This window comes from Populus euphratica, unplaced genomic scaffold (genome assembly GCF_000495115.2).
Source record: "Populus euphratica unplaced genomic scaffold, PopEup_1.0 scaffold21.1, whole genome shotgun sequence".
NCBI classification, from domain to species: domain Eukaryota; kingdom Viridiplantae; phylum Streptophyta; class Magnoliopsida; order Malpighiales; family Salicaceae; genus Populus; species Populus euphratica.
Window position 1 is genome coordinate 1052987 of NW_011499887.1, and position 68646 is coordinate 1121632.

The following is a 68646-nucleotide window of genomic DNA, read 5'->3' on the forward strand; positions in this document are numbered from 1 at the left end:
ATCATTGAGCATTATAAAGCTCGATTAGTAACTAAAGGATTTCATTAGCAAGAAGGAGTTGATTTCTCTGAAACATTTAGTTTAGTCATCAAGCATGCCACTATTTGGTTAGTAATTTTTATTGTAATATCATATAATTGGCTTATCAAACAGTTAGATGTGCAAAATGCATTCTTGTACGGTGATTTGCATGAAACTGTGTTTATGACTCAACCACAAAGATATGCTCATCCTCAATATCCAAATCATGTGTGCAAATTGCATAAATCACTTTATGGCTTACGGTAAGCTCCTCATTCCTGGTTTTCAAAACTTTCAACAGAACTCTAGTCCCTGAGGTTTACTGAAAGTAAGGCAATTACATCTCTCTTTGTGCTTTAGACATTGAACTCTCTCTCTCTCTCTCTCTCTCTCTATATATATATATATATATATATATTGATGATATATTACTAACAGATTCAGGTGCATCTGACATTAATAATATTATCCATTCCTTACAAGCCACCTTTGCTATCAAAAACTTACAAAATCTAACTTATTTTCTTAGTATCAAAGCACTTCGGTGCTCAAAAGGGATTTGTTTAACTTAACATAAATATATTATTTATTTGCTTAAAAGAAACAAGATGGTGAACACCAAGCCATGCACCAGTCTAATGGCCTCCAATTTTCGACTCATACAGATGGCAATTCATTTGCAGAGATCAGCCTCTACCATAGTGTAGTAGGCAACATGTAGTATCTGGCTTTTACGAGACCTGATTTAGTATTAACTGTTCATAAAGTTAGCAAATTTATGCACAATCCCTTTAACTTTTATTGGCTTGCTGTCAAACGTATATTATGCTATCTTAAGCACTCGATTTCAACAGGTTTGTTCATTACTAGAAATGTTGATTTTAACATGCATGCATTCTCATATTATGACTGAGCCACTGATAGAGATGATTATAGATCAGTTGATGCTAATTACATTTATATAGCTTCCAATTTAATTTCTTGGAGTTGCAAACAACAACTTACAGTAGCTCAAAACAATACCGAAGCCGAGTACAAAGCAATTATAAATGCAGTTGTGGAACTCATTTGGTTCAAATCAATACTTCATGAACTTGGTTTGCCCCCGCAACATAGCCTAATTTTGTGGTGTGATAATATTGGAATTACCTACCTCACGTCCAATCCTATATTTCATGTAAGAACTAAACATATCAAAATTGATTTTTACTTTGTCAGCAACCAAGTTTACAACAAAGAACTCGTAGTTCAATTTATCTCCTGTAAATATTAATTAGCCAATGCACTTATCAAATCATTATTGCCAGTTAAATTGAAAGAGGTTCAACTCAATCTGAATGTCTGTGATCTACTCTTTAGATTGAGTGAGTGCGCATGTAGAGGATCAAGTTATGGTTACTAAAATTAAGGATGAAGATCAGAAACCAGCAACTGGAATTTCAAAGGATCACAACAAGCAATCTTCCGTAAATGCAGCAATAGTAGAATATTTATTATATCACAATAACATAAGTAGAGCCTAAATTGAAAAAGATATGATCTTGTGATTTAAAATTGCACAGCTATTACCAGCTTGAATAATATTCACGTTAGAATTTCTTTATCAATGTAATGCTATATAAGCTTCACGTACACAAAACTTAATGCTATGCAAAAATGTGTGCTTCTCTCAAAACTAGTGCTTTGAATTTTCTTATAATGATTATCGTGTGTTGTGATTTGTTATATTTTATTAACTGATGGCTTAATTTCAAACAAGATTACCTCATAAAATATTGAGTTGCAGAGATACAAGGATGATAACTATTAACAAGACAAGTAGAAGTGTGATAGCAATTAACTTATTGACCTATCAGTTATTATATGAATTATTTAGTGTATTATATATATAACTTTTCTTGAACATATCAAGTTGAATTTGGATGATAAATATTAACTTAATATTAATATATGAAGTTTAGTTTGAAAATACTCTAACTGTGAAAAAAAGGAAGAAGACACTTACAAAATTGCTTCGATTATATAATGTGCTGGGGATATATTGCTTTTTAACCGTATATTTTTTTATGTTACAAATCAGAAAAGTAATACTTTTTATTTATTTTTTTCATTTTCATAGTGACTTTTTTTCCATTTTGACAACAAATCTAACCCTTTCAAGACTTTCTTTAGACAAAGTCATTTTGTTTTTCGAAAGAAACTTGATCTCATCAACAGTATCATCCTAAATTTACAAGGCAAAATTTGTAAGAATTCCTTTTTTTTCCCCCACTTTACAACGTAAACAGCTCTTTGTTTAGATTTTTGGGTGACCAAAAACAGTGTTACATTTATGATAAAGTTAAAGGCAGACTAGCTATCCATGGAAAGACCACTGGATTTCTGTGAATTGATTACACTTGTAAAAAGACAACCTCCATTGCGTGTCGATGAAGGACAAAGTAAAGGAAAATGTGGCTTTGGGGTATGCATCGGGTTACAACGATTTGGTTTATGAAACCCAAGCGCTTCGAGTAGTTGATGATTCACATTAATTTGCTACTACCAATAAAGATGGTAATAAATCGGGTCAATTCCGGGTTTTTCATCAACCCCTGTTCTTATTCATTCAAAATACCTCACTTGTCCTATCTCAATTTAATCGAATCAAGTTGAGCATAAAATCTAATTTTTAAAATAATATAATCTTCATTTTGAATCATAAATTATAAAATAAAGTGTAAACTTAAAACCCATACATAAAACCATAAAAATTCTATATATACTAATCATAAGATAAAAAAGGTGATAATGAGTGAATCCTTCGCTCTTTTCCACTCTCGGTTTAATTGGAAAAAATCAAATCCAATTAAACAGGATGGAATTGCCATTCTTAACTACTAGCTAGTAATCATCATCACTGAATCACAATTTTGAAACCCATGAATTTCAAGAAGAGAGAGATTTGGAACCCTAGAAGTGATCAAGGGACAAACAACCCACAGCAATTGCCCCACAAGGCCAAGATTTTCGTCGGCCGAAATTGACATTTGAAAGTGGATCATGAACCAATCTACTTCAGGCCTCTCATTGAATTAATTCATCTCAGCTGATTTCCAGTACGTGGGATTGTTGTGAATGAGACATTAGGTCCTCTATAATATTATGTATCTCAGCATGCAATTGGTTTCATCCAAGACAAAGGAGCAATACCATGTGCTTGTACTTTAGTGGAATCATTATCTAGTAGGGATACGATGAGTTGCTCTCATATGAGATGCTTCCTTATTGTCTCCTAGGTTTAAGTTGTGAAAAGTAGAATATTTTTTAATTTCTTTTAGTTTTCAATGAGCATAATTTGTCTTGAATTGAATTAAAATTTTATTTTTTTGTGTAAAAAATAAAAGTGTAGATACTAATTAGTAGTAAAATGAAAAGAAAAATTTCAAGAAACTACTTGAAACTTTTTAATGAAAAATATATAAATTATATTTTGTAATGAGCAAATGTGATAGTAAACAATTGTTCTAACTTGTTAAAGATTATCATAGAATTTAATACTTACAACAATGTTTGTAAATTAATTTAGAAAGTGTTAGAACAATTTGTATTTTTAAAAAGTTTATTTTTTTTTGTATTTTAAATTGATTTACTACGCTGATTTTAAAAATAATTTTAAAAAAATAAAAAATATTATTTTGATATATTTTAAAATAAAAATTATTTTAAAAAATAACCGCAACCACGTTACAAAATAAATTCTTATAATGTCTTTATCGTTGATGCTCGTCTAGCAAAACTCTTGCTAGTGCCCTTTCCTTAAATATTTAAATTTTTAAATTAAAATATATTTTTATAAGATTCAAGGAATAATTTTCTAGAGTTTAATATTTTTCTCCTCCCACGCCTAAAAAAAAAATGGAATTCCCTTCTTTTGCTTTTTCGATATTTTGGGATTGTGGATTTAAACTAATGAACTGGTAAAAGATCCTTTCTTCAAGCCACATAAAAAGAGAAGGGATTCAAGGTCATAAATTACTTGAGATTTTAGGAGCAAAGATTTACTTGATTTCAATATTTAAGCCTGAAAAAGAAAAGGAATTCATTGTCATTATTCAGAGTAAATCAACCTAAAAAGAAAAGAAAAGAAAATAGGTAGTAATAGCAAGACATTTTGAAGCACAAATTTTAAAATCATGTTTGGTAAGCTATTCAATGTCGAGGAACCTCCAAAAACAGAAGGGCCACTTCTTCTTCTCTAAACCATCCATGAATTATGCTCCTGGATATCAGCAAGCTATGGCCAGCTTTCATTTTCAACATAACTACAAGCAAGCATGAGGCAGAAGAGTTAAGACCAAACCATGGTTGTCCTTTGATGGTCTGTGGTCATTGTATGTCCCACCCACATTCCATTGCATATCTTGTATTTTTCAGATGATGATGCAATATCAAATTAACAACAACTACTATTTTTTTTAACAATTAGGGTTGGTTTGTGTTTGTTTGATGTGTTAGGATGTAAATGACACGTATAAAAAAAACAAAAATATACTTGGTTAAATATAAAATAAATATATTTTTAGAATAATTTTAAAGTGAAATTATGTTTTTTAAAAATACAAAGTAAGACGGACATATCCTTTTTATCTTTATTATTTTCATTTCTTTTATCTCGACACAGTAATTAAATAATGATGATGTTTGTAATTTTTATTTTTAAAAACTTGATTATTTTGAACTTTTATGTTTTAAAAAAAAAAGTCAAAATCATCTATGTGTTTGGTTGAACATAGGTAAAGATAAATTATAAATATTTTTTTAAAATAATTTTGAAGTGAAATTTTATGATTTCAAAAAATGAGATACAAGGGACATGTTTTTTTATGTCTTCCATTGTTCTTCTCTTTTGTTTTGAGACATTAACTAAGCATTAATATCATTTGTGGTTTTTATTTTTAATAACTTGATTATTTTGAATTTCTATGTTAAAAAAAAAAAAAAGCGAAATCATCCATTGTCATGATTTTTTAAAACCAATTTGTTTGATTTTGAAAAAAAATTGGCAACTAGTTATTGGTTTTTTATATTTTTGTAATAAACAACAAAAAAATAAGTTTTTTGTTTATATTTTTAATTTTATTTTTAAAAAATGGAAAACATTAATGATATCAACCCTTAAATTCTTGTGAATCCTAATTTGAATGATATGCTTTAAGCTAGCTGGGGTAGCGACGTACCCCCCGTGCTGGAAGAAAATGAAAACAACTTTAGACTTCGAAGATTAATTATCCATGAAAGAGACAATTGAGAGTGGAGGCAGCTTATAATCTTGTCCCAACGAGCAATGCATCAAGTTAGAGAAAATGGTATGAACAATGATTCACACTTGATTTGACTAATGATAGGATGTTTTCTTGAACTTAAGAGGATTCATCTTGCCTATTGCAGCAGTTAAACTCTTACTTTCTGTCATGATCATTCACCTAATTTCCCATTTATTGTGCCTTACGGGGGGAGGGGGGGTAGATGATTTCAGGAGTCCCAGTGTTTAACTCTAGGGTTTACATCATCAGAACTCATCTCGTCTCCAGACAAGCACAGAAGTGGATAGATTAATCATTTACACCGACTGTGACGAGAACCATCACAGCTGAGAATCATATGCATGATGCAATCATAAAGTTGAAAGAAAATGAGCTAAGAGAAGCTTTTGATTTCACAGTATTAAAACTTTTGAACAATATTCTGTGGCATAAGCATCAGTTTCAAGCACAAGTTCAATCTAAATCAGCGGACAGGATTAACCATCTAGACTTCGACATCTTCTCCGAACGAAATGAAGAGTGTTCGAAGCAAGGATATGCTATAGAGTTGAATATTCTTTAAGAACAAAAAGTTATCGCTATACTTCATTTTCCACTCCTTTTGGTTGTTACTATGAGATCATTGTGAATTATACAGTGTAGGCAAATTGACAAGAAATCAGATAAGGAACCGGCTGAAGCAGCAACTCATCACCAGTAGTGATCCTCAAAAGCGGACTTATTTGCTACGAGCCTCTACATCTGATATTCTCTTTGGAGGTTTACTCATCTTTTGCTGGTATTTGGCATATGAGTACCACAAACCACCCGCTGTGTTGATAACCAATCCAGTCACGTTCAAAGCATGCACTTCCACACCACCAAGGAGGACAAAACCAAGGGTCTGAGCAGAAAAGGAAAAGGAAACTTAATGCACTTAGCATTTAGCAAAACTTGACTAATGGTCTGAAAAAGATGAGGGTAACTGAAAAAACCCACAAACAATTTGGTTTAAATGATAAAACTCCAAGTTTTTTGTTTTCTTCTTATAGATTCTCTATGATAGACTAGAAGGGTTATATGCACATACCGTGGACCCAACACCTTTGAGGACTCCCACAATGGTTGTTGTTAGAGCTGAGTTGACTACGGTACATAAGAACATGGTGAAGTTGAGAACTATGCCCATTATTAATGAAATAACAAGGATCACCAAAAATGATAAGGAATTACTCTGCCATAAAAAACAGATTTCAAGTTAGAAATCATGAAGAGCAAAATGCAGCACTTTGTAGAGGAAAAATGAAGTTTGAATCATCACTGCACTTTATAGAAATCTTTTTTATTGCCACAATTTTTTCAAAAAAATTCATGATCTGGTTAAAAAGATTGACCAATACTAATACCATATGAAGAGGCAAGACAATAATTCAGACTTAAAACAAGGCACATGCATGTGGAGGCATTGAGTTTTATGGATACACCAGAAAACATCAACTTGAAGCAATGAGAAAAGTCTAATCATAGAATAGTCCAGGATGGACCAGACAGTATCAAAGTTGCAGTAACTGTGCAATTTTCCGAGGCATCTCCTTGCTGGGGCTGCACTCGTGATAGAACAGCACTTGATATTCAACATAACAAGGTCAGTAGCCCGATACTGTTCATAAATTGAGGGAATATAAATGATAATATGACAACTAAAACTGTCACTTAAATTTATCACAAGTTGGAGAGGTCAAGGTCTCAAGAGGGTGTTTATAGCATGAATCAAACTTTGCATTCCAATAAGCTATCAACACCCTCAACCCACCCCTCTACAGAAATCAGACCTAGTTTCCCTAATAAATAATCGATACCCTTGCCCTGCCCTACAAAAAAAGGAGGTTTTAGATGTTCAAGATGTTAAGATCATTCTGAAATGGCCAAGTATTACACTTTCCTGATTTCAGGAACCAGACTATTCCAAAAGGCATCAATCAACAATCCCAAATGGAAAATTATGAAATGCAGGATACCAATATAACATGACATCAACCTGTTTAATACTTCAGTTGGGATACCAATTAAAAGGAAAATAAGAAAAACTCAAATAAGAAAATAATAAAACTCAAATAACTGACTGCACACTGAAACATATTTGATCAATGGTGTTCTACCATTGACATAAAAATCTGAATTGGAATACAAGATTCTCCTGGTAAGATATAAGCTCCTACAGTAACATAAATTAGACTGAACTTCAAAGATGTTAACTGCCTAACTGTAAAATCCAGACTCTGATAGAAAAATTTGAAGTCATAGAAAAGGTTTTTGGTGCTGCATAAAAAGGTTTTGACTATCAATTATTAATTCAAAGCTCCATTTGTAAACAATTATGAGAAGAGCCAACATAAGCAAACAAGAATAGCATTCTAGCTTGCTCTGAACAAGTTTCAGAACTTCAGCACGCCATTTGTTTCTAGCACAATCAATAATTTGAGTCTAAATATGAAGGGTTAAGATTCTGACCTTTGCAAACAATAATGCTAAAGAGTTTGGAAATTCCCCAGTAATTATGATGAGAAATATCAAGAATGGAAGAGACAAAAAGCTGTTGTAGAACATTATCTCAACTGAAGAGAGGCCATCCTCTGCACCAGATCTCTCAACTAACACAAGGTACATTGTCTGCACTTTCAAAGCACAACTACTATTAGTAAACAAGCAAGCATCATCACGCTGTATTATTCACATTCCTTGGAAATTATGGAATTAATAACCAACCTGAAAGAAAACAGAAGTAAGGGCCATGCCGTATCCCAAAAGGTCAAATGAAAAATCTCCAAGTGCTGCTATAATAACTCCAGCAGCAATCAATAGCACGGAAAGAGTAACCTGAAATATGATGCAAAAGTGTCATAGTGAAGGAGCATCCTATACTCAAGATACTAGTCAAGGAGATGCCTTCAAGGATTCAAAGGGTTGATAACTAGATTATGGGCATATAAATAAAAATTGGTCTTTTAGTAACATGTATCTGTTAATTGAACAGCAAGCTTCTCCTTCATTTATGAAATCTCAAAATTCAAGAATCGGGAATGTGAATTATTGATCCTTCTGTCAATACCATTAACTTTACCAGTCCAAGTACACACACTCTAAATCTAAAATAAAACACTGGCAAAGCAGAGTCCCATGTATATCTTACATATGTTACAAACAAAAAGGGTAAGCATTCAGTGAAAACTAGCTCAATGAGTAGCAGCACAGACCTGTGTTGTAGGCTTTCCCTTTCCTGAGAAAATTCCAGCTATAAGTACCGCAAGCGGTGTGAGTCTTTTCATTGCAATATACATAGGAATATTAACTCCTTTCAAGCTAGCCAAAGCAAAAGCTACATTAGCATTGTAGAACAGCGAAACTGGGAGAAGTCTTTTAGCTGTTTGCATATCAACTCCCCTCGCTCTCGTATACCCTGTTCGTCTACCAAAATGTATAAGCAATGCTGTCGCCGATTGCTAATCCAACCAACCAACCACCAACCATCCAACCAACCAACAAGAGTCAAACAATAACAACATCATTTATCAGTAATCGTAATCATAATCACCGAAAACACACATTAGAACAACAAGTCTAAAAATCTTCAAAACTCATCATCAAGTGGGATTGACAACGCAACATGAAATATTTTTCAAATTCAAAAAATTCAATACCTGCAAAGTGAGAAGGGTCATTGAGTGACCATATTGCATCAAAACGGCCTTATTGATAAAAACCATAGCCATTGAAGCAATTCCATATGACACGGCCGCAACCAAACTACATTCATTCATTCACATACAATCATCAAATTCATTAAAATGCCTTCAAACAAATCAATCAGATAACGAAATGTGAATAAGCATTACATGCATGCATTAATAGGTTTTGGATTAAGAACTCAATAATAACACAAGTACCTCTTATAAGGACTCGCTCCTGCTTCACTGCGATTTTCCATTGCTGTCAATTGAGTCAAACAAATCCCAACAATTTCCCAAAATCAGAAACAAAACAAAGCCCTGCAAACTAATCAAATAAAAAGCATCAAACTTTAGAAGCAAAAATAAATAAAAAAACATAACTGGAATCTGGGACATCATTAAAAATCAATAACCTTGCTAAAAACAAACTCCCTTTACATTATAGTAACAAAAAAGAATCCTTTTTTATGGGTTCTTGGATCAAGTGAAAGAGGTTTTTGTGAGTGGTTTTGCTGTATTAAAAAATATAGAAAAAAAAAAAGAGAGAGAGAAATGGTTTTGCTTGCTTGCTGGTTCCTGTTTTTCCACTTTTGGATCTTCTATTTTCAAGATAAACGGTCTAAGATGCTAACCACTTCACATAACTATTGATTCTACTCTAAATAATCCCTTTACCGTTATCATGATTACTATTTAGTAATTTTGGACCAACTTTCTTGTATTGGGAGTAAAATGTCATTTTTTAATCCAGTAAAAAAAAGGTTCATACTTATAGGACTTCGAAGTTTTAGGCTTACGGTGTTAATGAAAATAATATATATATATATATTAAAAAATCTATTATACATATTTTGTTAAAAGTTTTTTTAAGATTGTGATATTGATTGGAATTTAAAATGTCTTTTATTAAGAAGTATTAAAATGATTTTTATTTTATTTTTAAAAAATTATTTTTATATAGCACAACAAAACAATCTAAAAATATAAAATATATCTATAATTTCATTAAAAATTTTGGGCTCTAATTATTAAACTTGGTACATCATTATAAATATAAAATATAGTTATTAAACTTGGTTTTATCAGATTAAATTGAAGAATTTTTATTTTTGTTTAAAAAACTACATTGTTTTATTTAAAAAAAATTATTTAAAACAATATCATTTCATTTAAAAATAAATAAAACAATATTATTAAGTTTAATCTAAGTTTACCTAACAAATCCATAACACAGACGGTTGAATTTGATTTAAGCCAACACAATAAACTCAAGAACTGCACTAACTAATCTACAAAACAGACGTTTGAATTTGATTTAAGCCAACACAATAAACTCAAGAACTGAATTTTGAGTTGGGCCAAATCACTTACTTGGAATTGATCAGATCCAATTAGAAATTCAAAAACAAAAAAAAAAACACACAAAAAAAACAAACCCATTCCTCACACTTTTTAACCACCCTAGACACGAGGAGATTTCAACACTACCGATCAAAGGATAACCTTAATAGATGTAAGAATCTCGTATTAACACTAGGACAGTAGAAATTAATCGAGGACCTGTAAAGATTTTACAGTCAAGATACATATAAATTAACTCGTGCATCCCACATGAATAAAAAAATAAAAAATCTCGCAATAACAAGTAGCGAAGCCCCATCAATCAATTAATGTAAGCATCTCCACTGTTCACATGACAGCATTCTCTGCAGCTCCAGACCAGTTCAAGTTCTGTACATGTACAAGTTATCAATCAATCACAGTGACCCTTCTGGCTTGTTCTTGACACAGCCAGAAAATTTATATCCCTAGAGTAGGATGTCATGCTGTAGTGGTACACTAACAAATTAAACAACCTATCACTTGCTATCCTTGGACTAGAATTTCTTGGCAACTTACATTATGGAGTAGACTATAAACGAAACATTCCTGCTCATGAAGCAATGACATCCTCATACTGTCATTTGAAGGAAGGTGAGGCTTCGTCATAACTAGAACCGTTACAAATAGAATCTGAGATTTCTGCAAATAATGAAACCCCGGATAAAAATGCCCAACTCAAATTTTCCTTCGATGAATGGGGATTGTTTAAAAAATATGAACGATTAATTAGAGATTGATAAAGCATTATTATCATCAATAACTATCTACTATTGCTCTTTTAGCTTCAGTTGCGCCGTGTCCTCGCTGTCCAAATCGTGGAATGGTGGTTGACTTTTCAAATTATTAGGTTATGTGGAAATCTCTTCACTCGAGAATGAATAAATACTGCCATTTACTTTGATATCCTTCGCAACAGCAGAATCTGATTCAGACATGACTGTATCTGTATAGTCCATGGAGTGCTCTATCACAACAGCTTCTGAATCAAGTGCAGCAGCGGAAGCCTTCTTGCGGCCAGAAACCCCCACTGGAATGGATAAACTTGAGCAGTAATCAACTCCAATCATATCGTCAGGATCTTCATTACCAGTCCCTGACTCGTGATGTTCACTTCCAACTTCAGAATTTTCATTTTCAGGTGCTGGGAACCCAGAATTCGTGGCATCCATCGACTCCATCAGTGAAAGGTGTTCAACTGGATTCTCTGTGCAAGAATCTAGTTCTACTTTCATGATTGATTGCTGCTCCTTTGAAGGCTCAATGGTTCTGAGACATGATGGTCGAACAGAAACCCTGCCCAACATCAGGCAAATACAATCTTCAGAGCAGAGCCAGAAAGAACTTAAAATATATACATATATAGACACACACTGCAGTTGAACAGCCGATGCTTGTATGCCGCAATTCAGATAAACAAATTCAAAGTCTCCTTCTGCTGTGTAAGTGTTCTGACATGTGCATCCTGCTTATATAAATGTTTCTAACAAGGAAACCAGAAATTTCAACATTGCTTAAACATAAAATAAGAAAATAAAATCCACCATTTTATGCTTATATTTTCCTCAAGTACTCATACCATCAAGTTTTTATGCCATCCTATCGAAATGTATGCAATGAATGTTCAAGTATCTAATTTGCCTGCAACTTGGTTATAGCATGCTAAATACTGTAACTGTATATAAGCAAAGCAAATGTTGTGAAGGTCATAGATAAAATTGAGATTGGATGGTAGTCAATATCCACCATCAGGCATTAGTCTGTATACCTGCTGTACACAAGCATATATGCGCCCTGAGAAAGTACCTCGTCTAATTCAACACTAGAAACCTGGGAGAAAGCAGAACTGCAGTTAGAGAAAAATGAGTCAATGTAGATTGAGCGTGACAATTGAGCTGTTTTCATTTCATGTAATAATGATGGGACATAGGATTCTGGCATAGCAATTTTCCAAAGCAGAAAATCATTTCTTACACTAGATTTAAATTATAAAAAAAAAAAAACAAGTTTCACATTATGATTTTAAAAAATAAGGCCACCAATCCTCACAAGCTGTAGATGGTAGATCTGTTTAGAAGTGCAAATAGATTTTTTTTTTGGGGGGGTGGGGTGGGGGGGTGGGGGTGGTTTCCTACCTTGCAGTCATCAATTCTGTGCCAGTTTCCATGGAAATCCTTGGTGTAGCAGATGTAATGACCAAAAAATGATGCATTTAGCATATCCACATGGACAGCAACTGCATAAAGCTTGTACACATCAGTGCCATCTCCTCCTTCACTCATGTAGGGGCTCAGATCTAACATCTCAGGAAAAGTTACCCTTTTGTTAAGTTTACCAAACCTCCCACTCTGAAAAGTTATGTCCACATGATTTCAGAAGTTATAAAAACCTCTAGAACTAGAATATAGCAAAATAATTGATTTTCACAGAAACGGTAGTTTAGATTCAGAAAGATAATACAGCAGCAGAGATATCCATCGCATGTAAACAAATCGGACCTGGAATCTCTTTAAAGCGATTGTAAGAACATTTGGAGCTCGTTGAATGGTAAGACTCTTCGATGCCTTGACATAGTCATTGCACCTATACAAAGTTTAAAATTGTACCTTAAATCAGAACAGATGCAAACATCAAAAGATATTAAATGCAGACTTGTGATCCATTTTATTGGTAGCCTTGTTCTATTAGAACCTGCTGGGTTCCAATTATATTGACAAACTAGTATGAAAAAAAGATAAATTTCATGGCAAGGCATATTTCACTTTCAATTATTAAACCATCAAGGCATCATGCCAAACTAGTTGGAGTTGGCTGGACTAATCATTATTTCATTCTTTCTGATCTGGGGCCATATTTTAAGCAGATATTTAGAGACCACATGCTTAGAACTAGAAGTAATTTTCAGTCCACAAGTTCATGGAAGCCATATTTGGCCACAGCGAGTAGAATATGTTGAATGTTCAGTGAGGCAATTATATTGTTCATGTTAAATATGCTAGAGTAAAAATGAAAATTAAATAACCAATATGCACACATTTTCCCTCTTTAAGAGAATATTCCAAGTCCCGGACCAAGGAATGACTAGAGAAGGAAGAATTGGATAGTAAATAATGCACCACTGGTCCATATTCAACATCTACCATCCCTCTGCCTATCTTAGCTCAAAATGCAAGGGGAGAAAGATTTGCTGAAACCAACAAACCCCAGTCACCATCCAGGAAAAAAAATAAAACCAACTCGAGATTCATATCCCAAACTAGCTGGAGCAAGATACATGCATCTGCTTCCTCCATTCAGTTCTAAAGCATATCAATATTTCAATTTAAAATGCAACTACCTCCATAATTTAAAATTGCTCATACAGTCATAGCAAGGGTGGAAGAATCCGAGAGGACTGAATTTCTAGTAGTTGCTTAAAATAAAAGGTTGAAGATTAAAAAATAATTATTAAAATTAAAGACCGTGTGCATAATGAAACAAAAGAGATGAAGAAATGGAATCAATACAGTAAATGATTTAAGCTTTTGGGATTCAGAAATCACAGGATTAAGCAGCCATACTTGTCACATTTGTACATATTTTCTCCATGAAGCCACTCTTTGTCTGTGAATTGATCGAGGCATTCCTCCAAGGATGCAGCATCACCATGAATCTCAACAGTTAAATCCATCATGTTCTCAAACTGATTTGAAATCTTACTGCATTTTGTGCATATCACCTAACGAATATAAAGCATGTCAGGACAGCATCCCAAACTAGAGATAGGACTCCTCTAATCAATTGAGAGATTATTTGGGGTTTGGGAACAGGTTTAATAAGGCTTTGGTGCATCATCCAGGGATTTTTTACGTTTCCAATAAGATTGGTAACATGGCATCCAGCACCAGATAAGTCCATCAAATTCTATTTTTTCCCTATTCGTAATGACTAATAACAGAGAAAAGGATGAGAAGCTCTGGATAATGGCATAAAAGTGGAATTCAATACAGTTAATGCATGCTGAGAAAAGAAGCTTTCACAAACAAGAACAAAATCAAACAGCTTCAGTATAACAGGATGCATGACCTGAGATTGGAGGCGACCCCCAAATATGTGTTGAATTATTGTAGTCTCTTGAGAGGCAGGTTCAACAGCCTTTTCTCCACCAAATTCATCAAGGCATACTGATTGCATAGTATCAATAGCAAGCCTACAGAAAAGACACGAAAGGTTTATGGTATTGAACTGGGCATAGCATCAAAGACAACCAAAATTTCTTCTCTAGTCAATCACTTTCTTCAACTGATTCTTCTGTTTTATTATATTTGGTGTGTGTCGTGTCTTTTCTTCTGATCGGGGATGTTTATCTCAGAATATGCAAACCAGATAAGGCCAGTAATAAGAACCTCATGAACTCATGAGCATCCTCCTGTCTTCCATAGCCAAGATTACCACCAATATTAGGTAACCGAGAAAGAATATTTATTGGTGAAAAGGGAAGCATGCTTTGGCTTGCTCTTTCAACATGGGATTGGAATTCACAAAGAAAACACCAATCATTATGTCTACCTGATACAAATATGAAAAGTTGTGAGGGAACAATTGTCCAAACTACCCCAAAAAAGCAGAACAAAAAGGCTACATAAAATTCCAATTTCTGAACTTACATTCTGTTTGATGACCTTTCTTCAACAAATACGCAACAAGTGGCCTTGTGTATGTGAGGCATTGTAGAACCACGTTGGCAAAGCAACTGTGAAGGAAAAAAAAGAGAGAGAGGGGATAAATGAATAAAAAATGGCACATGCTCAAATGAAAAGCATAACACAACTAGCAAATGTTTGTGTCTGCCCATATATAGTTTATGTTCAAATGAACAAATAAAGGTGTACGGGGGTTGCAAACATTTACCTGTTTCCACAATTTAAGAGCCCACAGGGAGAGAATTCGGGCTTGTCTGAGTTGTAAAGTTTAATGAACTCATCATACGGGAAAAGAACCTGAGATTTAAGTGTGTTGAAGTTTTCACTATGCAGAACAAGAATTCACTAAATAATCTAAATGAACAAAAAAATGAGAAAAGGTTAAAACATATACCTTTCCCGGCTTCTTTATAGGCTTACAGTTAGAAACTCCATTGGCAGGAACAAGGGCAGCGTTAGAAAAGCTTCTACTCCCACCACCTGAAGGTTTAAAACCAAAGTTTGATCTTACTGTTTGTGAAGAATTTAATTTGAAATCCTTGCATTTTAACTTATGGCCAGCCTTCCAGTCTGCTGCTTGGCATCTCTGTGAGCTGGGGAAAAGAAAACAAGAACAACCATATGATTAATGCTAAAAAAAGAAACTTAAGAAATCTGCACCTAAAACCCACATATTAAACTCAATTAAAAGGATAGGTAAACCCAAAAAAAAAACTTCCAAATTAGACTAAAAAACCCTTCATCTGAAAAATAAAAACATGAGACAGATAATAAACCTTCATCATAAAATCAATAAAAGCTAATAGCACATTATATAATAGTCTATTATTATAGCATTGCAATGCTATCTCTACCCTACAATGGCTACTTAAGCTTGAACAACCAATTAAACCACGCATAACTAAGCCAACCAATGAGGATGAGCCCAGTAATTTATAAGATTAAGAAACCACCTTAAATACAAAAGAGCACATTTTTAACCAAACGCACCCCACCCATCCACCCACAAATATATATGCGTGTGTGTTTGTGAACCGCCAATAGCACTCCTAACACAATGAGTTGCCTACAAAATCAATTAAGCTATTTAAACAAAAAAACCATAAAAAAATAAGCTCACAAAACCAAAAGAGCAAAAACCCAGAATTCCCAAGTTTAACAAGCCACCTTCACCCCAAAAAGACTGCACTTTTATCAACAAACCATCTGTCACTAGTTAGTTCATTACCCCCTTAACCACTAATTAAGCTAAATCATGCATAATTATGTCAAACCATATATCACCAGGGAGTTCATTACCCTACGAATCACTAATATAAACAAAAACTCAATTCATTCTAATACAATTAACCACCCTTAAAATTACTAATTTAGCTAAAAGGAACCGTAACTACAATTAAGCTACGCAAAAACATAAAGAAATTACCCTACAAATCACTAACTTGGCTACAAAACCAAGAAAACACAAAACCTCAAAAACCACCAAAAGGAGCCGTAACTACAATAAAGCTACACAAAAACACATTGAAATTACCTTCCAAATCACTAATTTAGCTGCAAAACCAAAAAAATAACAAAAACCCATTGATTCCCAACATCAAAAGAACCCAAAAAAGATTGCAGCTTGACCAGAACCCAATAATCAACAACCCAAAGAAATCACCAAAAACTTACCAATATCTCACGGATTTGCAACGAGAACACTTTTTAGTCCCAAAACCGCCACAATTTCCACAGATACTAGAGTCCTCTTCAGCTTCCTCGGCTTGATTAATAATATTTGGATCAATAGCAGTGTGGCTACTCTCAGCTGCTTCGAAATTAGCGCCGACTTCGAAATACTTGGACGCCGTATTCTTAACGAGGTGTAACAACCCCAAACCAATCACAAAAACAGTGAATATAAATTGTAGTAACCAATTCAGATCCACTGTTATTCCGCCGACATGCATCTACACTCGTTGTTGTTTGCATGCATTAATCAAAGGATTTTTTTCGTGTTTTTCACCCTTTTTTTTACATGTAAATTCGGGATTTTGAGAGGAGAGTTTGTGAATAGTGTTTTGTTAGGGTTTTTATTTTTTTTGGTGGGTGGGAATTGGGATTGTGATTTGGGGAAAGATTTATTTATTTTATTTATTTATTGTATGGAAATAGGTGGGGTTGATTAGTAGGGTAATTAAGATTAGTGGTTAATTGTCATCATTATTAATATGATTACCAACCATAAGAATTTAATGATGAGAAAGTGTTTATGTACTTACCTTTTCTTTTCTTTTTTCTTGTCCCTTTTTAGATATATTAAAATGGTTATGGATATTGAAATGGATTCTATAGATATTTTTTTTCATTTAATTGAAAAGTCGAATTTGTTCTTGATGTGTTAAAAAACAATTTAAGAAATCCCTAATCATAAAATAAAAAAGAGTAATATAATTGTAAAATATAAGAATTAATAAATGTATAATAAGAATGTCACAAAGTTAAATAAATCATGCAATATAATTATCATTATTTATAAAATAATTTTAGATAAATATTATCTGTCTTATATCTTCGTCTGTAGCTAGGAGTTTCTTAGCTGGAAATAAGAAAATTAGTATTGATTTTTTACTCTTTTTTTTTTTTTTTTTTTGGTTCCCTTCTTCTTCCATCCATGTTTTCAATTGCTTTGTTCTACCTGGGACCGTGACTGGTCACGTGCTGCATCTTGAGAGGAGGAGGAGTTGCTGGGAAAGCATCATTGCCTGGCAAGTATGAGGAATTATTACATCATCCTTTTCGGAGTCGTGCTTCTTTGTCTCACTTCCATATTTGTTTGGATTTGTTAATTATGTGTGATAGAGAGGTTGATTAGCTAGTTTTTTATGTTATAGTTTAATCATTAAGAGAAAACTATCGTTCCTAGTTCAGTTTGTACTTACTGTATTAATTTAATGTGTGTTTTAAACTACTGATGGACCGTGATTTCTCAAATTAAACTCATTTAAAAAATAATGTAATAAAGTTATAATCTGAGATGAAATTATGTTTTTTGTGGTGTAGAATTTAAAGTCATAAAAAAAAAATTAATTGTATCCAATTTTATATTGGATCCGGACACGTCTGTACTCAATCACACATTAGACCAGAACACGATGATATCCAACTTAATGTTGAACTTGAACGTATTTATGTCTAACTATATATTAGACCTAAATATATCTACGCCTTGTTTTCTCCTAGGTTTCGGGCGTAAATTACGTCCAACATCTCTCAGATTTAATGTATGGGTAAAAAATTATTACACACCAAGCCTTCCATACTCTAAGTTTGAGTTAATAATTATGATACTTATTATATCCTATTAAATATAAGCAAGCAATTTATGCTTATATTAATTAGATATGACATGTAATATAATATTGTTATTTTACTATTGTAAGATTAGATCTTTACCCCTTTTATGTTATATGAAGTAGGTCAAGGCAATCAATAATAAAAAGAAATGAAATATTTTAAAAGGGGTTTGGAATCTTATATTTAGAGCCAAAAAACACATTTTGTACCTTTTCTTCTTAAATTCTACATCTTCTCTCTCTTCCATTTCTCTCTCTTCAACAAAACCTCGTTAATATTTTAATTAATGTTTTTTGTTACATAAAAAACTTGATACTAACTTGACATTTGAAGGATTCCTCACCAACATCTCTAGAGAACTTTGTACATATATTTATTTAGAAAAAAATTAATACTTCGAAAAAGATCAATTAAAGAAGAAATCAGTGTAGTCTTGAAGTGAAGGTTGTAGAACATATAGTGAATAATATACAAGGATCTTTAAAAATAATTCATTTCAAAATATTTCCACTAATTTTTGTAACCTCGTCAACTTGAAAAACCCCATCTCGATGTTTTTTAATTTTGAAAACACCTTATAAAATTTAATAGTTAGTAAGTTATGTTGATTTGACAAGTTGATTTATTGATCTCATAACTTCATGATTCGAGTCAAATATTTTTGAATAAAAAGTTAAAATGGATAATGAATTGATTAAAATGAGATGATTCAATGAATTAATAAGTAATCTAATTGATTTCATCAAATCTAGATTTGATTTGATTTGATTTTATCAATTTTAAATAACTTTTTTCTAAAATGATATTATTTAATTATTTTTTAAAAAATAATAAAAAATAAATATTTTTTATAAATTTAAATTAATTTAGGATTAACCCAATAAAACCACAATTCTTGTTTCAATTTGTAATTTAGCTATATACTAAGATAACAATCAATTAAAATTGAATGAGATGAGATTTGCAGATCAATTTTGCTAAGCGTGCCAAGATTAGTTTCCAAGATTACTCAATTAAAAGCAAATGAATAATAAAAATTGAAAAACCCAATTTTCTCTTAAGAAAAAAATTTGAAAAAAAACCTTTTATATTAAATATTTATATAAATTGATATATCAATATAAATTTCAAGTAATTGAATTTTCATAAGATAGATACATTATTCGTGTAATATAACTTTTTTAAGAGACGACGACGCTTCAATTTTTTCCAAAGTAAAAATGAGAAAACCACATCTTGAATTTATTAATAAGGGGTTTGATGCATGTAATGTGAACATAAACAAGATGATTTCGTGCATTAAAGAACAGGCATGCATGTGGTTGACTTATTAGGTTGTATGAACAATCATGTTTGGTTGATATTAATGTAATGAAAGGATAGATTGTGATATATTTCTTCCATTTTGCAAATTTATGAGCTACTGGTTCCAGCTGAATGGGATCTGTTGGTTTGGATATATTTTCTGTGCAAATTACATAGATATTTCTTAAAAATTCAAAAAAAAATCAAGATAATTTCATTTCCTTGTATGTATTAAATATTAATGCATATTCTTTCATATATATATATATATATATATATATATATATATATATATATATATATAGTCGCCAATAAAGAATATATATTATTGTCTCGTGATAAGATAAATAAAGATAGTTGGAATAAAAAAAGAAGAAGACATGTTTTCTTGAGTTTTTATGTTTTAAAAATATAAAAAATTGCTTTAAATTTATTCGAAAGGGAAGAAGAAAGGGTAAAAAGACGAATTGTAAAGAAAATAAAGAGTTTTGGAGATAGAAAATGTGAAAAGACGAATTGTAAAAAAATAAAACCAAAGAAATATGTTATTGTTTAAAATGAACAGTAACCCTTCCATAAAACCATGTCGTTTTCACAAGAGCATAGCAAAATTCTATCATAAAATTGGGAAAACTAAAATTTGGCTGATGGTTTTATATATATATATATATATATATATATATTTTCATGCATTAGTCGATGGGCTCAAAGAGGGTGAGAGATCAATGTCTTGAAGAGAAATGTAGCCAGTCAAGGCTTCCACTCAAAATATGCAAGCAGACAATACAAGGTCTCTTCGAATACTAAAATATGCACATCACAAGATCAATCAAATCAACAGCCTTCAGCAAGTCAAAGCTTTTATAAAACCTGTTTTAACCACTCCAGTTAATACAATATTGTTATTTTTAAAGTTAAAATAATGTTTTTTTAAATTAAAAAATCAAATCAAGAATTAATTTGATTTTGACTAGATTGAAAGGGTTGTGTTTGAACCATGTCAATTTTTACCCTAATAACCTAGTTTGAGTTAAGTTACAGGTGGATATTGGTACAAAGATGCATGTCAAACAAATTATTCTTAAGAAAATAATTTTGAAATTAAAAAACTGTTTTGCTAAATCTCAAATTAAATGCCCAACGTTTTCGGTTTAAAGTTTTCTAAGATTTCCTTTACAAAACACCTTTTGATTTAAAATTTTATAAATTTCTCCAACTTAAAATATATAATAATTTTAGTAAAATAGGCTAAAACATAAAATGAAATATTAATACATGCATTTATACATCAGGGACAATGACAAGCAGAAAAAAGGGATAACAAGTAAAAGACTTAATATGTTGGGCTTTCAAACATGAATTAGAGGCTTTTAGGCCCAATATACCCCCAACCAATGAAATCACTCTCAAGGCCCATATCAAATCTGCACGCACTTGGCATCATTGCCGTCTAGAAATACATAAAAAAATTCATGATTACAATTCACACTTACTTATTAAGTTAATAGGTAATGTTATTCATAACATGAAAAGAATATCATAATTGAATTATTGGATTAGTAAAGTTAATTTAGGGGTGCTCGGATCAACCCTCACAATTCTCTAGACCTACCTTTTTATTTTTTTGTTTTTTATTTTAAAAAAATTAATTTATATTGACCAATCGAGCGAGTTTTGTCAGGTTAATTTTTTATCTAACTCAATTAAAAACTTGACTCAGATATGCTTCAAACCTTGAGTTTCTAGATGAACCCATCAAACCAAGCTAAATCAACCAGCTATGCTCTTGCTCTTGATAGGTCAAAAGGTTGGTTAACGATGAGATATTAGGTGGATGCAAGGAACAGGCAAGTTAACCGACCAATTTGACATCTACATTTACTTAATAATTTCTAGTACACTTCTCAAGTTTCTTAAGTACTTGTTCCATTTATAAGACAGCCTGTGTAAATTTATTCTTCATTCTATCTTAATTAGAACACAACATGTGGTTGACACTATAATGTTTTTGAGTATTTTAATAAAAGAAAAATATAAATATATGTGTATGTGTGCATGTATGTAAATTTATTTATTTATTTTTTAAAATAAACCCAGCATTGTTTCTTAGGAAGGGGGGAAGGAATCAAGCTATTGTAGCATGTTCGAAGACCAGCAATGGGCTCTCTCTCTCTCTCTCTAACACTTTTTTTCATTGCCTTAGATCGCATTCTATTACATATTCTTTACGATTTGTGTGCATAAGAAGACAATGAGGTGCTTGATGCGAAATGGGCTTTTGCTAGCATACTCTATAAAAATGATTACATCCATTCTTAATTAGGGTAAGATTTAATTCGATATTCCTTGCTCCATTCATAATAATTTTGCTAGTGAAATTAGTTTCTTGGATGAAAAACACATATAAAAAAAATAAAAACATATTTGATTAGAGAGATAAAGGCATTAGTTTAAAACAAATCTATGAATAGAATAACTTTAGAGTGAGTTTTTATTTCAAAATATAAAGAATAATGAAACATATCCCTTTTATTTCAATTGTTCAAGTGTTATCTTATTTTTACACAAATTAGATAGTTATTTTAGTTTTTTAATCTAACTTTTTTTTAAAAGTTTATATATTCTTCTAAATACATATACAATGCATGTTATTAAAATTATTTAGAAAAAAAAAAGACTCAATGTCAATTGATGTACAAACATGTATAAAATATCCTAATAAAAACCAAAAACAATAATAACAAACATTGAAGTGTGTGGTGGACTGAGTAGGCTGAGAAAGGAGGAAAGGGCTTAACAAGCTTTGATAGATTTGAGGAAAGTGAGATGTAAAGAGAGATATGTGGTGCTTCTATGATTAGGCAATCTTTTGTCTAATCTAACATGTTGGTTCGAGTAGGTGCAGAAAGAAGGCTAGCTACATACAACTTAGGATAGTGATATGCACAGAGATATTATACTGCTTTTATCAGTAAGCAATCTTCTTGTCCTAATTAAGCTCCTAGTTTTACCTGGTAAGAACCAAGACAAGACCTCCTCTATCTATAGTGAAAGTGATTTGCATGCAATATATACTTAATTATCATGCTAGAAAGGGGACCCTACTAAAGAGCTAGGCAAGAAATCCCGGAGTGGTGCTGTCCACTACCCATGTTATGTGCCCTAAAATGCTAAACATCATGCTCAGGAGCCTTCTAGCTCCTCATGTTCAGTTGGGTCTTCAATGGTGTGCTTGAGTGGCATGGAGATACTATATATCTCACGACTCCTCCATGAATCACTGGTAGAATTTAAATCCATGACCAATATATATTATAATTAATTTAAATTCTAGATTAAATTTCATTTTGAATTACTTTTTGTATAGATCTTGTTAAGTTCAACTAAGTCAAAACTAATGATTTTAAAAAAATAATATCATTTTGGATTAAAAAATAAATCTAAGTTGATATCCCCACTTAAATACATGAACATTACAACGGATCGATTCCAAACTATTGATCATCTCTCTTCTTTTTAATAGTTTTAAAAACTCCATCACTCTAGAAAACTAATACCTATATATGTCACCTCAATTAATCTTTGTGGAAAACACATTAAATTCATATAAACGTGAGAGAATCAAGCGTTGTTACTTGTTGGATACGAAAGATAGTCCTTTGGAAACCCAAAAAAAAAAAAAAAACTACGAATCAACCCTTCAATGGCGCGAAGGGGCTCTTGGGAGATCTTATAGTGACACGAAATGTCACTAGCCATAGCTACAAACACCAGATGACAAGAAGACAACGTTGAGAAAAGCCATATCAAATCAACATGTCCAACAAGATGTGCAAATGTAGGATTCATGGGAAAGGCCTTTTTTTCTTTGTCATGGAGTTGTCAAAATGACAAAATCACAATCTTAGGTGGCATGGTGCTTCCAGGGTTTCGGGGATTGGCATCAAGTACTTGTAATTTCATTTAGAAAGTGGCCCACATCTTCCTCTTTTTTTTCTCCGTCTATAAAAAATATCACCATAATATATATTTATATATATATATATATATATATATATATTTAAAAAAATATAAAATTATAAACACTAACTGAACAATAAAAATATTAAAAGGTAATGAAAACAAAGATAAAAACAAATTATAATCACTGACTCAATATCCAAAAATATTAAAAAATAATAAAAACAAATTCAAGATATGATAACATAATAGAAAAAATAAATAAATAAAAAATTTTAATTTAAAAAAAAATAAATTTTTTTTTTATTTAAGTATCATCTCAAATTAAATGTTAAGGATGCAATCCATAAATTTAATTTAATATAAAATTATAATAGAATCAACTATTTTTTTTATAATAAAAAAAATATCAAGATGATGCAAACCTTGTAAACTTGGATTAGACTCTCCAATCCACAATTCATTAAAATATCGATACAAGCTCAACACCTAAAAAAAATTAATTAATTCAATTTAATTTAAAAACAAATCCTGCAATTTAATTTTTTCAATATTATTCCTTATCAGAAAATTCTTCAATCTTATCTCTAATTACCATTAAATACTTAACAAAAGCCTAATGGAGTCTCGATTGCTTACTCTCTCTCTTTTTTCTTTTTTCATTTTCCATGCTTTCTCTCTTCTTTCTTTCCGGATTTCCATACATATCATAATGTCTCATAAAAATTCTTAACAATTAAAAAACATAAAACATAAAAATTATGTTCTTATTTTTTAATAAATTCTCATCATCCATTTGACATTTAAAACGTATATCATTTTTTTGTCAAATATAAGATCAGCATCAAAAAGTTTTAAACTACAAGGATAAGATCAAAATAACACTCAATCTATAGGAGACAAAACATGGTTTCATTTATTTTTTAAACCCAGCCTGAATTCTAGGGTTAATAAAAAAAAATCTAACATATGTATAAAGATTTTGCATAAGCAAGCAATCTGTACGCTGTTGTTGAGAGATTATGGTGGAGAGTTTGCCGTCCATGATTATTAAAAAAGTGTTTCCTACTGCTACAAGGAAGCATTTGGCCCAACATCCAAATACAAACACACCTGTTGGCTGCTGATGAGTTGAGTGTTTTTGTGCTTCCTCGTGACCACTATTTCCTTAATTTTTAATTTTATTTTTTTATTTACTCCACCGAAAAAATTAAAGGCTCCAATCCCAAATGATGAATGTGAGCAAAAAGCATAGCCTTTGTTTGGACTTGCACAAGAGTCCAAGCAGATGTCTACTGGGGTTTTAGGACACCCATTTGAAACTTGCCACGTACTGCACAAGATTTAGAGACCCAACATGAATCTTGTCATAACTCACAAAACCCTCGATGATTTCCATGCAATTATCTATAATATTTTCGAGTTTTCTTTTTGATAAATAATTAGTGATTTTTATTCCTCATTGCATTCTTCCTTTTAGATAAACAATGCATTTTAGGCCTTAGCTATATATTGTTATTCGCCAATAAGTGATGTAGAAATTAGAATATATATGCCATTTGTATGATGCCTTAGAAGTTAAGTTATTTCATGAATATGGTCTTTAATTATAAAGAAAAATAATCACATAATAAGAACAATATATATAATGTAATTATCTAGTAATAATGCATAATAGTACTTATCCATTCACCAACTAATTATAAATCAACTCTCAAAAGTAACCAAATAAAAAAAAAACTGTTTCTGATTTTTTAATCTAAGAAAATAACCAAATGCTCTCGAAAGTAATTTCTAAAGTGGAATAAGGAATTATGATATGCAGAATGCTTGAGATTAAACGAATTTCCATATGATAATTTATGAAAACTTAAGCTGTTATAATATTAATTGGACTGCGTTGGGATCTTAATTTGCAAAGCCATGTTACCAGTTAATATCTTAAACAGTCAACTAAGGGTAACATGATGCCGACCATGAGAAGCAAAATCAAAAGAACATGTGCTTTCCTCCTCTACCCTAAAAATAAAAATAAAAATAAAATTATGACATGTGATAAATTAAGCACACAACTCTTGATTGATTATGCAAATGTTTATTTGTTTGTCTCTGATCACGCATGAAAACCAAATTTATGGTGGATTGGATGTAAAGATACTTACTATTAATGAGCATATATGTATATATATTGCGGGTTTATTTTTATTGTCGTAATTAGTTATATATATATTTTTAAATTTCATATTAGGTAATATACACAAATTTAAAATTCATTAACGATTCAACATACTTAAATCCTTAGAAAACCAAGTTTTAACCACTTGAGCTAACCCTAATAGGTTTACTTACACTATTTTTTTTTAATATATAAACAATGTATAAAACCTAAAAAAAAGGCCAAAGAGATGCCAAAGTGAACTTAGGAAAAACATCGCAAACTAATCCTTAATTGCATGATTTTTTTTTTAATAAATCTTCAACGTTGGCAAGTATATGAACCAATCACATTGCTTTATTTCTGTGGTCATCAATACCATTATTTCTTAATTTAAACAAAAACCTTAAAAATTAAATAATTATTGCCATCTTTGGCAAACCTAGTGAAAGGGACTGAATCACACTTACCGAAATTTTTTAGCAGTTAACTAATCCGTGTATTGAGGATGCTGTCTCACCCAATCATCCTTCTCTTCCATGTAATTATTTTTTTTCCTTAAAAGTGATTAATTAATTAACCTATCAGTGTGGCCCTCTCTTTCACCAAAGGTTCTTTATGATCGGCAAAGGGTTTTGTTTAATTTATTCCTTCAAAAAGGGGTTTAATTATTAAATAATTAGGAAGTTAGCTAGCTAGCAACTTGATTAAAATATGGTTAAGCAAAGTGGTTTCACTTAATTCTATTTTATTTATTTGGAAATTTTTAAGTAACCTTATATGCTATGGTAACTACGAATACACAAGCAGTTGACATTCATTAGTAAAATCAAAGTGCAGTATAACGAGTCACTAATATTTAACTAAAATTTTATAAATTAAAAAGGACGATATAGTCTCCTTAGTATACTTAATCTAAAGCATTTTAGTTAAATATGTTTAGAGAATATATTAGACCCAAGTCAATATATATATATGATAAATTAACATGTTAGATTCAAAATATTTAAGTTTAAAAATTAATTAAATTTAAAATAATATGAATCAGATAAATATATTAAACTCAAGATACTTAAATTTAATAATCATTCAAACATAAAACAATATAAGTCTGATAAAAATATAAAACCTGAAGCACTTCAATTTAAAAATTATCGGGTTTTGCAACCATATGTTGGACTTTAAATGATCTCCTAGATTAAAAGTATTTGATGTTTGGTAAACCACCATGCCTTTTCATCTATAATAATTATATTAAATTTGAGATAATGATTCCCCTACATTTATAAGAATACAAAAAATCTCTTAAAAGTCATACCATACTTAATATTTCATTAATGATATATAAGAAATATTTATCTCACATTAATACTATCAAAAACAAAAAAAAATAATTTTTTTCTCTAAAAATGACAAGGTTCAAGAGGTATAAATACCCCCTTAATCATTTATATAAGAGTTCAGAACTTTCATCACTTAAAAAAACTTGCACATATTTCAGAGCATTAACTATCTTAAAACTCAATAACAAATATTTTTATTTATTAAATTCAAGGCAATTTTAAGTCTTTTATTGTTTTTCTTATAAAGATGCTGAATTTATTATCAAAAAGTATTTAAATTTTCTTAATTGAGATTGTTTTTATAGATACTTAAACTTTCATTATTGGTTTGATGTTATGTTCTATGTGTGTTTTTATTATTTTTTTTAATTTACTTATTATATCATGATTGTAACCTTGAATTGAGCCGATTTCAATAATTTTGTTTTTTATATTTTTTTATTTATTAAAAAACCTCTTTTTAAAAAAGACATTCTTATATTTTTGTTATAATAATCGGGAAAATGCAACTTGGTTTGTGGTCTTCTTCTTCTTCATTATCATATATATATAAAATCTAACATTTGCATATGGTAATTAAATCATTTCCCCCACCTCATTAAAGATATGATCTTTGCATTATAATTAGTAAATTTGTGAAAAATTTAATTTTTGAAACCTGATTTTGAACACTAAGTTAGAATTAAAAAAGAAACACACCTTAGTAATCATATCCATCCCTTGAGGTTACCTAGTCACTTGTTACCACAAAATACAATAATATTCCAAGTAGTTTATACTAGAAGTAAAATGTGCCAAGGCTCCTTAAAGATTAATCCTTGTATTAAACGAAGTTAGGTTTATGTCCAAATTGTAGTTAATAATATTAAACGCACCTCGCATGTAAACTCTCATTACACAGATAGCCCTAAACACACGTGTTTCTCTCGTGATTTTTATATCACATGCTAATCTCTTGATAAATACTAATCCTAACTTGATGGAAAAGTAACATTAACTTAACAGGAGGACTAATTATTACTCTTAATTTTCTTCAAGGGCAATATACTTTTAATAAAATGAATATATATATATAAATATTTACGCTTTGATCAATAGTTTAATGGCTAATGACATATTTTATTTTATCTGCCTTTATCGACAAGGAGGGTCAATTAATGAGGAATGGCTAGGTCCAAATGCCAAAGGAAGAGACGAGGAAGTGGCTTAGTTGTTATACTTGCATAAACTATATATAGGCATTGCCTTTTTATAGACTAAACCACCTTATCACCCTATCCTACCAACTAATCGAATTTAATGTGCTCTTGTTCGTATACTTTAGTCAAACTTGTTAATGTATATTCTAGTGTTCCTTTCACTCGGGCACTACAATGCACAATTAAGTGTATGTTTAGGAATATACTAATAATTATTTTTTAAAGTATTTTTTATTTAAAAATATATTTAAATAATATTTTTTAGTTTTTAAAAATTATTTTTAATATAATACATCAAAATAAATTAAAAACTTAAAAAAATTAAATTTAAACAATTTTTTTTAAAATTTTGATAAAATACGGTGTGGATAATATTTCTAAATGATCTAATTGTATTTAATATGCTTTATTATTTATATTATTATTATAATTTTTTAAAATAAAATAATAAAATTGTTAATTGAGGAATATTTTGTTGGTATCTTTTAATTTTTTGACAATATAAATCGGTTGTACCTTTTTATGTATTTTCTATATAAATGTGTAACCATGCTCAGGGCTTGTAAGAAAAGAGGAATAACATAAATCAACCTCCCCCGTCACCATGGATATGTGAAAATAAAAGGAACCACGATGAAAACACATCATCATTAGGTTGTTTTATCTGCCTGCTGGATTTGTAGGATGTTTAGTAGACTGTGGGAATTAATCGTGGTACGCGTAAACTGGTCCGGACACCCCACGTTAATCAAAAAAAAAAAGAGACAAAAAAAGAAAGACTACAAGTTCTGAAATCTCGAGTTCAAATCTTCTTCTTCTTTTTTTATAAGAAAAAATAAAATAAAAAAGTATTTTTTTTACACATAAGTGTTGTAACGAGAGATTATACTACTGAATTTTTTTTTATTTAACAATAAATATATATATTTGAATCAATTTACTTCAGTTGTATTCAGTCATGTCATACCATCAATACAAAAATTTTAGCATTGAAGAGAACATAATCTTAAGCATAACCCAAATTTAAATGTATTAGCTAAACTGATCTATGTTTAAAACTTAATTAATCTTAATCAAAACTTTTCACCTGCTTCCCGGCACCAATTACAGTGTAAATTCTCAACACACAAAAACTCCCATCTTGGTGACTCATCCATTGTTTTAAAACCTTATCATCTTCTCAAGCTAATCCAGAACACGAGGTTTTGAGTGAAAAAAACAATGAAAAAGAAAATAACTCGCCTGATTCACCTGTTGACTTTTCTTATTGATTTTTTTCGTCAAAACAATTTTGTTTTGTTATTAATTTTAATTTTCTTTGGATCAATCTTTCAATCTCTCGGAATTTAAATTCAAATCTGGCCCTAAATTGATTCCATTTCAGGTTTTAAAATTATGAATCATCATCCTGATATATCTTCCATGTAGCATCTAGATCATATTTATTTTTTGAAAAACAAATATTTTTTAAATTTTTCTATGTTTATTTATTATTAAAAAAATTGATTAACAAAAAAATACTTTTCAGGCAAAGAAAAATTTGACTTGATTTTTAAAAAAGTGTTTTCCTGAAAAAGTTGGACGAAAAACACTTTTTAAAAGTTGTGAAAAATTTAAAAATTTCATATTATTTATTGATTATATCAAATTTGGTGCTCAAAATTTTAACTGCTATATGTATTTTATTTTGAATATTTATTATTCAATTTCATCTCTTAAAATTTAATTTTTGTATTAACTTTGGTCCTCATTTTTATAATTTTTATTTGTTTTTTCCTTATTACTTGTTATTGAAATTTTTTATCTATCAAATTTGATCCTCATTCTTTTCACTATTACTTATTTTATTTGAAATAAGTTATGAAATGTTAATTACTATTATGTTAATTTTTTCATCTTTTATTTTTTTATTTTTAATATTTAATATCTATTATTTTAATTATTATTTATTTTATTTGAGATAATATTTTTTTATTCTTAAAATATCTATATAAAAAAATTTTAATTTTAAAATTATCTAACTAAGACATATAAAGATAAAAATAATTATTATCATAATTTTTAAATATAACTTAGAGGTCGATTCAGGGCAAAGCTTGGGCCACTAGTTGATACTCGAGTCATGGGTCGGGTTGACCCAGATCAATATAAGAATAAAAGTGGTTATTATAATAATTTGAAACCTGATTTGAGAGTCGACTTGGGATAAGACTGGAGTCATGAGCGGTGTTGACCATTAACCCTTATCAATATAATAATAAAAATAATTATTATCATAATTTTAAAATTTAATTTAGGGGTTGACTTAAGATAAGACTTGAGTCATGTGTTGAGAGGGTTAATTCAGATTGACTTAAGTAATTATAAAATAAAAGTGGTTATTATCAAAGTTTCAAAATTTGATTCAAAAGTCAACCAGAGGCAAGAGTTGAATCACGAATCAAGAAGATTAATTTGGGTTGACCCAAGTCAATATAATAATAAAAGTTGTTATTATTATATTTTTAAACCTAACTTAGAGGTTAACTAAGGCAAGACCCAGGTTACTAGTCGAGAATATTAGCATAAGTTGACCCGAGTCAACACATGAATAAAAATTATTATTATTATAATTTTAAAATTTAATTCAAGAATCAACCCGATACAAGGTTTAAGTCACTGGTAGGGAGGGTCAATCCGATTGACCCAAAAACTAAAAATAATCAAAGCGATCTTGTTTTATAATTTTTTTCTAAAAAGTCAATGATTTTTTTATTCAGGTTTTATCTTGGGTTGACCTAGATTTTTTACAAGATTAAATCAAGTCAATCATTCATTTTTTTTTAAACTCAAACTAGTTTAGGTCTCAAGTCAACCAATTGAGTTAGTATTGATTTTATAACTATAGTTATTATAATATTATTAATTTCTATGCTTAATATAAACTAAGTTAAAAATATATCTAATTATTTTTTAAAATCCATATGTTTAAAAACAATAATAAAATAAAATAATTATTATATCTTATACATCACTATAAAATACAATTATATCTCCTTGTCGTTTTTTATCTCCATCTATTCTGTCTATAACCATTAATCAAACACTTCCCTATAAATAATAAAAGGCGGGCAAATCAGGAGAACTCCCTTCCCATTTAAAAAATACTGAAAAAACAACCTCTCTTTCTCTGTAGTAAAAGCATGAAGACAGAGAAAACACAAGTATAAGATACCAAAGTTGTGATTTCCATTCTTTTTTTCAATTTGGTTGCCGAGAAGAGACTATGAATGTCACTTTAACAACACAGAAAGAGAGAAAAAGATTTATAGAATATTATATAAATTAAAAAGAGTGAAAAAAAGGGCTAAATTTGAAGAATTTTTCTAATATTTTGACCTCCAAATGCACATGGCTTCTTGGTGTTAGTAGCTAGCTGCCTAGCTATAGTATTAGTATTATACCTTCTGTTCTCTCACGTTTTGTTTTTGTTTTTTGCCTTTCACATGCCCTCCTTGCTCTCTCCCTCTCCCTCTCTCTGTTAGTGGCTAATTATCCATTGAAAAGAATTGAATCAGTAGTTAAAACCAGGATCCAGATTCCTCATCATTAGATCTACAGTGAAAAACCTTTCCCCCCTTAAACTTTCATTTTCTTGTCTGCCCATGTTGCTTACTTGATCTTCTTTGCTTCTTGGTTGCATGAGCTTTGATTCAATCACCATTCACCAAGGTTAATTGTTTCTTTGTGTTTCTTGAATTCAATGTTTTGGGTTTGATTGGAAGTGTTTCTTGAATTGTTTTGTTTTTGTACGTGAAAAGTGTTTGACAATGGCATGAGTTTGCGCTTCTTGTCCTTTAATGTTGTTTGAGGTGGAAAATGATGCAGCACAAGAAGTCCTTAATGTTCTTATAAATGAGAAAATGTAGACCAAATTCTTTTGCTGTGGTTAACTGATTTAACTTAAAGAATCCCCCTTTCTCTGTAGAAACTTTTGTTGTCATTCGGTCTTGTATAGGGTGTTCTGGCTTTTGTGTGTCAGCTTTTCAGTTCTATATTTTGTTTGGTTTCCTGGAAAGTGGTATTCTTCTCTCTTATTCCTTGCATAATTCAGCAAATTAAGCGATTATCAGAAGTTGAAAAAATTCTGAATTGGGCCATACTGTTTGCATTTTTTGAATTATTTTTTCTTTAATTTTAATGATTTATTTTTCTTTAATTTCAAGTTTGTTGTGATTGTCGAAGTGAAATAGCCTAAGTGCTGTTTCAAGTCTTGAATCAATTGGTTCAATATTTATCAGAGAATTTTGTTTAATAGATTAAACTACTATAGCCAATCAACTCTGCTTTTATTGTATAGCATTCCAGTTTTGCTGTTATTTGTTGCTCTTGCTGCTGCTTCTGCTCCCTTATGTTCAAGATTTTGATGCATGATATGTTTGTAAATGTATATGTGATTCTCCATTTCTGAAGATGTGAGTTTTCTCCAGTAATTCATTTTTGCTCTGTTGGTTCCTTCCCGTCAAAACAAAGTGCATCAGATTTCCTGGTTTTGGATTTTCTACCACTGCCGTTTGAAGATTTTCTTATGCAAGTGAAGGATTTAAGAAGGTTGATGTTTTTCATTGTTTCTGGTGCGTAGAGTGGCGCGAGTACAGTGGTTCAGTAGCCTTTGAAAGATGAACGCATAAATTTGATGTAATTAGTTTAATGGTCTGAGAAATGGAGAATGATCAAATGGAGGACATGGACATTGAAGCCCTCTCTTCAATGTGGCCTGAAGATATTGATAGTTCAAAGCCATATGTAGAGAAGCCGGTAGGGGATCAAGACATGTTAGAGGAGGTTACCATAGTTGAGGGGCCAACTATAGTTGATTTCCATCATCTTGTCGAGCTGACGAATTACACTGATAGGGGCTCTTCTCAGTTGGCACATCTTGTACAGCATTGGGAGTATAAACAGGCAAATGCAGTCCGCCTTCTCAGAGAAGAGCTCGATATCTTAAACAAACAAAGAGAGGAAGTTGAGCTCAAGAAATTGGAGATATTGGAGGATTTTCGGTTTGAGGAAGAAAGATACGGTGGTGATAAACGACAGATTTCTATTTTGGATGAAATATTTGATATATATCAAGATATTCCTCGGAGAAAAAGTGATATCATTGTTCAAAGCAAGAGAGTAGACATAGATGCTGAATTCGACACTGTCGCATACTGGAAACAGCGAGTAGTGCATTTAGAGAAATTGTTGGAGGCCAGTGTCCATAGAGAGGAGTTATTGACAGAGAAGCTACAAGAAAGCATACAGAACTTGGAAAAGCAATCCTCCCCGGTTGAAGAGTTGACACAGATTCTGAAAAGGGCTGATAATTTCTTACATTTTGTACTTCAAAATGCTCCTGTTGTTATAGGCCATCAGGTATTATGAGTAAAACAGACATAATCCTATTCTTTCTGCTTGCCTGTGCCCAATTTCTAGCTAAAAGGTCTGATTTGTTGATTAATTTTTTCAGGATAAAGATTTAAGATATCGCTTTATCTATAATCATTTTCCGCGTTTGCAAGAGGAGGTAAGAAATTGTGATCGAGGCAGGATTTCTTTTTCATTTTCATTGTTCCTCTTCAAAGGATTGCTAGCAGGCTCGAGTCACTGAATTACCTATCTATAATTCTATACTGTCTATTCTATTTTCAGGAAATTATAGGAAAAACAGATGTCGAAATTTTTTCAGGCGCAGGAGTTAAGGAATCTCAAGATTTCAAGAAAGAAGTTTTGGATAAAGGATTGCCTGCCAAGAGGGAAATCACATTTGAGACAGAATTATTTGGTTCGAAGACATTTTTGATTTATGTAGATCCAGTGTTTAGCAAGTCCGGGGAGACGATCGGTATAAACTATATGGGAATGGATGTAACTGATCAGGTAAATCATTCTTTTTCGTGATTTTTTAGAATCTTCTTGATCTTGCAAAAGAATAGACATTTATGCTTCTGGCTGCGAAACAGGTAAGGAAAAGAGAGAAAATGGCAAGGCTTCGAGAAGAGATAGCAGTACAGAAAGCTATGGAAACAGAACTTAACAAAACAATCCATATAACAGGTTTGTTTTTTCGTCGACAATTTCTGTGGTGGTGACTTCAGAAGTTCAATCTGAGTTTGTACCTCTGTACTTTTGCAGAGGAAACAATGCGTGCAAAACAAATGCTAGCGACCATGTCTCATGAAATAAGATCACCTCTCTCTGGAGTTGTTAGCATGGCTGAGATTCTTTCCACCACAGACCTTGATCGCGAGCAAAGACAACTATTGAACGTCATGATATCTTCAGGAGATTTGGTTCTTCAACTTATAAATGACATACTCGACCTTTCCAAGGTTGAGTCAGGTGTTATGAAGCTGGAGGCTACGAAATTCCGACCCCGAGAGGTAGTAAAACATGTGCTGCAGACTGCTGCGGCATCATTGCAAAAGATTCTGACCTTGGAAGGACGTGTAGCCGATGATGTTCCCATTGAGGTAAAAGTTTCATAATGCAAAGTCGATAGACTAACTTTAAGAAAAACTTTAGATGCAGCATTTCTCATGAATATTGTTTTTCTATAAATTGAATCTGCAATATCAATATTTTTGTGCCATTTAGCTCTGTCTGAAGGTAACATCTGTTACGATATTGAATTAAAAAATACTGATCATGCTTTAGTTTTAGGTCATTGGAGATGTTCTTAGGATCCGGCAAATCCTCACCAACTTGATAAGCAATGCAATCAAGTTTACTCATGAAGGGAAAGTAGGGATAAACCTTTGTGTGGTTTCGGATCCATGTTATGGAAAAGCTGAATCTGCAGATCAGTCAACCACAAATGAGCTAAAGGAAGGCAAGCCTACATCATCGTCTCAAAGTAGCAGCGATCGAAAAAGTTTCCACAGTACAAAATACAGTGAAGGTCCATATCCTAATCATTTGCCTAGCAATGAACCTCAAACACCGGTTAAGAATGGAAACACGATGGACGGAGATAAAGGGGAGGAACCTGAAGTACCTGGAACAACAGTGTGGCTTTGCTGTGATGTTTATGACACCGGCATTGGAATCCCAGGTACATTATCAATATGCTTGACTCTATTCTAAAATCATATGCCTAGTCGAAGAATTGAGTATACTCTTGTCTTCTTTTTTCTGTTTATCAACACTCTAGCTGTCTATTACATTCCAAGTTAATTTCTATTGTAGAAGCACTCATTTCATTTCTTATGCATGTCAGATAATGCTTTACCTACTCTATTCAAAAAATACATGCAAGTTAGTGCGGATCATGCTCGAAAATATGGCGGGACAGGGCTAGGCCTTGCAATATGCAAACAGCTGGTGAGTTTTCTGACCACCCAATCTATTTGTGATTTGTACTGTCTGTAATAAACTGAAATGTGTATTCTGAAACACTTTGATACAAACATGCTTTGATAGCTTGAATTGATGGGAAACAGAACATCGTGTGAAAACAGATTTTGAGACAGCCTTCTTACATTTCTATGCATTTGGATTAGGTTGAGCTGATGGGAGGCCGTCTCACTGTGTCTAGCAAAGTGAAATGTGGATCTACGTTTACGTTTATGCTACCGTATAAGGTATCATCAACCTGTGATTCTTCCGATGATGCTGATGATCTTTCAGAGATGGCTGATCATGATGCTCCAATAGAGGATGAGACTGCTGTCTTCTTTCAGTTCCAACCACGTACTTTGGGCTCTCTATTCTCTTCTAATGGATCCACCAGGACTCAAAAATTATTGCCACATAGTATTGGTTTTAGTAATTCCCCTATACTCAATGGATTCTCTGAGGATTCTTGCTCATTTCCTTCTGGGAACGTTAGATTGAAACAGACAACTTCTGTTGAGGATGCCTGTTCTATGGTTGAAGTTGCTGAGACATTATCCGAACCTGAAAGCTCATTTAGTCAGAGTCCAGACCGTGACAACGAGAATGTAGTTTGTAGAAGAAAACAATGTCTAGATGAAACAAAGAGTAAAATCCCTAATGGTACTAAAAACTGCAATAATCACACAGAATCAAGCAAAGTGTTGTCAGGTGACCCGCCAGGGTTGTGTCAGGAACAAGAGAAATCTGCCACAAATTCTGAGTGCACTTCTAGCAGCATTCCACAAGAACCAGAATCAAAACCAAAGCCTAAGATCCTTCTAGTAGAAGATAACAAGATCAACGTAATGGTGACGAAATCAATGATGAAGCAGTTAGGCCATGCCATGGATGTTGTGAATAATGGAGTTGAAGCTGTGCGTGCAGTTCAGTCCTGTTCCTATGATCTCATTTTTATGGTAATTTCTAGATTCAAATGATGTCCACCACCTCCTTTTCTTTGTACATGCTTCTTCTGATGAGTGTAGGTGTGAAAGCAATTTTGATTAAGCTGAATACTTTGATTCTGAAGTTTCAGTAACCATGTATTATACAAATTTTGCAGGATGTGTGCATGCCTGTTATGAATGGCCTTCAAGCTACACAATTGATTCGTTCTTTCGAAGAAACTGGCAATTGGGATGCTGCTATTAAGGCTGGAATAGAGCCATGTGCACCATCTTCAGCTTCAGTACTAGATGGCCAGAGTTCAATTCATGATCATAAGCGGATTCCTATAATTGCAGTAAGCACTTCACTATCAATAACCCTTAAAATCTTGATACCCCATTTCCTCGCCTGACTCACTTTGTAATCTTACTATCCTGAATATTATTGGCCACTTGTTAAATATTATTATCAATCAAAACACAGCAACGTGTCTTGGTTTCTATAGTAGCCGGTTTACGCCAGAACCACTGAAAGATGTCCTTTTTTCTTCTGTCCGTGTACGCTAACAGATTCTGCTGGTGAATGTGCAGATGACAGCAAATACATTATCAGAGAGTGCAGAGGAATGCTATTCAAATGGCATGGACTCATTTGTTTCAAAGCCCGTGACTTTTCAAAAAATAAAAAAGTGCTTGGAACAATATCTACCATGATTTCTGCTGTAAATTTGTGTACAAAAAATGCTAGGAAAGTTTTGTAACCAATGTAACATGTTCTTTGCAGCCATTAGTATATCTCTGTAGAAGTTGTATAGATCCATGTCATTACTTTTTCCCTTCTCCAAGATTATTTTAACATTTTCCCTCAAAGACTAGGTGATGATTTTAAAAGGAAGAAAAGTAAAGAAAACACGAGAGAATTTTATGATAATAGTCTGCTATTGCTGTCCAGACTTCAGTTACTATTTTATTCATTAAAACTTCATTACATTTATTGTAAGAACAAACAACCGCAAATCAGCAAATAAAATCTTAACCATCTAATTTGTTCCTACATACTCGCTCAACATTTATTAGATTATAACAAAATAGAAAAACTAGGACTCCAGAAGGAGTCTTCAACACTCCTTGCTTCAGGAATTTAAAATTCCAATTTTCTGTCTTAGGAATTCGAATTTGCTTGTTGGAAGTGCCTTGGTGAACATATCTGTTAACGGATCTTCAGTTTTACAGTGAATTAACAAACCTCATCATTTTTCTACATCTCTTGTAAAAAAAAAATGGAGTTTCACATTAAAATATTTGGTTTTTCCATGAAAGACTGGATTGTAAGTTGTTATGGCTGCTTGATTATCCACTGAGATCTATGTAATTTCCTTCTAATCCTTGTAAAAATCACATAGAATCTTCTTGAGCTATAATGTTTGGTTCACTACTGCTGTTATTACTATAATTTCAGCTTCTGCTGTTATGAAGGTACAGAAGGTAATGGCAGATGCTCCTCAGTAACACAACTCAGAGAAAAACAGAAGGCAAGAAATATAAAGTAACTCTATTTCCGAAACCCAGTTTAAGCCTACCTAAATCTTAGTAAAATAATCACACTTACATGTATTTTTAATACAGTAATTCCATTTCTTACAATGCTAATGACTACTGGTGTCAGAAGTGTTAAATGATAACCTACAAGTCAATTATTGTCATGGTCTATTTCCAAAGCTGCCGGTCTCTCCTGATTTCGGTTGGTAAGCTGATGGATATCTATTACTATCTCTTGAGGTGGTTCCCTATTTGGGCTAGAATCATAGCTTGCAGAAGATCGATTGGCAGGATATTCCGTGTCGACAGAATAGGCTGATGGGCTTGGCGCACACATAGTAGGCAGACTGATGCCCTTTCTATCATTCAGATCACTTTGTCTGAAAGTACTGGATGTCGAGTCCCTTTGAATGAAAGTTCTAAAGAAGTTTTCAATTCTACTCCATATTGAAGCTGTGGAATCAGAGGACCTCAAGACATTTCTTTCTCGGTAAACAAACATGACTACGAAGATAATGAGAGCTAACAATGCAGCTAGTCCTGCAATCAAAAATAACCCCCAGAAACTCTCCAGACTGAGGCTATTAGATGAAATTGAGGAGCTGGATTCTGGACAAGTGCTTTTTTGGCCAAACCATGCACCCTCTATTTGCTTCATATTATCTCCCTCGGTCACATTTAAAATTGCCCTCGATATATCAGGCCCTAGAGGAGATCCTTTAGGGAAGACCTGAAGTTACAAAAAGAAAGGATACATGAGAAACTATATAAGCACTTATTAGCCACAGAGTAAATGGAAGTAACAAGATAGGAAAGTGAGCTTACAAAGCCAAAACCGCCGGTTTTAAATTTAGGATCAATCATGGTATATTTGGAGCAATATCTTGACAGAATGAGCTTTATATAGGCAAGTTCGTCAAAAGCAGCGGCAATACCACCATTTCCACTTCCTTTGGAGAAAAGATGGTGGCATTCTTCTGCAGAACTATACACCATGAGCTTGGACTTGTCAAACCCCATGTCTAACAAGATTCCTAGAACAAAAGAACCCTTCTGGTAGCCCACATACTCCCCTTTCTTAATGAGCTCACGCACATCAGTGACTGTAGGCTTCAGCTGCTCGACGGTAAGTAGGCTTGTTAAACTGGCGGTGTAACTCTGCGTGAGGATCAACACAACAAAACACCAGATGATTATCACCGCCCTAGACAAGTTGCTAACCACTCTCTCCCCTGTAAATATAAACATAAAGTCAATTTGGTGTTTATATATATATGGAGTGCTAGTACAACAGTAGAGGTAAAATTCACAAGGGAAGGGAGATTACGTTGTGCAAAAACCATAGTTGAGAAGGAAAACCAGAAACTAGTGCCAGCTTGATCTGAAGCTGACCCTCGAAAATCTTCATTTATTCTGTGCTCAAGAACCCAGACCACAAATCCAATGAAAACAAAGAACAGAAAACTGCTCACCCAAAGGTCCCATGTCAAAGGTTTCATGAAGACCCAAGCATTTTTGCTGTTGTTGTCTGCAATCGGAACAATCATGGAGACACCGCTTTCAGTGAAAGGCAAGGTATAGTCGATGTACAAGGACCTGTTGTAGACAATAGTTACGTCTCCAACCACGGCATCATAATTCTGTTGGCAATAAACAAAAAATACTTCAGTGTGAATGATAGCAATGTGATATAGTTACGAGAACAGAAAAGGAGAGAGCAAGTCTTACCTTCAAGTACACTTGATAGGCCAGATCGTTGTAAGTTCCAGCAGGTTCGCCATCAGAGTTGGCAAAGGGGATGTACTCATAAGGCAAAGCATAAGGCAATGCTTTGACTACAGCATCAAAGACATCTATGCAGAATCCGGTGAATGTTGTTGTGTTGGAACCAGGATCTTTTGTTACTGCTACTAACTCACTGAAGCCAGACTTCACAGGCACTCCTATTTTCAACTTCTTCTCATTTCTGGGAATCTCCCAACCCTTGGGAACCACAGTTGTATCCCCAGGAAAAATTATAGTTGAAAGTATGGAAGTTGGAGTTGAATTCATACGTTTACTTATAATTCTCGGATTCAGTGTTTTCACAAGTCCTTCTGTTGGCGTCCAAAATCCAATCCTTCTTCCTCCATTTCCGTTCACATTAACTATCTGAAAAGCTGGTGATGGCAACTGCCCATCAACAAAAAGGTAATCTCCTGTAAGGCCCTTGAAACTAGTGGTCGATAAAGCTGGAAGAATGTTTCGACCATTTAAAGAGATGCCAAGAGTTGCAAGATCTGTTGATGAATTGCTAGAAACATTTGCCTTTTGGAAGCCAAAATTTGTAGTGCCGGCTTTCTCAACTGCCAAGGCCAATGCTGTAGTAGCATCATAGGCCAGTAGTCCATAAATGTTCAACTCAGCATCAATTTTATTTGGATTATCTCGTAGGAATTTCCTTTTCCACCGAGCTCGAAAATGTTCAAGCTCTTTTGTTCGTGGAACATAAGGTTTAATACCCAAAACTCCTTGGATAGTATCGGTGACAGAATGATTTGGTGAACTCAAGAAATCAGCACTCAGACCGTCAGTCATGATCCAAACATAGCCTTCACTCATCATTCCAATCTCTTTTGCTTTGGTGAAAAGCCGAGTGCCTAGAGAACGATACATATGCACAATGAAAACTCTAGTTTGCATTGTCATCAACTTATAAAGCTCCTCAGCAATTTGATCATCAGTGGCCGATGGAGAAATGACACTCCGGTAGGGCACACGAGCATCAACTTCTTGCAGAGCATCAGTTAAATAAGGTATGATTCCCTCTCCATATTCGTTGTCAATGTAGATGGGCACCGCTTCTCTCCATCCAAAGGCTTGAACTATAGCACTTATGGCATTCACTTGAGCTGAATCATTTTGTGTTGCTCGAAAGAAATATGAACTCCTGATGGAAGTAAGAGAAGGACTGGTTGCAGAAAAAGATATAATTGGCACATGAGCTTTTTCTCCAAGGTCAATAACAAAATTGGCTTGCATTGATGTTGTTGGGCCTAAGATTGCTTGCACTTCCACATTTTTTATCAAGTCCAGGGCTGCATTTCAAAAGGGGATTAGAAAAATTAAAGACTTCTGCAGCACAGAACGATCAAGCATAGGATCACACTGTTTCTTATAGGATGATCATTCTGCAGTCACGTTTTATGATCCGTGAGCTCCTCTCTTTTAATTGCTCTACACCTTATGTTGGATTTGGTTAGTGTTCTAATGCAGAAGGGACTTACGAATAAAATAAACATGTATCTATCTCGAATAATTTTATAATAATTTTCTATCATTTTAAAATAAGAAAAACAAGAATATATATATATATATATATATATATATATATATTATCTTTACTTCCTAGTCTTTTCTATTTTAAAACAGTAACTAAACACTATCTTATAAATTAAGAAATGGCATGACTGCAGAACATTAACATGCTTTTGTCTAGCAATCCATGCTGATCGAGCTATATATTTCTTTCACTATCAATCCAAACTTTTTAAGCAGTGCATAAACTTTTGTTTTAACTCGAGGGAAAACTAGCTAATTAACCGGTGAGTGTACATGTATAAAATGAAAATGAATATTTTAAAATATGATTTATATGATTTTTTAATTTTTTTAAATAAAAACTTTGTAAACTTAAAATTTATATAAATTTATATTAAATTATGTATATTTTTTATCAAATAAATAGAAATAATAAAATTCAAACTTAATTAATATCGTATTAAAAGATTATCTTAATTGAATAATTTAAATTATTAAATAAAATTTTAAAATATAATTTATATATTTTTTTAAATAATTTTTCTATATCAACAAACATAATTTATAGATTTAAATGGTAACCACATGATTATCGAAATTGAATGATGATTCAAGTATAATGCAATGATCGGCGTAGCAGGCCTACACAATTAAAAGAGGCAGCAGTGCCAAACTCATCATTATTTTAAGAAGTACATCTCAGGCCGTTAATTACATATAAATAGGTAGCTGATAAGACAGTGAGAAGTTAAACAAATTATTCTAAATTATTAATAATCCAAAAGTGATTTAAAAAAAAGTTTGTTTCATAGGTTAGCATTTTAAAAATGAAATAATCAGAGATCTAATTGATAGCTAGAGTTAAAAAAAAAATTTCTATGTATCGGCTTGTTGGGTCTTCCCATTATTAGATTTGAAAGTTGCTGTTTGAACTAATTTTATTATTGCTATTATATTAGCGCGCCGCGGGGGGCGGGCAGGGCGTGGTTATAGCCACAATTTATGAAGACTTTTGTGTGTTTTGACCCCCCTTATCGTCGTTAGCAGGAAGTTAAACCAGCTAGTGCTTCATTATCACAGTAAGGGTAGGATAAAACGTGTCCTTCTTGGTCTTAATTAAGGTGTTGATTGCTGATAATTAAGCTTCCCAAGACGTTGTCATTTTGGGTTACAATGAAAGGTTGAGGAAGAAATTCCTCAATCAACACCGGTTCTGAGAATGATTATATAAACCGGTTCGAGCGTGAATGGCTTACGTAAACACTATCAGAAAGAGAGTTTGTCTAGATATGTGCAGGTTTTTCTGAGAATACCCTTAGCTTGAAAAGAAAAATATAACAAGCATGCAACGGTATATATATTCTCATATCATGTCAATGGAAGTGCATTTCTATGAACAAACTAGAGATTTGCAGGCCGAGAACCTCATCAGATAATTAATGCAGAATGTAAAAATCTCTACTGTTAAAATGTTGCATGAGCTGGAGGTTAATAACTAGCAGTAAGAAATGGTGAGCAATGATTCATGATAATTGGAGAAAAGAGATGATAATTAAGAGAAGGGACCGGCAGAGAGGGAACCTGCAGCAGCTGCACCAATAACATCTTTCTTTGAGTCCCTGGTGTCGAGGACCAGTCTAGTTTTGTAGTCACCATGAGAGGCATAGAAGTCTGAAAGGGCCATGTTGATGCAGCTCAAAGCAATATTGGCCTCCAAAGAAGCCAAGTCAAGAACCACTCCTACATTCACTGGGATTGTAGATGTTGTGTTCTGGGCCACCCCCATTTCTAAGAACAAAATCATCAAAGAAAGGAAGAAAAAGAAAGATAGAACAGGATTTAAAGAGTATTTTTCCATGATCCTCTTGTTGTCCACCTATGGTTGAGCTGATTCTAGCTAGTTTTCTTGGTTTAAGCTTGGAAGGAAGTGCTATTTATAAGGTGAAACTAAAGCCCTGAAGGAGAAGAGGTTGGACCACTTCTTGAGGAGGGGCCTAAGGAAGAGCTTGGACCAGTTCTCGAGGAGGGGCCTAACTGTATTAGTTTGAAGAAAGGAGAAGATTAGTGATCGTAATTACTATGAAATTGCATGATTTGATTCTTTGAATCAAATCATATTAATAAATTGGAGATGGTTACATGGACGTGGGTCCTGCAGGGGCTACAATTTTACGATAGCGATTTACATTTACATTGAAGAAGAATTTATTGAATTCTTTCAAATAGAACGTATTAAGAGGAATTAGCTAAATTCTTCTTAATATATATATATATATATATATATATGAAGTAAATGTGAGATATGTATTTTTAATATTTTCCAAAAAAAAAATTAATTTCAATTAATGTATAATCTAATTTAAAATGTGTATGTGTATAAACTAATTTAAAAAACCTTTATCATATACAAAAAATAATAAGAAGTCACCAAGTGTGCACCAGTGTCTTATAAGATGTGTATGTGAACTTGATGGAAATAAAATCAAATATGTGTTTAGTATTATGATGTATAATATTTTTTAATTAAAAACATATTAAAATAATTTTTAAAATTTTTTAACATCAGGATGTTAATTACAATCACATAAAAACACCTAAAAACTATTAATTTAACACTTTTTTCGTAAGAAAAAAATTGAAATATACTTTGAAAAAAATATTATAACATAAAAACAAACACTTACTAAATGGCTACACTATTAAAACTAAATACAATATCCTGGCAGATTACTCCTATCCCTAATTTCCTTTTTTAGAAATTATGTCTCCCATTGTAAAAATTAAAAAAAAAATGTCCAAAACACAAATGAGGAGTGGGTATTCTGGTTAAATATTAAAATTATTTAAGAAAGTGTTATTCCGAAAAAGTTGGAATAGTACAATGGCAAGAGAATGACACATGTTGATGTTGAATGTAAAACAGAGGCACCTGGACGTATTGGTCACATATGACAAATTAATTACTTGCCATGAAATCTGTCGGAATTCGCCTTGTTTTTCTGATCAACGGCAAATATCCCTTGTCACTCTTGGTGGTTTGTTTCACCATCGTTTACCTTTGACTAAATCAAAGTATTTGTGATTACTTACTGAATATTCAAGCTTAAATCCCCTAAACTTTTGAGGTGTTGGTGGCAAAGGGCTTCGTTCCGACATCATCTTCTCGAGCTTGAGTTTAACAAGATATTGTTTCATTGTCTTTAGGCTTTGCTAACGGCAGACTCCGGGCCGGCTTTTTCTTCCTTGTTTGAGAAATCATGCAAGACTTTCCTCAACAAGCTAGCTGAAGCTTAAAAAACCAGTGCACCTTACGTAATCATTATTATAAAATATAAAGCTCGCATATTTTAATCATCATAATATATAATCAGTTAACAGAAAGTCAAGTTTTAGAGTAGTGCGTGCGTAATTGTCTATTGTTTACGACAAGGTTCGAATTTGCCAATCGTTTATTTTAGTTGTGGCTTTCTTCGAGGAAGCATCCTTCGTTATGTCACAGAATTTTGTTTTTCAAGACACATCATTGTCTCGAGTAATTGAATCGCGTTTTACACTGCTGCAAGCTTTTTCCTAGCTGCTGCTTCTTAATTCTGCTTCCAACACCCGGCCCCCCCAAAAACAAAGCGCCATAGATGTCTCTGTAGCTTAAGAGATTGAGGTGTTTCTCAACAGTTTACCCAAGATAACAACAAATGAGGTCAAGATGGATTCATATATAATCAAATAATTTAGAGTCTTGAATTGAAAATAATATTATTTATGTTCGTAGATTTTTAAGGAGAAGAAGATATCTCCAACACCGAGTCCCTTGAAACACCAGGTGCCTTGGATGTTAGGTAGCCTTTATTCTTCTACCTGGGGACCATCGAATTGGAGCCTGAATTGGTCTTGATTGAAAAAATAAAAAATAAAAAAATAGAAAACTCAACTTGTTAATTTTAAAAAAAATATATAACAAAACCTCATCATTTTAATTTTTTTTTGAGGTCGACCCTCTTGCCCCTAACTTGTCCCTTGCCCCCTGGTGAACCCTGACATAGTTTAAAAATCATCACTAGCACAACAAGTTTCAAGAAAAGAATCCAAATGATTCTTGTGATTGCTAGGAGGATAAATTAATAGCTGGAGAAAGAAAAATGTATAAAAAAATCAACTTGGATTTTAAATTCTATTGCTTGCTTGTATGCCTAACGCGGGATGCAGAAAGTCAGCTTGGATTGATTGAAGTAATTAATTTATGATTAAGTCCATCAATTCCAGGCTTTTTGGGAGTTAGATTTAGATTATTTTTTAAAGTTATACTAAATGTATTAAAATAATATATTTTTATTTTTTTAAAATTATTTTTGAAATCAGTATATTAAAACAATTTACAATATATAAAAAAATTAATTTTAATAAAAAAATTAATTTTTTTTAAAAACAAAAATACAACTACATTTCCAAACACTAACATTTTCAATCATTAAGAAATCAGTCCCGTTTATTGACTCTTACGAAGGGAATTTATATATTAACTGCATGTTGTCAGAGATAAGCCATTATTTTAGTTCTTTCTTGAGATTCTGAAAGTCTCTATCCTTGACAGAAATTAAGAACCAAACTTAAAACTTGAACTAGCAACTATAAACGAAGGTTAGAAGCTATCAAGAGTCCAAAATATTGTAGCCTTCCATTTTAATAATGCAACTCAGTTTAATCCTTCTCACGCCCTAATAAAATTATCAAATTTCTATTCAAAATTTACCCGAAAGCAGGAACTAGATCAACATACATATGCATATGATGTAGAGTTGCAATTAAGATCATTACAAATTGTTATTACTTTCATTACTTGAAAAGAAAACAGGTAAATATAAATATAAATATCAATATAATTTTTATATCGATAAATTATTGTAAATTTTATTAATAGATTATCGCTTATTGTATCCATCAATAAACATATACAAAAATGAATTGCAATGGGTACATAAATTAAAAACTAAAAAATACAATGATGTATTATTTTTACAGATAAAATTACAAATAGAAAAATTTCATCAATCCCACCCCCTCTCATTTCTTTTTCTTCTTCTTCTTCCTTTTTCTCTTTTATTTTTCACTACAACAAATAACACTCCTTAATCAACCGCCTACTTTAGTTTGTCAGCATTCCAATTCTAATTTAATTTTTATTAAGAATTTTTCATTTCAAATAAATAAAACTATCTATTTTTTTAACTTAATTTTTTAATGTTAATTTTTATTGTAAATTTTTATAATGTATATATTTTGTTTGAATGTTTATTTATTTTATAGCTTTTCATATAATAATTTGTTATATGAATATATAAGTTATACATATAGGAGGGTTTATTTGAGAATTTGTAAAATTATATTTGTGCCTTAAAATAAAAATTCATCAAAAAATAATTTAGCTTTAATGATTTTTATTATGGGACCTACATAAACTCTTTTGATCAAGAGACATACAGGGTATGAGCTGGTTCTTATCATGTATTTTTATTTCATTAGATATGTTAATGGAACCTTTTTGTGAGTCTCCAGTTCACAAAATGCTGCGAGTCCACCTCCAATAGCTAACATTTTAAGAACTTACAAAGAAGAAGAAAACATATGAAATCTTGATATTGATGATGAACTCTATATTGGTGAAGAAAACAAAACGAACTCTCAATATCAACAAATCCATGTTGCTCTTTGCTGTTGGCTATAATGCGACATTCTATAAACATCCACGATGCCAGGAGGGAAAACTGGATCAGTTGCTGCTGTTATTGCAACTTTCACCATGGCAGTAACATTGGCAGGGGGAGTGAACAAGGGTCCAATGAGGTGAAGCTGTTTAAATGGTTTTGCATGTTGGAGAACCTGCAGTGGGATTGCCATTAATAAATTACAATAAACCTCCAAATTACAGGATTAAATATGATATGAATGAATTCTCCTCGTCACATTTCAAGCATTTCTCTCATGTAATCGATGACAAGGCAATGGAACACTCCTCAAAACTTGATTTCTCATGAGTAGAATCATAGCATGCTCCTAAAAGACAAGTTGCAATCTCCATTTATCCTTTTAAAGAGTTAAACTAAATTACTCAAGCGCTAAAGGACTATAACTATTAATGAATTGCAAGGACCACAAATATTGAGAAATTGAAAAGTCATCACAGGGTGCAGAGGCAATGGCTTTGATTGCCTAACCTAAATTTGCCAAAAGCTTCACGATTGGATGTATGCCATTCAAGTGTTGTTTGGGATAACCTAGTAATCTAGGTAAATATACAAGGATGCATAAGAACTAACCATCTATAACAGAGAACCGATTACACCAAGAGGTAACTTCACCCTTCCAACATTGCGAGTTCCATAAATAAACCCAAGCCAGAGAACCACTCCTAAACAAGGAAACGAAACATATTTCATCATATTTATGGTTACTATAATCCATAATATAAGATAAAAATATGCTGTCAGCTACAAAAAAAACACATTTATCCATGATACTAACTAATACATACACTAGCATTCTAAACTGTAAGATTTTGACAATTAAATGCAGTGAAAAGGGTACTAAGATATAAAGGATGAAACCAATATATCATAATAGCATTTTAGATTAAGGAAATTTTACAGCTTTCCAAATTCGAAAGTTTTAGGACAGCTTTCTTAGATTTCAGTTGCTAAGAAGAGTAAAACGAATGACAGATGTATAAAAGGTACAAATTGCAATAATAAAAAGAAAAAAATTACCTCCATATACAAACTTGGTCAACAACTATCATGACCTGAATCTCAGATCCATGACCGGCACATAGGCAAAGTTTCCTTATAAGGTTCTATACCTATGCAAACCCAAACTTACATACAAACTTATCATTTAAATAACTCAATTAGAGTTCAACACAACATTAATAACAAATTAATTTTATAATATAATTCAATTATCTTAATACAAGAGTTAATACAAATTCATAGTTGTGGAGCACTAAACTAGAAAAGGTATTAATTTCAACAAAAGAGCAAGTTCTGAAGGTTCAACAAAAGTAACTTGCTTACAAGCTATAAGCCTGAAAAGATATATAATGAGAGGCTGAGTTCAACAACTTAGTGAGTAAATAATGTTCAATACACACACACGAAGCAATACAACAATGAGAATATATATACAATTATGGCTCTAAGTTCTTATAAGAAGGTTTTTCAAATAGGTCATAACAGAAATATCATAAGGTAAAGCTCGTTAGAAAATCAAAATATAACGAGCATAAGACTCCGTATTGTAGGATGATGAGTCCACACAGGTTGGTGATTCCCGTGGCCAACTAGGATTCAGATACGATTTGCACAAAAACTAACATTGCCATGTTAACATGGGTATTCTGACTAGCATACTATAGATTTATAATCATAATCAAATAAATATATTCATATCTCAAGACTCAACTCATGACATCAATCAAATAAGGAGCTATCAATTCAGAAATCAATTCAAAATACATATTGGTTCATATTAAGAATTCAGATTCAACAATGGATCATGTTTTATCATAACAAGAATAATAATCAATATATATATATATATATATATATTATCAAGAAGCATGATCCAATTCATATTAACAAATCAAATATTTATAATATTTCTCATGCATATGAAAAATTATACACTCACCTGACTCGAAAGCAAACAGAACTTGAAAGTAGATACCGCAGAAAATCCTATTAATGCCCTGCTAGTAGAATATCAGGATTATCTGAATAAAAAGAAGAAATATTAAAAAATGACTTGAAAGAACATACAACCTATTTAATACACTTAACTAAGGGTTTATTCCATAACCCTATATGTTTTTAAACTAAACTAGTAATTTTTTTTCTAAAAAATTAAAATTAAAAAAAAATAATAAAATTAATAATTATTCATTAGATAAACTTTATTTATTCATCAAAGCAATTTGAAAAAAACAATATTACAGCTAGGGACCAATTTGGAATTTATCATATTTTTAAGGGTCAAATTGTAACTTTTGTCAAATTGAAGGACCAAACTAAAAATATCATAAAGTCATGAATATACTAGAATTTTTCCCATAATTCATCCTCATTTCTGTCCAAAATCACTAATTATGCTTCAGGGACCATTCTAGAATTTTTCCAAATTTTTAGGGTCAAATTGTAATTTTTTTCAAATGGGAAGACCAAATTGAAAATGTTATAAATTCATAACTATACTAGAATTCTGCCCATAATTCATCTATCCAAAATCTCTAATTATGCTCCAGAGACTATTCTGGAATTTTTTCAAATTTTTAAGGTCACATTGTAATTTTTGTCAAATGAAAGGACCAAATTGAAAGTATTATAAATTCATAACTATACTGGAATTCTGCACATAATTCATTTTTAATTCTATCCAGAATATCAGATTATGTTTTAGGGACCAATCTATAATTTTTTCAAAGTTTGGGGGACTAAACTATAATTTTTATAAATTAAAAGACCAAACTGAAATTTCATTATCTTCAACCTCAAACCTAGAATTTCCACAGAAAACCTATTGTTATCTCCTGATTTCTAACTCAAAATTCACCATCTACATAAATCATAACTCAAAATCATCATCTTTACCTACAAACTTTTAAAATCAACTAATTAACTCATTACCCCTAACAATCAACCCATAACATTCAAATTAATTTATCAATCAACCCAAAACAAAATCTTTAAAATCCTAATATTAAAAAAAAAAAACTGAAATTTAAAGCTTAAAGAACACACATTTATACATAATCTTACATTTAAACATATTTTCTCCAACTCTCTTTCTGTTTCCCTTATCTTTGCCTCTTTTCTCTTCTTCTTCTTTCCCTTTTCTTCTCTACTCCCATTAGTTTTTCACTCCTACAACATAGCTCTCTTCTATTTTTTTTCTATTTATATTTATTAACTCTTTATTTAATTACTATAATATCCCTTATTTATTTATACCCATTTTTAAGCCTTCAAGAGTTTCTCCTTTTCAGCAGCCTTCTACTTAAAACAAACCACAAGTAAAAAAATTACATGAGGTAATAATGATAAGAAAAGGGGAAAGTAAATATCAAGGCACACTTGAAAGTGTTGATTCTTCTTGTGATTTAACTATTTCATACCAAACAATGTATTATAAAAATCAAACTGTATTTATGTATAATACAAGCTGGTTTTTATAAAGTTTTAGAAAACAGTCATTGTTTCTAGAAAAATGAAGATGAAGATGTGTCATGCCAACCATTAGCATTAACGTGACATGATTCTAGATACAGTACTTGAAATAAGTAGTAATGAAAATTAGTACCTTTCCCTCATAATAACCTTGTAGCAAGTAAATGACCAAGCAAAGTCAGCAACAGAGATGTAAACAAATCTTTTTACACCTACAACAAATGAGCAATTAACTATCAAATCCAATCTATTATAATAAGTTTGACCCCCCAACCAAAACGGGGAAAAAAACATAGAACTGGAACCACCTACTCTCTAATAGGCAATTTATTTTGCAATGGTTCTTTTTTCCCTTCACTGCAATATAATCACCATTTCCCCTCAAATCTTTAAAATTCTTGTAGGTTGCAATGTACTGAAAAGACTCTTGCCAAAAGTCGCATGACGGATAAACCTTTAAAATTCCAATACTTGAATGATGGATAATCTATCTTGCCACGTTGTTGACATGATGGATAACCCTTTTTCAAAGATCTTTCCTTGTTTTGAAACTGATCAGCATTAATTTTACAGCTTGAAGCTTGACTTTTCTTGAAGAATTTATTCTAATCCTCTTTAGAATCTTGATGCTTGGTTTGTAGAGCTCCTTTTACAAAACAATCTTGTCTCGTAAGCCTTCGTTGTTCTTGAGCTTGCAAGACATTTCAAAAGTTCTATCAATATAATTTTGGATAGATCTTTTATGTTCTCTAAAGTTGTGATTGATTCTTCGTATCTTTCAAGCACTGTAACCAGTATTTTCTCAACAATTCTAGAATATGTGGATGTAGTACCAAGTAATTTATTTGAGTGCTATTTGATAGTCTCAAATTCTTTCATTTTTTGTGGCTTAAATTCTCTTTTTAAATTTAGTATTTACATGTCATGTATCCTTTCATCTCTTATATATTCTTCTTTTAGATAGTCTAGACATTCTTTGTTGATTTGAGAGACATGATTCTTATGAAAATGGTTGTTGAAACAACAATAAACAAGCATGTTTTTTCTTTTGCTTTTTTTATTTTTCTTTCTAGATTTATGTTGAACAACCAGCTAGATTTATGATTTAGGGATAAAAAATAGAGTTTATTTGCTAAAAAAAACTTTTTATAGTAGGCTTTTAATCTAAGTCTTAGTTGGATTATTTGGTAATAGAGGAACATCATAATCTGCATCAACAACTTCTCAAAAATCTAATGCCTCCAAGTAAATTTTTATTTTCACAGCTAAAAGTTGATAATTCTCCTCATAAAAGACAAGAGGGGTTACATGAGAGAAGTTTGAAAAAGCTTTCATTATAGGTCCCATAATATAAATTGCTCTTGTATCAAGAGCAATTAATGATTTTAAAAGGAAGAAAAGAAAAGAAAACAGGAGAGAATTTTATGATAATAGTCTGCTATTATCGTACAGACTTCATTACATTAATAGGAAGAACAATCAACCGAAATGCTCTAATAAAGCATCAAATCAGCGAAAAAAATATCTAAACTAACTAATTTGTTCCTATAGAGTAGCTCAACATTTATTTGGTGATAATAGAATAGAAAAAACAGGACTCATGTATTCCTGAAGCAGTCTTCAACACTAGGCAAATCTCTGGGTTCTTGTTAAGTTAGGCCTTGTAAGAAAAGGCAAGAAGTCTATCACAAATATGAAGGTACAGAAGGTAATGCCAGAAGGCAAGCAATATAAAGCAACTCAATTTCTGAAACCCAGTTTAACCCTACTTAAATCTTAGTAAAATAATCTCACTTACATGTGTTTCTAATACAGTAATTCCATTTCTTTACAATGCTAATGACTACTGGTGTCTGAAGTGTCAAATGATAACCTACAAGTCAATTATTGTCATGGTCTATTTCCAAAGCTGCCGGTCTCTCCTGATTTCGGTTGGTAAGCTGATCGGTCTCTATGACTACCTCTTGAGATGCTTCCCTATTTGGACTAGAATAATAGCTCGCAGAAGATCCATTGGCTGGATATTCCGTGTCTACTGAATAGGCTGATGGGCTTGGCACACACATAGTGGGCAGACTGATGCCATTTCTATCATTCAGATCACTTTGTCTGAAAGTACTGGATGTCGAGTCCCTTTGAATGAAAGTTCTAAAGAAGTTTTCAATTCTACTCCATATTGAAGCTGTGGAATCAGAGGACCTCAAGACGTTTCTTTCTCGGTAAACAAACATGACAACGAAGATAATGAGAGCAAACAATGCAGCTAGTCCTGCAATTAAAAATAACCCCCAGAAACTCTCCAGACTAAGGCTATTAGATGAAATTGAGGAGCCGGATTCTGGACAAGTGCTGTTTTTATCAAACCATGCACCCTCTATTTGCTTCATCTTATCTCCCTCGGTCACATTTAAAATTGCCCTCGATATATCAGGCACTAGAGGAGAACCTTTAGGGAAGACCTGAAGTTACAAAAAGAAAGGATACATGAGAAACTAAGCACTTACTAGCCACAGAGTAAATGGAAATCACAAAATAGGAAAGTGAGCTAACAAAGCCAAAACCGCCGGTTTTAAATTTAGGATCAATCATAGTATATTTAGAGCAATATCTTGACATTGGCTGGATATTCCGTGTCTACTGAATAGGCTGATGGGCTTGGCACACACATAGTGGGCAGACTGATGCCATTTCTATCATTCAGATCACTTTGTCTGAAAGTACTGGATGTCGAGTCCCTTTGAATGAAAGTTCTAAAGAAGTTTTCAATTCTACTCCATATTGAAGCTGTGGAATCAGAGGACCTCAAGACGTTTCTTTCTCGGTAAACAAACATGACAACGAAGATAATGAGAGCAAACAATGCAGCTAGTCCTGCAATTAAAAATAACCCCCAGAAACTCTCCAGACTAAGGCTATTAGATGAAATTGAGGAGCCGGATTCTGGACAAGTGCTGTTTTTTCCAAACCAAGCACCCTCTATTTGCTTCATCTTATCTCCCTCGGTCACATTTAAAATTGCCCTCGATATATCAGGCACTAGAGGAGAACCTTTAGGGAAGACCTGAAGTTACAAAAAGAAAGGATACATGAGAAACTATATAAGCACTTATTAGCCACAGAGTAAATGGAAGTAACAAGATAGGAAAGTGAGCTTACAAAGCCAAAACCGCCGGGTTTAAATTTAGGATCAATCATGGTCAAGAACCCAGACCACAAATCCAATGAAAACAAAGAACACAAAAATGGTCACCCAAAGGTCCCATGTCAAAGGTTTCATGAAGACCCAAGCATTTTTGCTGTTGTTGTCTGCAATCGGAACAATCATGGAGACACCGCTTTCAGTGAAAGGCAAGGTATAGTCGATGTACAAGGACCTGTTGTAGACAATAGTTACGTCTCCAACCACGGCATCATAATTCTGTTGGCAATAAACAAAAAATACTTCAATGTGAATGATATTCAATGTGATATAGTACAAGAACAGAAAAGGAGATCAGTGCAAGTCTTACCTTCAAGTACACTTGATAGGCCAGATCGTTGTAAGTTCCAGCAGGTTCGCCATCAGAGTTGGCAAAGGGGATGTACTCATAAGGCAAAGCATAAGGCAATGCTTTGACTACAGCATCAAAAACATCTATGCAGAATCCCGTGAATCTTGTGGTGTTGGAACCAGGATCTTTTGTTAATGCTACTAACTCACTGAAGCCAGACTTCACAGGCACTCCTATTTTCAACCTTTTCTCATTTCTGGGAATCTCCCAACCCTTGGGAACCACAGTTGTATCCCCAGGAAAAATTACAGTCGAAACTCTGGAAGTAGAAGTTGAATTCATACGTTTATTTATTCTCGGATTCAGTGTTTTCACAAGTCCTTCTGTTGGCGTCCAAAATCCAATCCTTCTTCCTCCATTTCCGTTCACATTAACTATCTGAAAAGCTGGTGACTGCAACTGCCCATCAACAAAAAGGTAATCTCCTGTAAGGCCTTTGAAACTAGTGGTCGATAAAGCTCGAAGAATGTTTGGACCATTTAAAGAGATGCCAAGAGTTGCGAGATCTGTTGATGAATTGCTAGAAACATTTGCCTTTTGGAAGCTGAAATTTGTAGTGCCTGCTTTCTCAACTGCCAAGGCCAATGCTGTAGTCGCATCATAGGCCAGTAGTCCATAAATGTTCAACTCAGCGTCAATTTTATTTGGATTATCTCGTAGGAATTGCCTTTTCCAACGAGCTCGAAAATATTCAAGCTCTTTTGTTCTTGGAACATAAGGTTTTATACCCAAAACTCCTTGGATAGTATCGGTGACAGAATGATTTGGTGAACTCAAGAAATCAACACTCAGACCGTCAGTCATGATCCAAACATAGCCTTCACTCACCATGCCAATCTCTTTTGCTTTGGCAAAAACCCGAGAGCCAAGAGATGGAAACATGTGCACAATGAAAACTCTAGTTTGCATTGTCATCAACTTATAAAGCTCCTCATCAATTTGATCATCAGTGGCCGATGGAGAAATGACACTCCGGTAGGGCACACGAGCATCAACTTCTTGCAGAGCATCAGTTAAATAAGGTATGATTCCCTCTCCATATTCATTGTCAATGTAGATGGGCACCGCTTCTCTCCATCCAAAGGCTTGAACTATAGCACTTATGGCATTCACTTGAGCTGAATCATTTTGTGTTGCTCGCAAGAAATATGAACTCCTGATGGAAGTAAGAGAAGGACTGGTTGCAGAAAAAGATATAATTGGCACATGAGCTTTTTCTCCTAGGTCAATAACAAAATTGGCTTGCATTGATGTTGTTGGGCCTAAGATTGCTTGCACTTCCACATTTTTTATCAAGTCCAGGGCTGCATTTCAAAAGGGGATTAGAAAAATTAAAGACTTCTGCAGCAGAGAACGATCAAGCATAGGATCACAGTTTCCTATAGGATGATCATTCTGCAGTCACGTTTTATGATCTGTGAGCTCTTCTCTTTTGCTCTACACTTTATGTTGGATTTGGTTAGTGTTCTAGTACGACTTGTACATAAAATAAACATGTCTCTTGACAGTTTTATAGTGAATTTCTATCATTTTAAAACAAGAAAAACAAAGAAACATGTTCTTTTTGTCTTTACTTCCTTTTCTTTTCTGTTATGTTACGAGACAGTAATTAAACACTATCTTATAAATCAAGAAATGGCATGACAGCAGAAAATTAACATGCTTTTGTCTATCAATCCATGCTGATCGAGCTATATATTTCTTTCACTATCAATCCAAACTTTTTAAGCAGAGCATGAACTTTTGTTTGAACTAGAGGGAAAACTGGCTAATTAACTGGCGAGTGTACATCTATAATGCAAGAACTAGTGCTTCTATATCAACAAAATTAATTTATAGATTGACATGCTAACCACATGATTATCATAGTTGAATGATGATTAAAGTATAATGCAATGATCGGCGTAGCAATCCTAAACAATTAAAACAGGTAGTGCCAAGCTTATTTTGTTCATATTTTATTTTAAGAAGTACATCTCAGGCTGTTAACTACATATAAAATGGTGGATCATAAGACCACAAGTTAAACAAATTATTCAATGAGTTCAATTCTAAATTATTAATAATCCAAAAGTGATTATGCATGGAGTCCTGATAAGCTACTTATGACATCCACAAATTTATGCGATCTTATAGCAAGAATGAGTATTTAAGTAAACATTATGATTCAAATAAACTATATAACTTGCCATAAAAATATTTTTATAGATTGGTGGGAAATGTTTAGACTCAAAAGAAAATTTAATCATGTCAAATTAGGTTAGCATCTTAAAACTAAAATAACAAGAGATCCAACTATTAGATTAAACTTGAATTTTTCTAGAATTAGAACTTTCAAGTTGTTTTGGTGAATTTTGTTATTTTCCTAGAATTTTTTTGTGTTTTAGAATCCAGTCTTAATTTTCTTTATGTTTTCGGATTTTAAATTGTTTCTAATAAATGTAGATTTTATCAACCTATTTAAATATTTTATGAACCTCTTGGAAAGACAATCATTATATACTAATTTTTAGATAATAAAATTATTAATTTAAAGTTCCTAACTGCATTTTTTTACTCGTTAATATTGTTATTATATATAATTTAAAGTTTCCTAGTCTCCAATGTTACAGCTCACGCGATGGACGACCGGGGGGGTGGGGTGGGGTGGGGTTTATGAAGACTTTTGTGTGTTTTGACCGACCTTATCGTTGCTAGCAGAAAGTTAAACCAGCAAGTCCTTCATTATCACAGTAAGGCCAAGATAAAAGGTGACCTTCGTGGTCGTAAAGTGTTGATTGCGGATAAGCTTCCCACGTACGTTGTCATTTTGGGTTCAATACAATGAAAGGTCGAGGAAGAAATTCCTGTAAATATCAAATAATCATCTCAGGAGTTTAAGTTATTAAATGAGTTCCTAGAAGAGTAATATAAACCGGTTCGCGCGTGAATGCCTTAGGTAAACACGATCAGAAAGAGAGTTTTGTCTAGATATGTGCAGGTTTTTCTGAGAATACCCTTAGCTTGAAAAGAAAAATATAGAAAGCATGGAACGGTATATATATGCTCATATCATGTCCATGGACCTGCATTTCTTGGAACAAACTAGAGATTTGCAGGTCGAGAACCTCACATAATTAATAGGGAATGTAAAAATCTCTACTGTTAAAAAGTTGCATGAGGAGGTTAATAATTGGCAGTAAAAAATGGTCAGCAATGATTCATAATTGGAGAAAAGAGATGATAATTAAGAGAAGGGACCGGCAGAGAGGGAACCTGCAGCAGCTGCACCAATAACATCTTTCTTTGAGTCCCTGGTGTCGAGGACCAGTCTAGTTTTGTAGTCACCATGAGAGGCATAGAAGTCTGAAAGGGCCATGTTGATGCAGCTCAATTCAATTTTGGCATCCAAAGAAGCCAAGTCAAGAACCACTCCTACATTCACTGGGATTGTAGATGTAGTGTTTTGGGCCACCCCCATTTCTAAGAACATAATTATCAAAGAAAGGAAGAGAAGGGAAGATAGAACAGGATTTAAAGAGTATTTTTCCATGATCCTCTTGTTGTCCACCTATGGTTGAGCTGATTCTAGCTAGTTTTCTTGGTTTAAGCTTGGAAGGAAGTGCTATTTATAAGGTGAAACTAAAGCCCTGAAGGAGAAGAGGTTGGACCACTTCTTGAGGAGGGGCCTAACCGTATTAGTTTGAAGAAAGGAAAAGAGTAGTGATTGTAATTACTAGGAAATTGCATGATTTGATTGTTTGAATCAAATCATATTTAATAAATTGGAGATGGTAACATGGACGTGGGTCCTGCAGGGGCTACAATTTTACGATTGCGATTTACAACTACCTTGAAGAAGAATTTATTGAATTCTTTCATATAGAAGGTGTGTACAATTTATTTTTTTGTATAGAAGATACGCATATAAAGTATGTGTACAATCCTAAAAACGTTTAATTTTTTTGGTAGAGGCTCGAGACCCTACTTGCTCCCTATCTCCACCCCTGATCATAATTAAGATTATTATAAAAGAAGATTTTTTTTTTATTGAAATAAGTTACAATGGCAAGAGTTGGAAGAGGAGAATGGCAAAAGATTTGCATTTACACTGTACTGTACACCCCCATCACCATCATAGTCAATGTCGCCGGCACATGTTAAAGTTCGCATGTAAAACAGAGGCACTTTGACGTATTGGTCACATATGACGAATTAGTTGCCCTCAGATCTGTCGGAATTCGCCTTGTTCTGGTCCCCGATAAATATCCCTTGTCTTATTGGTTATTTCACCATCGTTTTACCCTTGCCTAAATTAAAGTATTTGTGATTATTATTGAATATTCAAGCTTGTAGCATAGATCCCCTAAACTCTGGAGGTGTTGGTTGCAAAGGGCTTCGTTCCGACATCATCTTCTCCAGTTCGAGTTTAATAAGATAATATTGTTTCCTTAATGTTTTTAGGTTTTACTAACAGAAAGCACCGGGCTTTTTCTTGCTTGTTTGAGAAATCATACAAGGCTGGCTTTCCTCAACAAGCTGAAGCTGAGAAAACCAGTGTGCCTTACGTAATCATAATAAAATATAAATCAGTTAGCATAAAGTGAAGTCTTATACCCAAATATATAATTGAAGATCACAAATCAGTTCCTTTTTTAATATTTTTAGTGGCAGGAAATCATTAAACAGTGCGTGCCTAATTGTCTATTGTTTCGGACCAGGTTCGAATATGGCAATCATTTATTTTAGTTGTGGCTTCCTTCGAGGAAGCATCCTTTGTTATGTCACATCATCCTTTCCCGTAATTCAATCGTGTTTTACACTGCTGCAAGCTTTTTCCTGGGTACTACTTCTTAATTCAACTTACACTGCTGCAAGCTTTTTCCAGGGTAATACTTCTTAATTCTTGTAGGGATTTTTAAAGTATTTTTTATTTAAAAATATATTAAAATAACTTTTTTTATTTTTTTATTAAAACATTAAAATAATTAAAAAATATTAATTTTAAATAAACAAATTCAATTTTTTTAAAACTCTAGTAAAATCGCTTTCCAAACAACACTTAGAGGATGTTTGGTAACAAAATTATATCTGCATTTTAAATAAGATTATATCTGTATTTTAAATAAAACTCAAATGCAATTCGTTTAATAAAGAAAAAATAATTTACTATTCATGAATACCATATTGTTTTTGCGTTCAAAACACAGAGAAAAAAAATTAAACAAATGCTACTTCCTGCTTACTTCATGCTAATTGATTAGCATGAACAACCATGCTCCGTTATTCATGCTAATTAATTAGCATGAACAGTTGAGTATGTCTATCCACTATTCTTGCTAATTAATCCATTAGGTTCTTCACTTCTTCTATTTATTCAGAAAAGAAATAAAAGACCATTATTGTAATATTTTGTATGACAGTTAAAAGGAATAGTGTAGAATGATACACTGTTCACATGAACAGTATATCTAGCGACATTGTTATGGTCGGACCGATTCTAAGCTCAAAACATATTGAATCAAGTCCGATCTCATAAATTAAAAATTAAAAATTATTTTTTATTAGTTATTTTTTAATTATGTTTTATTAAATACCCTTAAGAGATTGAGGTGTTTCTCCACAGTTTACCCAAGATGAAAAAAAATGAGGTCAAGATGGATTCATATACAATCAAATAATTTAGAGTTTTGAATTTAAAATAATTCTTATTATTTATGTTAGTAGATTTTTAAGAAGAAGTGTAAGACCTAGCGCCTTTGGATGTTGGCTAGCCTTTATTCTTCTGACCTGGTGACCAACGTAATTGTTTTAAAACTCAGATCCGCTTGATTTGGAGCTTTAATTGGTTTTAATTGGAAAAAAAAACCTCAACTTGTTAATTTAAAAAAAAAAATCAACAAAACATCATCATTTTAATTCTTTTTTCTTTTTAATTTTGTTTTGAGGTCGACCCTCTTGCCCCTAACTTGTCCCTTGCCCTCGATGAACCCTGACATAGTTTTAAAATTATGACTAACACAGCAAGTTTCAAGAAAAAAAAATCCAAATGCACTTGTTGTGTTAACCTAGCGTTAGAAGGGACTTGTTCCCTTCCTCTGCACCTGAGTTCAAGTTTCATTATGCACGTCTGTCACCCCCGCGGTGCCTTACATGCTCACTGGGCTTGCATGATGTTCAATGAGCCATGAGATTAGTCGTGGTGCAAGCAAACTGGCCCGGACAGCCACGTAAATAAATAAAAAAATCTAAATATTTTATATATATTTATATATAAACAAAGGCCATGAGATTAGTCGTGGTGCACGCAAGCTGGCCCAGACAGCCACGTAAATAAATAAAAAAATCTAAATGTTTTATATATATTTATATATAAACAAAAATATTTTCTAAATCATTCTTTCAATTTTAATCAAGGGTTTCATTTGGTTTCATGATGTATGCCTATCACAAGAGGACTATTTTCTTCCATTTTATTGTGATTAATAGAAGGATAAATTAATAGCTACAACAAGGAAAATGTATAAAAATATCAACTTGGATTTTAAATTCTATTGCTTGCTTATATACCTATTGCGTGATGCATAAAGTCAGCTTAAATTGATTAAAGTAATTAATTTATGATTAAGTCCATCAATTCCAATTTTAGTGTTCAATGATTATGAAATCAGCCCCATCTACTGACTATTACAGAGGAAATTTATATATTAACTGCATTGTTGTTAGAGACAGGCCATTACTTTAGTTTTTTCTTGAGATTCTAAAATTCTCTATCCTTAAAAAAAATTAAAAACCTGTCAAAGAACCATCTCACCTAAAAACTTAGAACCTGTCAAAGAACTATCTCACCTAAAAACTTAAGCTATTAGATAAAGTCTTAGGATATGATTTATATTATTCTCTAACACACCCCCTCAAGTGAAAGCCCTTTGGGCTTCTTGCACAAGTCCATATTACCTTATGCTTAATTTTTATCAGATAAATAGAGATGGTGAGATTCGAACTCATGACCGTTTAGTCATCAAGGCTCTGATATCATGTCAAATAATCATCTCACCTAAAAGCTAACGCTATTAGGTAAGGTCCCAGGATATGATTTATATTATTTTCTAACAGAACCAAACTTAAAATGGCTAATCCTTAATCCCCATCCACCACAGAATTGCCATAAACTTGTGGGAAAAAACCTTGAACTAGCATCTATAAATGAAGGTTAGAAATTGCTATAGCAAGAAGGAGGAAAAAAAAGGGGGGAGCAGGTAAAGAGTTAATCAACTAGCTATCAAGAGTCCAAAATACTGTAGCCTTCCATTGTAATAATGCATCTCAGTTTAATCCTCCTTGCACCATAATAAAATTATCAAATTTCTATTCAAAATTTATCCAAAAGTAGGAACTAGATCAATACACATGTATATGATGTAGAGTCGCAATTAAAATCATTACAAATATAATTATTTTACCAATAAATTATGATGAATTTTATCAATAGACTATTCTTTCATTATATCTATTAATAAATATAGATAAAATGAATTATAATGAAAAAATTTAAAAAAATGTCAAAAAATAACTTGAAAGGTGTAGCTCAACTGGTCAAGTTATGAATTTGTTTTCTAGAAGTCACTAATTTGAGTCTCACAAGCCTCAGGGTCAATTAAGGCTTACATGGTCATTAACTTCAAAACCCATGAGATTAGTCGAGGTGAGCGTAAACTGACCCAAACACCCATGTAAAAAAAATATCAAAAAGAATAATGATATGTCACTTCTACATATAGAATTACAGGTGGATTAATTCCATCAATGAATACCATTGGTAAGTTCATTTATAATATTAAATTTATAATTTCACGAATACCTCTCTCCCTTCCTCATTTCTTCCTTTTTCTTTTTTTTTCTCTGCAATAAACAGCATACCCCTCATAATTTTTTTTATTACACATCAACCTCCCACTACAAATCTGACCATCTCAACACTTAGTTTATCAACATCTCTATTCTAGATCACATTTTATTAAGGTTTCTTAGCTTCAAGAAAATACAACTATCTTTTTTAACTTAATTTTTATTGTATATTTTTGTAGTATATGTATTTTATTTGGATGTTTACTTGTTTTATAATTTTTTTTCATATAAATATATGATTTGTACATGCCAAGTAAAGGTTTGTTTAAGATTTTATACAATCATATTTATACCTTCAAAAAAGAGATTCTTCAAAAAATAATTATTATGAGACCTACATAAACTCTTTTGATTAGGAGACATACAGGGTATGAGCTGGTTCTTTTTTTATTTCATTAGATATGTTAATGGAATCTTTTTGTGAGTCTCTAGTTTGCAAAATGTTGCGAGTCCAACTCCAATAGCTAACATTTTGAGAACTTACAGAGAAGAAGAAAACATATGAAATCTTGATATTGATGATGAACTCTATATTGGTGAAGAAAATAAATGAACTATCAATATCAATCTATGTTGCTCTTTGCTACTGGCTATAACGTAGTATTCCATAAACATCCACAATGCTGGGAGGGAAAACTGGATCAGTTGCTGCCCTTACTACAACTTTCACCACAGTAGTAACATTGACAGGGGGAGAGAACAAAGGGCCAATGAGGGGAAGTTGTTTAAGTGGTTTTGCATGTTGGAGAACTTGCAATGGGATTGCCATTAATAAATTACAATGAACCTCCAAATTACAGATTAAATATGATATGAGTGAATCCTCCTCGTCGCATTTCAAGCATTTCTCCCATCTAAATGGTTACATGGCAACAGAACACTTCTCAAAACTTGATTTCTGGTGAGCAGAATCATAACATGCTCCTAAAAGACAAGTTGCAATCTCCATTTATCCCTTTAAAGAGTTAAACTACACTGCTCAAGCGCTGAAGGACTAACACTATAAATGAATTGCAAGGTGCATAGAGGAGGACCACATATATTGAGAAATTCAAAAGTCATCACAAGAGGGATTGCAGAGGCAATGGCTTTGATTGGCTAACCTAAATCTGCCAAAAGCTTCAGGCTTGGATGTACCATATTCAAGTGTTGTTTGGGATAACCTAGTAATCTAGATAAATGTACAAAGATGCACAAGAATTTACCATCTCTAACAGAGAACCGATTACACCAGGAGGTAGCTTCACACTTCCAACATTGCAAGTTCCATAAATAAACTCAGGCCGAAGAACCACTTCTAAATATGGAAACAAAACATATTTCATCAAACTTACAGTTACTATAATCCATGCTATAAGATAACAATATGTTGTCAGCTACAAAAAAACACATTTATCCACAACACTAACCAATACATACATTAGCATTCTAAACTACAAGATTTTGATGATTAAATGCAGTGAAAAAAGTACTAAGATATGAAGGATGAAACCAATATATCATAATAGCATTTTACATAAAGGAGATTTTACAGTTTTCCAAATTCAAAAGTTTTAGGATAGCTTTTTTAGATTTCAGTTGCTAAAAAGAGTAAAACGAATAACAAATGTATAAAAGGTACAAATTGCAATAATGGAAAGAAAAAAATTACCTTCATATGCTAACTTGGTTAACAACTATCACGATCCGAATCCCGAATCCATGATTAACACATAGTCAAGGTTCCCCTTTAAGGTTCTATACCTATACGAACTTAAACTTACATACAAACTTATCCTTTAAACAATTCAATCAGAGTTCAACGCAGCATTAATAACAAAATTAGTTTCATAATATATTTCAATTTTCTTAATACAAGAGTTAATACAAATTCATAGTTGTGGAGTACTAACTAGACATAAAAAAAAAAGTACTAATTTCAACAAAAGTACAGGTTCTGAGAGTTTAACAAAAGTGACCCGCTAACAAGTTATAAGCCTAAAAAGATAAATAATGAGAGAGTGAGTTCAACACCTTAGTAAGTAGATAACATTCAATATACACACACGAGGTTATACAATGAGAATATATATATATATATATATATATATATATATATATGGCTCTAAATTCTTATAGGATGGATTTAGGTTCTTATAAAAAAGGTTTCTCAAATAGGCCATAACAAAAATATCATATGGTAAAATCATCATAAAATCAAAATACAATAAGCATGAAGCTCCGTACTGTGGGATGATCAGTCCACACAAGTTGGTGACTCCCCTAACCAATTAAGATTCAGATACAATGTGTATAAAGACTAACACTACCTTGTTAGCAGCATACTATAGGTTCATAATCATAATCAAACAGACATATTCATATCTCAAGACTCAACTCATGACATCAATCAAATGAGGAGCTATCAATTCAAAAGTCAATTTAAAATACATATTGATTCATATCAAGAATTCATATTCAACAATTGATTATGCTTTATCGTAATAAGAATAATAATTAACATATATATTATCAAAAAGCATGATCCAATTCATATTAACAAATCAAATGTTTATAATATTTCTCATGTATATGAAAAATTATCCGCTCACCTAACTTAAAACTAAACAGAACTCGAAAGCAGATACTGAAGGAAATCCTACTAGTGTCCCACCGATTGAATATCAAGGTTATTTGAATAAAAAGAAAATATATTCAAAAATATCTCAAAAGAACATACAATATATTTGATACACTTAACTAAGGTTTTATTACATAACCCTATATGTTTTTAAATTAAATTAGTAATTTTTCCTAAAAATCAAAAATTATATGGTTTTCTTGAAATCTAATCCATAATAAAACAAATAATAAAAATGATAATAATTCATTAAATAACCCTCATTTACTCATCAAACCAATATGAAAAAGCTAATATTACATCTAGGGACCAATCTGGAATTTATCATTTTTTAAAGGTCAAATTGTAACTTTTGTCAAATTGAAGGACCAAACTAAAAATTTCATAAATGCATGACTATAGTGCAATTTTTCCCATAATTCATCCTCATTTCTGTCCAAAATCTCTAATTATGCTCTAGGGACCATTCTAAAAATTTTCCAAATTTTAAGGGTCAAATTGTAATTTTTGTCAAATAAGAGGACCAAATTGAAAGTGTTATAAATTCATAATTCTACTGAAATTCTGCCCATAATTCATCTATAATTCTGTCCAGAATCTTGGATTATGTTTTAGGGACCAATCTATAATTTTTCCAAAGTTTGGGGACTAAACTATAATTTTCATAAATTGAGGGACTAAATTGTAATTTCATCATCTTCAACCTCAAACCCATAATTTCCACAGAAAACATCCTGTTATCTCCTGATTTCTAACTCAAAATTCATCATTTATAAAAATCATAACTTAAAATCATTATCTTTACCTAAAATCTTCCAAAATTAACTAAAAAATTCATTACTCATAACAATCAACCAATAACATTCAAATCAATTCATCAATAAACCAAAACACAATCTTCAAAACCCTAATATTTATCAAAACAGAAATTTAAAGCTTAAAGAACATATATTTATATGTAATCTTACATTTAAACTTATTTTCTCCAACTCTCTTCTCCTTCCCTTATCTTTCCTTGTTTTCTCTTCTTCTCCCTTTTCTTCTCTTCTCCCATTAGTTTTTCACTCTTAGAACATAGCTTTCTTCTTCTTCTTTTTTTCTATTTATATTTATCAACTCTTTATTCAATTATTACAATACCTCTTATTCATTTGTACTCTTTTTAAGCCTTCAAGAGCTTTTGCCTTTTCCTACTCATTTTATTTCAAAACATCACAACAATTCTGTTTCAACAGCCTTCTACTTCAAACAAACCACAAGTAAATAATTTACATGAGGTAAGAATGATGAGAAAAGGAAAAGGTAAATATCAAGGCACACTTGAAAGTGTTAATTCTTCTTGTGATATAACTATTTCATATCAAACAATGTATTATAAAAATCAAACTGTATCTACATATAATACAAACTAATTTTTATAAAGCTTTAGAAAATAGTCCTTGTTTCCAAAAAAATAAAGATGAAGATGTGTCATGCCAGCCATCAACATTAACATGACATGATTCTAAATACAACACTTGAAATAAGCAGTAATTATAGCAAGTAATTAACAAAGCCAAAGTCAGCTATAACAAATCCAATCCATTAAAACAAGTTCAAACAAAAAAAGGGAAAAAAATGTAAAACTGGAACCACCTACTCTCTTACAGGAAACTTATTTTGCAATGGTTCTTTTTCCCTTTGCTACTATATAATCACCATTCCCAATTCAAACTTTTGAAATTCTTATAGGTTGCAATGTACTGAAAAGACACTCTTGTCTAAAGTCATGTGATTTATGCAAGTATTGTCAATGAGCTAAAGATACGAGGAGTCTCTAGTTGAAAAACAAGTAGCCACGAAACATTTTATCTTAATCATCTTGGTCAAACTTGAGCATTTACCTCGTAAGCCTTTGTTGTTCTTGAGCTTATAGGACATTCAAAAGTTCTCTCACTATAATTTTACATAAATCGTTTATGCTCTTCAAAGTTGTGATTGATTCTTTATATTTTTCAGGCACTGTAACTAGTATTTTCTCAATAACTCTAAAGCATGTGGATATAGTACCAAGTAATTTAATCTTGTTAACTATAACAAGTAATTTATTCGAGTGCTCTTTAATAATCTCAAATTCTTTCATTCTTTGTAACTCAAATTCTTTTATTAAATTCAGTATTTACATATCATGTATCCTTTCATCTCCTAGATATTCTTCTTTTACATAGTACTAGACATCTTTTGTTGAATTGAGAGACATGATTCTTGAGAAAATGGTTATTGAAATAATAACAAACAAGTATATGTTTAATTTTTATTTTTTTATTTTTCTTTTTAGATTTATGTTGAACAGCAAGCTAAATTTGTGGTTTAGGAACAAGAAAAATAGAGTTTATTTGTTGAATAAAGCCCTTTATAGTAGGCTTTTGACCTACATTATGGTTGGATTATTTGATAATGAAGGAACATCGCAATCTTAATCAACAACTTCCCACCAAATAAGTTTCTATTTTCACAGCTAAAAGTTGATAATTCTCCTCGTCAAAGACAAGAGGGGTTACATGAGAGAAGTTTGAAGAAGCTTTCATTGCAGGTTCCATAATACAAATTGCTCTTATATCTATATCAATTAATGACTTTAAAAAGAAGAAAAGAAAAGAAAACAGGAGAGAATTTTATGATAATAGTCTGCTATTGTTGTACAGACTTGAGTTTCTATTTTATTCATTAAAACTCATTACATTTATAGAGAGAACAATCAACGGAAATGCTCTAATAAAGCATCAAATCAGCAAATAATATCTTAACTAACTAATTTGTTCCTATAGACCAGCTCAACATTTATTTGATGATAATGGAATAGAAAAAACGGGACTCACGGATTCCTGAAGCAGTCTTCAACACTAGGCAAATCTCTGGGTTCTTGTTAAGTTAGGCCTTGTAAGAAAAGGCAAGAAGTCTATCACAAATATGAAGGTACAGAAGGTAATGCCAGATTCTCCTCAGTAATACCGTAACACAATTTCTGAAACCCAGTCTAATCCTACTTAAATCTTAGTAAAATCATCTCACTTACATGTTTTTTTAATACAGTAATTACATTTCTTTACAATGCTAATGACTACTGGTGTCAGAAGTGTTAAATGATAACCTACAAGTCAATTATTGTCATGGTCTATTTCCAAAGCTGCCGGTCTCTCCTGATTTCGGTTGGTAAGCTGATCGGTATCTATGACTACCTCTTGAGGTGCTTCCCTATTTGGACTAGAATAATAGCTCGCAGAAGATCGATCGGCAGGATATTCAGTGTCAACTGAACAGACTGATGGGCTTGGCGCACACATAGTAGGCAGACTGATGCCCTTTCTATCATTCAGATCACTTTGTCTGAAAGTACTGGATGTCGAGTCCCTTTGAATGAAAGTTCTAAAGAAGTTTTCAATTCTACTCCATATTGAAGCTGTGGAATCAGAGGACCTCAAGACGTTTCTTTCTCGGTAAACAAACGATACTATGAAGATAATGAGAGCTAACAATGCAGCTAGTCCTGCAATCAAAAATAACCCCCAGAAACTCTCCAGACTGAGGCTATTAGATGAAATTGAGGAGCCGGATTCTGGACAAGTGCTGTTTTTTCCAAACCAAGCACCCTCTATTTGCTTCATCTTATCTCCCTCGGTCACATTTAAAATTGCCCTCGATATATCAGGCACTAGAGGAGAACCTTTAGGGAAGACCTGAAGTTACAAAAAGAAAGGATACATGAGAAACTATATAAGCACTTATTAGCCACAGAGTAAATGGAAGTAACAAGATAGGAAAGTGAGCTTACAAAGCCAAAACCGCCGGGTTTAAATTTAGGATCAATCATGG

At 32.2% G+C, this 68646-nt stretch overlaps 5 protein-coding genes, 1 long non-coding RNA gene and 1 pseudogene across 9 annotated transcripts in view; 1 reads left to right on the plus strand and 6 right to left on the minus strand.

Annotated features, from left to right (window-relative positions):
* Positions 1 to 5687: 5687 nt before the first annotated feature.
* On the minus strand, positions 5688 to 9692 carry LOC105130535 (putative UDP-sugar transporter DDB_G0278631). Of its 4 annotated transcripts, none has more exons than XM_011033091.1 (8): positions 9448 to 9692; positions 9251 to 9293; positions 9005 to 9110; positions 8561 to 8806; positions 8073 to 8183; positions 7818 to 7976; positions 6397 to 6540; positions 5688 to 6210 (listed from the first exon to the last, which is right to left on the minus strand). In XM_011033091.1, exons 2-8 carry the CDS (start codon positions 9289 to 9291, stop codon positions 6046 to 6048), a joined length of 972 nt encoding a protein of 323 aa, XP_011031393.1. In that variant the 5' UTR covers positions 9292 to 9293; positions 9448 to 9692; the 3' UTR covers positions 5688 to 6045. The 4 variants fall into 4 exon arrangements, with proteins under 4 accessions (XP_011031393.1, XP_011031392.1, XP_011031391.1 ...); XM_011033090.1 differs by having other exon boundaries at positions 9416 to 9692; XM_011033089.1 differs by having other exon boundaries at positions 9251 to 9352; positions 9448 to 9691.
* Positions 9693 to 10693: 1001 nt separating this feature from the next.
* LOC105130537 (ubiquitin carboxyl-terminal hydrolase 18-like) lies at positions 10694 to 17188 on the minus strand. Its single transcript, XM_011033092.1, has 11 exons — positions 16771 to 17188; positions 15491 to 15689; positions 15305 to 15393; positions 15061 to 15146; positions 14800 to 14962; positions 14480 to 14603; positions 13975 to 14132; positions 12913 to 12997; positions 12550 to 12762; positions 12183 to 12244; positions 10694 to 11710 (listed from the first exon to the last, which is right to left on the minus strand). The coding sequence occupies exons 1-11, from the start codon at positions 17046 to 17048 to the stop codon at positions 11266 to 11268; spliced, it is 1902 nt and encodes a 633-aa protein (XP_011031394.1). The 5' UTR covers positions 17049 to 17188; the 3' UTR covers positions 10694 to 11265.
* Positions 17189 to 32894: 15706 nt separating this feature from the next.
* LOC105130538 (histidine kinase 5-like) lies at positions 32895 to 37497 on the plus strand. Its single transcript, XM_011033093.1, has 10 exons — positions 32895 to 33797; positions 33892 to 33948; positions 34074 to 34301; positions 34385 to 34478; positions 34557 to 34894; positions 35085 to 35475; positions 35641 to 35744; positions 35924 to 36715; positions 36862 to 37041; positions 37277 to 37497. Exons 1-10 carry the CDS (start codon positions 33099 to 33101, stop codon positions 37397 to 37399), a joined length of 3006 nt encoding a protein of 1001 aa, XP_011031395.1. The 5' UTR covers positions 32895 to 33098; the 3' UTR covers positions 37400 to 37497.
* An 824-nt stretch (positions 37498 to 38321) lies between these two features.
* On the minus strand, positions 38322 to 43446 carry LOC105130542 (glutamate receptor 2.8-like). Its single transcript, XM_011033097.1, has 5 exons — positions 43106 to 43446; positions 39953 to 41301; positions 39552 to 39864; positions 39050 to 39456; positions 38322 to 38954 (listed from the first exon to the last, which is right to left on the minus strand). Exons 1-5 carry the CDS (start codon positions 43380 to 43382, stop codon positions 38376 to 38378), a joined length of 2925 nt encoding a protein of 974 aa, XP_011031399.1. The 5' UTR covers positions 43383 to 43446; the 3' UTR covers positions 38322 to 38375.
* Positions 43447 to 46928: 3482 nt separating this feature from the next.
* On the minus strand, positions 46929 to 48341 carry LOC105130541 (uncharacterized). Its single transcript, XR_843254.1, has 3 exons — positions 48283 to 48341; positions 47836 to 47927; positions 46929 to 47398 (listed from the first exon to the last, which is right to left on the minus strand). It is a non-coding gene; the product is annotated as an uncharacterized LOC105130541 (long non-coding RNA).
* A 4206-nt stretch (positions 48342 to 52547) lies between these two features.
* Positions 52548 to 58020, minus strand: LOC105130540 (glutamate receptor 2.8-like; annotated as a pseudogene).
* Positions 58021 to 67795: 9775 nt separating this feature from the next.
* LOC105130610 (glutamate receptor 2.8-like) overlaps positions 67796 to 68646 on the minus strand; it is a 4852-nt gene continuing 4001 nt past the window's right edge. Inside the window, exons 3-4 of the mRNA XM_011033182.1 lie at positions 68606 to 68641; positions 67796 to 68510 (exon numbers count right to left, since the gene is read on the minus strand). Of these exons, the coding sequence (XP_011031484.1) occupies positions 67932 to 68510; positions 68606 to 68641 (615 nt within the window). The 3' untranslated portion in view covers positions 67796 to 67931. The remainder of the gene's footprint in view (positions 68511 to 68605; positions 68642 to 68646) is intronic.

What these genes read in the sequence shown, in the direction of transcription:
- LOC105130535 (XM_011033091.1), bottom strand. Translation starts at nt 9,291, where the DNA reads ATGGAAAATCGCAGTGAAGCAGGAGCGAGTCCTTATAAGAG. An exon ending in TAGCATTATTGTTTGCAAAG is followed by an intron (nt 6,541 to 7,817) that starts GTCAGAATCTTA and finishes TTTTTATGGCAG; the next exon opens with AGTAATTCCTTATCATTTTT. An exon ending in TCAAAGGTGTTGGGTCCACG is followed by an intron (nt 6,211 to 6,396) that starts GTATGTGCATAT and finishes TTTTCTGCTCAG; the next exon opens with ACCCTTGGTTTTGTCCTCCT.
- LOC105130537 (XM_011033092.1), bottom strand. Translation starts at nt 17,048, where the DNA reads ATGCATGTCGGCGGAATAACAGTGGATCTGAATTGGTTACTACAATTT. An exon ending in GAAAGGTCATCAAACAGAAT is followed by an intron (nt 14,963 to 15,060) that starts GTAAGTTCAGAA and finishes TATTTGTATCAG; the next exon opens with GTAGACATAATGATTGGTGT. An exon ending in GATGCTCATGAGTTCATGAG is followed by an intron (nt 14,604 to 14,799) that starts GTTCTTATTACT and finishes TCTTTTCTGTAG; the next exon opens with GCTTGCTATTGATACTATGC.
- LOC105130542 (XM_011033097.1), bottom strand. Translation starts at nt 43,382, where the DNA reads ATGGAAAAATACTCTTTAAATCCTGTTCTATCTTTCTTTTTCTTCCTT. An exon ending in TATTGGTGCAGCTGCTGCAG is followed by an intron (nt 41,302 to 43,105) that starts GTTCCCTCTCTG and finishes TTTGAAATGCAG; the next exon opens with CCCTGGACTTGATAAAAAAT. An exon ending in AACTATGGTTTTTGCACAAC is followed by an intron (nt 39,457 to 39,551) that starts GTAATCTCCCTT and finishes TTATATTTACAG; the next exon opens with GGGAGAGAGTGGTTAGCAAC.
- LOC105130538 (XM_011033093.1), top strand. Translation starts at nt 33,099, where the DNA reads ATGGAGAATGATCAAATGGAGGACATGGACATTGAAGCCCTCTCTTCA. An exon ending in CCTATGATCTCATTTTTATG is followed by an intron (nt 36,716 to 36,861) that starts GTAATTTCTAGA and finishes CAAATTTTGCAG; the next exon opens with GATGTGTGCATGCCTGTTAT. An exon ending in AGCGGATTCCTATAATTGCA is followed by an intron (nt 37,042 to 37,276) that starts GTAAGCACTTCA and finishes GTGAATGTGCAG; the next exon opens with ATGACAGCAAATACATTATC.